At 46.8% G+C, this 70,597-nt stretch overlaps 2 protein-coding genes across 3 annotated transcripts; both read right to left on the minus strand.

Annotated features, from left to right (window-relative positions):
* Nucleotides 1–371: 371 nt before the first annotated feature.
* Nucleotides 372–11,205, minus strand: PCMTD2 (protein-L-isoaspartate (D-aspartate) O-methyltransferase domain containing 2). Of its 2 annotated transcripts, none has more exons than XM_041399167.1 (6): nt 11,009–11,205; nt 8,283–8,611; nt 6,955–7,057; nt 5,035–5,206; nt 4,091–4,214; nt 372–2,564 (listed from the first exon to the last, which is right to left on the minus strand). In XM_041399167.1, the coding sequence occupies exons 2-6, from the start codon at nt 8,587–8,589 to the stop codon at nt 2,182–2,184; spliced, it is 1,089 nt and encodes a 362-aa protein (XP_041255101.1). In that variant the 5' UTR covers nt 8,590–8,611; nt 11,009–11,205; the 3' UTR covers nt 372–2,181. The 2 variants fall into 2 exon arrangements, with proteins under 2 accessions (XP_041255101.1, XP_041255102.1); XM_041399168.1 differs by lacking the exon at nt 11,009–11,205 and adding an exon at nt 8,711–8,868.
* A 13,521-nt stretch (nt 11,206–24,726) lies between these two features.
* On the minus strand, nt 24,727–57,512 carry MYT1 (myelin transcription factor 1). Its single transcript, XM_041399156.1, has 21 exons — nt 57,458–57,512; nt 55,556–55,586; nt 52,337–52,399; nt 51,395–51,644; nt 49,721–50,591; nt 48,961–49,095; nt 47,535–47,625; nt 46,973–47,086; nt 45,329–45,543; nt 42,611–42,735; nt 41,345–41,614; nt 40,476–40,630; nt 38,496–38,558; nt 38,192–38,260; nt 33,721–33,783; nt 33,047–33,130; nt 28,632–28,853; nt 27,782–27,873; nt 26,809–26,912; nt 26,567–26,710; nt 24,727–24,964 (listed from the first exon to the last, which is right to left on the minus strand). Exons 1-21 carry the CDS (start codon nt 57,510–57,512, stop codon nt 24,824–24,826), a joined length of 3,357 nt encoding a protein of 1,118 aa, XP_041255090.1. The 3' UTR covers nt 24,727–24,823.
* Between the last annotated feature and the right edge of the window lie 13,085 nt (nt 57,513–70,597).

Raw genomic sequence — 70,597 nt, forward strand, 5'->3', positions numbered from 1 at the left:
CATGTAGGGAAGCACTGAGAATAATTACACAGATTCTATTAACCCTCTATTTATCACCACATTCAGGACTTGCATTTGTAGAAAGAAATTCATGGGAGTTGCCAGAAGCCAGTGATGGGGACATGCACCTTTACAGGAAACATCAGCTCAGTGGCCATAGAATTGCCCCACTGCAAATAAAGAAATCAAAATCCAAGGCAGCAAGACAACTTGGGGTACCATTGAGACCAGACGTGGAGACAGGAAACCAGAGGCAAAACCCATCCTATGACTGTTACATGCCAGCAGCCACATGATACAGGATTATCAGACAATATTCCCAAAGAGACACAAAAGTCCTGTTAAGCAAGGAAAAGTTCTCCACTTCAGGCTTAGACATACATGTTATTCATTTATTTTCAAAGCCACACAGAACTTTGAAACTATTTTTCATGAAGCAAGTTGTGCAACTCAGGACCATTTGGCAATACAGTCTTCACTCATTCCTCCTCAGAAAATGAGGAGACAGTACACATTTAAAAAAAAAAAAAAAAGATATCAAAGTGATACCAACTCAAGTGCTTCTGATGGGGCAATGCCTTAACACAAATTCATTACCTGCTGAAAGAGAGCTTTTCATTACCCCCAGCTTTAGAACTATTTCACATCAACACAAACTCCAGGCTTTCTTTCCAGCCTTTACCAGTTCAGGTACATTTCCCAAACAGGCTGAACCAAGTAAACCTCTTCTAAACACAGTATTTTATCATCCACAGACATTGTGGACTCCCCATTGATGGAACTGCCCAAGGCCAGGCTGGATGGGGCTGGGAGCAACCTGGCCTAGTGGAAGGTGCCCCTGTACATGGCAGGGGATTGGAACAAGATGGTCTTGAAGGTCCCTTCCAACCCAACCATTCTGTGATCCTATGATTCCACAGCACCCCCTTCCATCACCATGACAGAGAGTTTTGGAAATAAAAACTACAGCTCACATCCACAGAACTGCAGAGTGACAAGTCTTTCCATATGAACCTGTTAAAATTTCTGCTTTGTTGCTGCAGGAATAAAATCACCTACCCAGCTGAGCAGCTCCACTCCACTGTGGAACACTTGCGAACAAGTTGTGTTCTGGCCACTTTGCCACAGCAGGGGCACACACACAGGAACACCGGAGAACTGCATCAGTTTGGCTCTCTAGGCTGCTCTCAGGCTCTGCAGACCCTGCACAAAACTCTGTTTGGCTGATTTACTGCTCAGGCCGGTGCTCTGCACCTCACTCTGCTCAGCCCAGATGATCTGAGCTATCTCACATGACAGCAAAACCCACAGATACTGTTTTCAGCTTGCACAAACTCACTGCGCTGCAGCTTTTCTCTACCCTTTTCCCCACTCAGAATTACCCTGTAAACATTTTCAGAGACAGCAGTCCCAACCCTGACTACCTTGCATCCTGTCAAAGTTAAACAGCTTTGCAATTCCTCACTTGCCTCCATAGCTTTGAAAGAACCACAGAAACCTAACAACTCATTCTCTAGAACAGGGGTTTTCCATTAAAAAAAACCCAGTATTTTGTAAAACATTTTTTGTGAAAATTTATATATCATTTACAAGCAAAGCAGACCAACCAAAGGGGAGCTGATTCCTTCTCATTCAAAACCTGGATGCCATACGGGTAATGCAAAAAATTCCTTTCTGTGAAAGTTGTGCTTTTCAGATTACTGGAAGAAACATGATTTGCCAGGTCAGGTTTTAACTAATTATCTTCATCCTCCATTAAACGCACACCATGGCAAATACCTGGCAGGTTTAGTGGGAGAGAGCACAGACAGGAAGGGTCTTTGGGGAGCTGCTCAGTAGTTTTTTCCCCAACTGATATTCGGTAGAGCAGCCATGAGATTTTTAGGAATATCTCCTGCAGTTAGTTTTGAGGGAATTAAATCCTCCTTTCCATAAGCAGCTGAGCACTTCACCAACTTGCTTCCTAAGGAATCCCTGCTGTAGAATAAAACTATAGCACACAACTGAGAAGAAAGAAAGAACTCATAAAAGCTATAATGTCAAAGTTTACAGCAGCCACATTCCCCAGCCAGCCTACTGCCTCGGGTGTCACATTGGCAGGCAAGCAAGTGGGACACGTTTGTCAAGCCCTAAGGAATACTTTATTCTCTGCCTACTTCCCACTTTCTAAAAGAAGAAAAACTACTTTTCTCTGTAATAAAGCAAGTAATACTTCAAGGGATCGGGCAACGGTAGGCTCAAGACCTTTTCTCTCAAAAAGTTCACGGGAGGGTCTGGCTTTAGTTCAGAGGGTTTGGATTCCTCCTCCTCCAGCCTCTCCTCCTCCATGTCCTCGCTGTTGTTGTTGTCGTCCGAGGGGCTGGAGATGCGGCTGGCGAACACCTCCTTGTCCAGGAACACGATGGTCTCCATGCGCCGGCGCCGCAGCCGCCTCCGCTTGAACCTGGGCGGGCTCCTCAGGCCGTTCCCAGCTCCGCTCAGGGCCTCCTCGTGGATGAGTTTCTTCAGGGTGCCTCGGATGGCGATGCGAGCCAGGTCCTGCAGGCTGCGAACGGCCACGGGCGCTGCAAGCCAACGAAACCTGTGAGCGCAGAGGGAGAAACTTCCCCCAGAGATACTCCCAGGAAAAAGTTCTGTTTGCTCTGATTAAATCAGGCCATTTGAATTCCCTGCTGGGATTACACAAACAGCTCTATTCAGCTCCTGTCAACTCGGATAAACTGCGTTGCAAGTTTCCAAATGAAATTTAATTGTGCGTTTCTCTCATTAAAAAATTTCCTGCCTTGATTTCAAGTTCTCACTTATTCTAAGATGCACATCGTAAAAGATTGTGTGAATGCAGACTTAGTGATGGGAGCTGTGATTGTTTCATTGGCTTACAATCAGGTATTTTCCTGTGGTAGATAACTAGACCTGAAGTCTGTTTAATTCTTCCACAAAATGATTTTTCTATTGTACAGTTCCTTCAGCTTTGCCAAGTTCTGCACTTATAAAACACAAGTACTATTTATGCTCTTCAAAAACTGCTTCAGACTTAGTGGGTGAAGACAGGCTGAAAACCATTTTGTAGAAGCAATTATAGCAACATTACACTAAGTTACTGTATTAAAATGCCTCCCACATTAAAGGCTTGGAAGACTATTCTGTCTTCTTTGCTGCCAGTTTGGAAAAGAAGCAAAAAATTTCAAAAATGTATAGATGCACACAGATCCATGAACTAAAATGAATTAAAACTGACACAAAAAGTCCCTGTCCTATGCCAACAAGTGAGCTTTCCTGGGACCTGAACGAAAAAAGGAAGAAATAACTACAGAGAATTTATGGGCAGGTCTCACCACGAAGCGAGAACATGCTGAAACAGGCACTTTTATTGGACTTTTCTATCTTGCTGTGGAGTGTTTCATGAGCTCCTCTCTGTCATGCAGACACCTTTCCAGGTTAAGACCAAAGCCTGACTAATCTCTTTATGAAAGTACCTCTGTCTTCATGTGCTCTTAAGAGGCCTCTTGACACTGAAGTCTTAATCTAAAGATTGAGGCCACTGATACGACCTGCATTTCAAACAGCCAACCAAGAACTGTACAACTTGTATCCCTCAAGCATTCCAGGTTCAGGATAATTCTGGATTGCTGGGGGTGAGACTCTGAGTAGATACAACATTTGTTCACAGGGACTGCTTGTTTATTTCCCTCTCCTTGTGGCACAGTGCCTCAGAACCATGACGGGATTCAGTCATTCAGGACTGGAACAGAATGTGCAAAAACAGGGATAAAACACCCTGAAAAGTTCAGGTGCAACTTCAAAAGAAATCATTTGTGTTTAGAATGATGGCCCAGTGGAAGAGGTCCCAGCCCACAGCAGGGATACTGGAATTAGATGATCTTTAAGGTCCCTTCCAACCCAGGCCATTCTGTGAGTCTGTGATTTAGAATCTATTTCATTCAACTGCAATGCTTGCACAAGACAGACAGCTGTTCAAAAAAAGGAAGGACTTGGAGTAATTTTCCTGGAAAGGATTCCCAGGGATGTTACAGCTCACAGCTAGGCAGCAGGAAGGAATTCCCCCAAGCTCAGGAATGTCAGTACTCACGCAAGTGAACAAGCCTTGATTTTCCTGAATCTGTGTGGTTTGGCTGAATCAAAGGAGCAAAGGAAACAGCAAGAATCTTCTTGGTCTCCCAGGCAGAAGGACCAGTCCGAGTTATCTTAGTCAACTGAAGCAAACAAGAAGATTATTGTCCATTGTGGGAACTACAGTGAGAGTTTTGAACAAAAAAATGAACAAATGACTTTTCTGCCTGGACAAGTTGAAGTACTGGAAGCTGCAACAGTAAAAGGTGATGAGAAACAACACTGGTTTTTTGAAAAAAAAATGGGGAACTCCTTGCAGGACTAGCCCCAAGGAACTTCATCTACTGCAACAGAGCATGGGCACTGGTAATTTGGGTCACCCTGCTTGCCCAGACCTTCCTGCAGACTGGACAGAGCAGCTGTGTCTGACCTCTGGGAAAATTCCCGAGTCACCACGAACACTTGCTCCTGAAAAGGTCACAGATCAAATCTCCTACCCCAACCCACAGCACAGCCTCTTACTGGGAAGAAACCCTGCACCTGCTCCTCTCACGTTCCCTGAGAGTTGTAAAAGGTCAGGCACTTGACCCACTTTTTACTAAAAGAATCCACTGACACTTGTAAATAGAGACATCCTGCACACTCTTTCAAGAGCTAGTCAGGGAGCAAAAAGTTGTGTTTTGCCACTAAGCACAACACTAAATTATATCATTAAACAAAGCTTTGCTCACATTTTCTGCAGTGAGGAAGTAAAATTGCAATTAACAACAGATTGTAATGTATGGAAGACTGCAAAACTACAAATTTCTTAAATGTGCAGAGCTCAGTTTTCAGTCATAGTGAAAAACCACTGCACTTAATTCTTTCTTCAGCCTGCTGCAAGGGCAAGATAAAAGAACAGCTACTGACTAAACCATGATCAGAATTAAGAATAACTGAAATATGAAAAAAAAGGCACTCAACCTTCTCTTCTAGAGGCATGACAAGAATTCCCCCAACTTTCAACAGGTTCTTCATGTAGTCCTCGTGCTCCTTCTGGACTCCAGCACCACAGTAAACACGGTCATACTGAGTACAGTCTGGAGAAATCTCCAAACAATTGCCAATGACAAAGGATGGCTCACAAAATTCAAACCTGAAAGTGAAAAAGACTTTTATTAGACAAGAAAGCAATGATTTATCAAACTAAATTATTTTCATAATTCTGGAAAAATTGAACTATGGAAAACACCTGAAAAACACCCACAGTTTTACAGGATTTCTCCTCCAAAGCCCATGTATTCTAGACATTATTGTAACAGACTACAGCTAGAAGTCTCGAAACCACAGAAAAATTAGGTCAGAATTCATGAATTAAAATCTCCAAAGGATAAGGATGCATAAGTTCATACTTGAGCTGCAGGTAACTCTTCAGAATGAGCTCTTTTTAGTCCTCAGTTATAAAATGCAAATACAAATACTAGACCTGCGTGTCCAAATGTCAAAGTCTTTTAAGGACTGCACCTGGGTTTATTTTTGCATTTTCAAAAGCTTGTAACTGGTTTTCAGATGTGAGGAATTACCACCTGATGATACAGAAGTATGCTGTGCTGAAGCCAATGGATGTTTTGCCATCAACTTCAAAAGAACTGTGATTTCACCCTTCATAAAAAAGACTTTTTGCCTACAGTATTTCTGACTTGGTTTAAAAGAAAAATGAGTGATTCTCTGATGCCTCTGCTTTTCTTACAAGCTCCAAAACTCCCTAAGTTTTAAGCCCTATGTTTAAGGGCTGATTTTGGTAGAAGTTGTTCAACACATCCATTCTTTTACTGGTATCTTGAGTGGCAGCTCAACATAGCACCTATTTATTCCTAATGCTTCCTGGAGCTTTCTGGGTTTGCAATGAAGGCTGGACATTCAGAGCAGCCAGAGAACAGTTCCTGCACACGCTGTTCCAGGAGCACAACCCAGCAGACATCACTCAGCAAAGCCAATTTTCCAGGCATGTTAATTTCTGAATTCAGCTTGCCTTTGCTCCATAGCTGTATTTGGAGAGAGAAGAAAGTCTTCCTTAAAACATCTCCTCAAACAACAGCAACATGACTGAAAAAATCCCCGTTGAGCACCAGAAACTTTCAGTCTTCTGCCAACACACAGAAAATACAACCCTCCCCTCAGCAGCTTCCCAGGGCAGCAGGAACAGCAAAAGACTGAGTACTCTAAAATTCTGCATGCCATGATTTTTATTTTCTTCCCCCCAGGAGAGGAGGGTATCAGGTATTCACAGATGCTTTGCTTCTCTGTTTGAACAAACTATGAAACAGATCCAAAAATGTGACAGCCACAACTTTTATTGCTGAGGTTACTATTGGCAATGGTTATCTAGCTGGGAAGTTATTACTTGTGACAGCAGCAGAATAGAGGGTCTAAGGAAGAACATAAATCAAATCCCAGGCAGTTTTAGTACCAACTTAATCATCATAAAACTACCTTAATATTTTAAAATGCCATTTTTCCTTCTTCTCAGATAAAACATATTAGGCCAGTACAAAAACCAGTTCATAATCTCATCACTATGCAGGCTCTCAGATCACAGGCACAACCAAGTGTTGCTACTTGCAAGTTTTAAGGTGTTACTGCAAGTGCATTTAAAAATAAACTAACTTCCTCAGCTCCCTCTACGCCCTGCAGCATCAGCACTGCTATTAAAAACTCTGCAAACATTTCTGAAACCCCCACGACACACTCAGGCTTCGAAGGTCACACACTGCAGCTCAGCAAGCCTAAGGAGCCTGAATCCTCAGATTACCCTGAATCCAGAGGGGCCACATAGGAGCAAGAACTGCCCTGAGTAAAGCCAAAAGCACAAAATTAATCCCAACAGGCATTTTGAATTCTTACTTGTCAAAGCTGTCGCTTGTTTTAATGAAAAAGTCCAATTTCTGCTTCGCGTACTCGATCACGTCGGAGTGAAGCTCCACACCGTGGTTCACCCCAAAAGGACCTGCAAGTGCAGAACACCAGGGAATGGCAACAGCAACAACACCAAATCCAGCAGGATTAACACACTTTGGGTTCCTTCCTCCAGCAGATTGTTCCATGAGTGTCACAGTCGGTGTTTGTGTGGGGTCAGCTCTCTCACTGCCACAATGGGATTTGCAACCCCATACCTGCAATTTCTGGCAGCAATTGAGCCTCTTGTGCACAATGGATTCTGAATCATTTGCTATTAACTATGCAGGAAACTTCTCTATAGGAGGGAAACACTGATGCCATTGCTGTGAAAGTGACCACCTGGAAAAAAATCCCAATGGCCTGCATGTTTTAGCACATCCATGTTATTTTTATGCTAAAAATCTCTGCAATTAATCAGGAACAGTCATCATACACTGTACCTCAATTAACAGCAAAAACAAACTGGAAAAAACAAAAGCTTTTCAGCACTCATGCTTTTTGTTCAGAACTGACAGGGTAACTTTTGCAAAAAGAAAATAAAAGCCCTGGAGTTACATATTGGTATTCTAAGTAATGTCAACAAACCTAGGAGAAAATCACAAATGGGAAATGAGACTTCACCCTGAGAATAAACATCCCAGCAGTTAAAATTCTGGACATTCTCTCAAATTTTACCCTACAGCCACTTGCTATCTGTCCTGGCAGCACAACTCTGACTGAAACACTGCAGGGAGAATTTAAATTGTCCAATTCCACTTGGATGATTTGCTTTGTGCCACTGTAGATGTGGTCATAGAATCAATTCTGCTGCACTGAAGTGTCTTCCAGAGAATATTCCCACCTGTGTTAAGAGTTAAGAGTCAAAAGTGGATCTCAGACAGGGCTGTGAACACAAACCAGGCAGGGAGAAGATACAGTCACAGCTTTTTGTGGACTTGCTCAGTTCAGTTTCAACTCTGTACTCCTGATCCTGACCTGGGGTCTTGCTTAAGGGGAAACAAACCCAGGTTTGTGTTCAGACCTGCAGGAATCCACTACAGCCACCTTTGGAACTACATTGCTGCCTGTTCTGATCTGCCACAGAAATCTGGATCCCATCCAGTTCCAGAGAGGGCTGTGAGAATCCTGATAAATCACCGAGCTGCATTAATGCATTCTTTACTTTCCCAGCTACCTTTTTAGCTCCATTAGTGGAGGAATACCTCATCCCCGATTTCAAAACCTGTTTTTAAAGCTCTAACACAATCAGTTAATGTGACTGAAGAGGTATTTACCCAAGATGAGTCCAACCATGGAACTCAGATAACCAGTGCCACTGCCAAGGTTCAGAAATGACAGCCCAGGTTGCAGGTCCAAAGCTTCCATCACCTCTGAGTAAATGCACGGTGCTGAGAGATGAATATTTCCATGCTTCCACGCCAAATCCTTGTAGGCATTGTCTTTGAACTCTTCCAGGTAGTAATCTGCCCGATCAATGGCTCGGAATGCCTGTTCCACCAGCTCTGTCCTGATGTACTGGGCCTCCTTCAGGTTATCAATTAATTCGTCGTTGTCTTCTCCCGCGCTCACCGCGCCTCCCATCTTCAGCAGCCTCCTATAAACACTGAAAGGGAAATAACAGCAAAGCAAGGTGAGACACAGAACATGCACTCCAACATAAATTATGCTGCTGTACATGGAGTGCTTTGAGAGAGATCTTTACCTACTCCAAGGGCCAGAAAAACCTCACCCCAGCGCTCCCGTCTCCATCCCAACAATGGAAAACAAAATGTAGCAGATCTGGCATCCAGTACCTGACACCAGTGGGGGGGAAAAAAAAATCACAATAGGCAATTTCAGTGTGCAAGGCCTGTCTTCAAACCCTCCCAGTGTTTTACCAGCACATCAGCTTTTCCACTGAACCCTTTTATAGAAAGGATTATTCCAGCTCTGGTGCTTAGGGGTCACTTTTCACTGCAAGCCCGAACAACAGGGCAGGTTTGGGCTGTCTGTCAGAGCTCCTGTCACACACAGACTTTCCACCTCTAACAGCACCTGACGAGACCAAGACACAGGCAGAAAATCCAGAAAAATCTCAAACTGCATTTCCTTTGAACGTGCATCAGGATTGTTGACTGCACAGAGGTTCAAAAAACCCAACAAAACTCTGACCTGTCAACCTTGCTTACTTTGGTAAATGCACTTTAGCAAATGCACTTTCACAGAGCTCATCTCCAGAGCCTGAGCCACCACCATTAGTAAAGCACTTAATGACACAGACAGCAGCTCCAGAGAGAATTCCCACTGCAGCCTAAAGGTTTTAAAGGAAAACGTACAGGGGAACAAAACCACTCAAAATTAACCTGGCTTCTTCTCCCCTTCTCATATATTAAGGAAAAAAAAAAAAAAAAACCCTTTCCAGAAAGTACAGCATGATTTAAGATGTGTTTGTTTACAATGCCTTTCCCTGCTCACAGTAATAACCATGAAGCAGCAGCTTTGGAGTTCATTCCTGGGATCAGAAGATCTGCCTACAGCAAAATTGTTGGGGTTTATTTGTTACATTCAGCCAGAGCAAATTATAAACTTTCATTTTCTGAGGAAACAAAGCAAAGCTACAAGGCTCCAAGGAGATTTCACAGTTGTTCAAATAACACACCAATCTGATCACCTGTAGAGGCACACAAAACAAGATATACTTAGGCAGGAAACTCGAGCCAGTTCTTAATCCATTCATGTCTCAAACACATCAATCCAGTTCAAGGCCATTAATAACACTTGAAATAAAATGTCACCCCTCCCCTTTCCACAGTTACTCCTTCATTTTCTCTACAAAAAATGACTCTGTTTTATTACTTCACAGTGGGAACACATCAAGTCAAAGGTCCAGGTGGGTTAATGTACCAGTTATTTTTTCCCCCTCCTCTTACATCCACAAAACCTCACTGTATTTGCAACACAAGGCTGCCTGTATCTTTAGTCTTTTATTTAACATTCCACATTAAAATACTCTCTTCACCAAGGGTCTTGATTCCCTTGACTTTCTTTTATATATTTTTGTTCTTAGGCTTCCTTCATTCTTCCACTCTGTTTGCTATTAAAAAAAAAAAAATTCTACATTTTTAGATTTAAAGCAAGAAGTTGTGCCTTTAACACTGCTCCACTTTGGATCCCAAACAAATTCCTGCTGATGTACGCAAGCCCCACTGGGACAACTGGTCTGACCTGGTTTCAGCTCAGCTCCATGGACAACAAGCACTCTTCCATGTTCTACACCATGGAAAACAACAACAGACACAGCTGGCTGAGACATTTTCATAATGGGAGCAGGGAATATCTGCCCTGTGACAGGTGTCAGTCACTTCTGAAATCATCACTTTCCCTGGACATTAATACTTCCAGCAGAATGCATGTTTTATAGGCACAACTTCAAACTCTGACATTCAAACTCCTCTAGAGCTTCATGTGATTCCACACCTTTGCTTCACTTGGTGGGAAATGGGAACCCAGTAGGGCTTATTTTTATTAAACTTTTCTAAACAAAACCCTCTCCCTCCGCAGCAAACCCCTTTTCCACGCTTCTAAGGCAAAGCAGAGATTTCCCCAAATCTGAGCAGGGACAAAGTCCACAGGCACAAATCCGGACAGCTGCCCAAAACAGAGCCAACAAAGGGGCAAAACAGAGCCAGCAAAGGGGCAAAACCGAGCCAGCAAAGGGGCAAAACAGAGCCATCGAAGGTGGCTCTGCGCGTTGAACATCCCCTCGCTGCCATGTTCCCCTCAGACGAAAACAAGCCCGAAGGCGAGCCCAGCGCCCGGCCCGACGCCTGGAGCACAGCACGGGAACCCGCGGCTCCTGCCCAGGCACGGCGGCACCGCTCGGGCAGAGCTCCAAACAATGCTCGAGGCACCACAACGCGCCCGCTCACTCCCGGCAGGTCTCCAGGGCAGCCCCTGCCCCGGCACGGCAGCGGGAGTGGGAAAGGGGAGGTTATTCCGTGATTTCAGACAAAAGCGGTACCTCAACGGATGGTTCGGCTCCGTTTGGCTCGCCTCGGCTCCGTTAGGTTCGTCCCGCTTCGGTTCGCCTCGGCTCCGTTCGGTTCAGTTCGGCTCGGTTCGGTTCGGTTGACCTCGGCTCCGTTCGGCTCCGCTCGGCTCAGCCCAGGCCGGCGCGCTCGGGCTGTAAACACTGCCCAGCTGAGCTCCGCTCGCGGCACTGCGCATGCGCGGAGCGCACCACAGCCGCGGGCGGGGGAGGAAGGGAGCACACCACTGCTGCCCGGTGGGGGGCGCAGTCTCGGCCGTACCACGCAGAGCTGGCGCGGGGGGGACAGGACTGTACCACGGCTGGTTCCGTGAGGGGAGTCCCGGGGATGGAGCCGGCTGGAATTGGCTCCATGAGAGCCGGGAAAACTTCTAGCATCTTCTCCCAAAAGCCACTATCCAAACCTTGCCATGTACACTCAGGGTAACGTACCAGGACCAGACACAGGCTATGACTCGTTTTTCCCATCGCAAAGCTCCTGGTGCCATCTCCCCATCGCGGCGTGGGTGCCTTTCCCCATTCCCGGACTCTCTGCCCTTCCCAAAGTTCTCGTTCCCAGCACGAGGCTTCATCTCCACACCTGCTCCTCCAGCTCACTGCCCAGTTGTCCCAGCTGTGCCAGTCCTGGTGGCCTGCCATGGGGCTGTGACAGCCTTGTCCCAGCGCCCGGTGGCATTGGGGCGTCCCTGTGGTGCCTCAGGTTTTAGCTTTTCTATTTCCAGATTCCTTACTGCTTTAGTGTGTAGGTCTGAGATTCATATTAGGGGTAGTAAGCTCTCTTCACCGAGCAGGGAGACAAAACAATTCCTTCTCCAGCTGGGGACCAAGGACAAATGATCCAAATTTCAGGCCCAAGAGCAGAAACAACCTGGAATGAAGAGAAGATAACAAGCAGGATGGGACTTCATAACCTAAAGCTGTAATTGAACAATTAACTGCAATCTGCAAATGGAGCAGAGCTTATAAAAGTGAGAGACCCCATGAGCAGTCATGCATTTTGGGACCATTTTGGTCCATCCTGGGTGCAGCCCTGGTCGGGCTCTTGTGTTGCCCAAGGTGGATCCATTGAGGCCTTTTAATAAATCCCTGATTTATTCTTTAACTCCATCCAGCCTCTGTTCTAGTCAGCCTTCCCAAGGCATCCCGGGATGCAGGAGCGAGGGGCTGGGGGATGCCCGTGAGCTGCTGGCACACACACAGGAGCCAAAGCTCCTGAGTGAAGCCTGGCCAGGACCAGATGTTCTGGTATCATTAGTCAGGCTTGGGAAAAAGTCATGGGAACTTAGGGGAAAAAATAAAATTGTGGTGGGAACTGGTTGATAGTCTTCATTTTGAGCTGACGAACATCCAAATTTAGTCACATGCTGAGATTATTTTTTTTTCCCTGCAAGCATAAATGCCAGATGAGAGTTTATTTAGGGATAAATAAGTGAGATGCAGATTCACCTGATTCCAGGGGCTTGAAGGAAACACAGAATATTGTGAAACTTCACAACATCTGCCATGCCTTTCATTTCGTGTGGGATCCCTGTCCCATAACTGAGTATTAGGCTATGAATTTAAATTTTACACACCTGTCAGTGACCTAGGGAAAAGGTGTCTCCTGTCACCTGTCTAAGACTGAGAGAAATTATCCTTTAAAAGTGTGTGTTTGTTTTTATGCGTTAGTGACCCACCCAGCATTGGCTGATGCTGCAGATTTGATAAAATTGCCTGGCCTGGCCTTGGATCTAGGACTTCATATGGCTGCAAAATGAGAAGGAATAACTGCAACAAGACAAGAGGCCTCTTAATTCAAGTCCTCTGGAGATGAATTGTGAAAAAAAAAAGCTGTCTTGGCAGACACAACAAGCCTGCAGCGGCAAAAAAATAAGAATTACCCTGGTAAATGAGACTCAAATAGGAGAAAGTGAATCAGCATCCGAGATTTATTTATGCTTTAAGGTGATTATCTCAGCTCCCTTCATTAACGTGATAACAGCAGACTCTGCAAACAGGCGCAGGGTAATACTGTAGATGTCTGCACTTTCATTCTGCAGAAGACAGCTGCCTGGGAGAAGGGGATTATTCGTGGAGAGCCAGCTCTGAAACTCCTCCTTGCTGATTCAACCGAAACAGGCCGTGGTGATTGCACTCTCCTCATCTTTCACACGGAGAATGCTCAGGGATAATGGCAGCACGCTGGAAACTGCAAACGCAGGACACACAAACTCCTTGCACGTGTGATTCCATTCAGCATATGCTCCCTTTGCTGCTGGAATCACTTGAAAAATAGCAGTTGGGTTTTGGTTTTTTTTTGGTTTTGTTTTTTTTTTTTTAAGTGCAAAAGTTGTTAAAATAAAAGCTGGGTTATAAAAAAAATTGCAGTTGTTGCTAAAACAGCTGTGCGCCAGCAGAGAGCTCACAGGGGCAGAGGAGAGCAGTTCTTGTGCTTCCTTCTGGCAGCAACGAGTCCTCAGGAAGCCCAGTAAGAACCCGAGGGGTGTTTTAGGGATTCCCAAATCCCCTGTCCCCTCCCGGGTGTATTCACAACTCCTAGCCGCCTTAAACTGCCAAGATCAGTGATGCTTGCAGTTTCCAGCCAGAGAATTACAGGGATTAGCCAGGAGAAACACACACAGGGGGGACATTTACCCACTGCATGTCCCCAGACCTGTCAGGAGCACAGCCACGGGGAGGGAGCAGCTGAAGGACACATCATCCCCAAGGGACAGGCTGTTTTCTGCACCTCTGAGTCCTGCACATCTCTGCTGCACGTGGCCCAAATCTCTCGTGCCACGCTGTGCCCAGACAGCCCCGCTGTCACTGCTCCATGGGCTCACCCCCAGCTTCCCACTGGTTCTCCTCCCCAGGCAGCTTTTCCCCATCTCTTCGAGAATGTTGCTGTGGCTGAAAACACCTCCATGGGTGTCAGAGCTCTGGGGGATACCAAAAATTGCCTGATCATATTGCAAAAATCCCCACATTTAGGAAAAAAAAGAACAGTTGGGTGTTTCGCCATTCCACGGGTCTCCAGCTGCTGATTCTCTGTGTTTCGTCTTTCCCTTCCAGCTGCTGATTCTCTGTGTTTCTTCTTTCCCTGCTCTTTACAAAGTCCTTCCTTTCCTGCTTGCTGGGGCTTTGTGAGCCAGCAGTTAGAGTCAGCAATAATCAGTGACTCTCCCCTGCTTACAAACGCCTGCGGGCAGCTGCCCCTGGCTTGGAGAGCCCCAGCAGCCCTGGGAGTGTTAAAAGCAGAGCAGGATGAGGAAAGCAGGGCCTGGTGGCACTTCAGTGGCAGCGTTTCTGTCCCAGCCGTGCACCACAAGGTGTCCCCAGCAGTACAGACATCGCCTCGGGCCTCGGAGGTGGCACCTCAGCATCTCCCGGGCTGGGGCAGGGTCCCTCACAGGCAGCAGTCCCTGCTCTCAGCAACCGCAGTCTCACCAGGGAGAATCAGTCTCCATCCTTCATTAGCTGAGATAATTGCTGAGAGCAAGCAATTTTCACAAGGCCAAGCTGAAGCCAAGATTTTCCTTGTCTTTATTTTCCCCTGTTTTACAGTTTCCAACTCCGTTTTTTTAAAAACCGGTTTCTTTAATAAATATTTTCAAAACAACAGTCAGCATGAATTAACTTCTGATCTCTTAGTGATGCTGAGTTAAAATGAGATGTTTTCATTTATTTGAAGATCAAACAGCAGAAATGCATTTTAGCCCCCAAACCAGGGCCCAGCAGACTGAGCTGACCTGCAGCCTGGCGATACAGATGGTTGGTTAAGTCAGCAGGGTAATTAGTGAGTGACAGGAGGACTCACATAAATTAAGAGCTGGGGGAGCATTAAATCATAGGGGTATATTTTCACCATTTTTTTTTTCATTTTGTAAAATATGCTGTGTTGCCTTTTCTGTGGTCAGTTTGGCTCTATACCACTTTCATATGCAAATATTCTATATATGCATATGCACACACACGCATGTATGCAAATACATGCAGACATATGCATTTACACTAGAATTAATACTAACACACTGACAGCAAATCGCTTGAGATCCTCTTGCCCATGCAAAGGGTTTCTATATTTACATATATATATATATATATATATATATATATATGTGTGTGTGTGTGTGTGTGTGTGTGTGTGTGTTTCCTCTTGCTTCACTTCATCTCAGGGCTCTGTGAGTAATTGCTGAAGCAAGAGGAAGAACGTATGTCTTGATTTCCACTGGATTGCACCGCACATAACCAGTGCCACATGGAAAAAGGACTCCTAAAGCCCTGGATTCATCTCACTTAAGTGTGTCATCGAAGGAAGGCAGCCAGGAGATGCTGCAGCCTGGCTGAGAGTGGGAGGAGGTGTCACCAAACATCCCTGACAGTGGGGACATGGAGCAGAGAGGTGTTTCATCTCTTCTTGGTACTGCCAGGAGCACCAGCGAGCCCAGCTCTCTGTCCTGTCCCTCTGCTGCCTTGTTGTGGCCCATCTGCCATGATTTAGGAGGCAGCTCCCACATAAAAATCTCAGAAATCAAGCTTTTCATATTGATGGAGGAAGAAAACCATTCCTGGATCTTGATTCATGGATTAAATAAAATCAATGGATTTATAAATAATAAAAATGCCATCAGATGGCAGCCATATCACACTTCCCTCCTTTGCCTTTGACAGTCCTTCACGTCCCACCTGCAGACTCACTGGTGGGGCTGATCCAGCCACAGTTGTCCCCTCAAAGACCATGAGGGCTCTCTATCCTGCTCAGAAAGCCCTTCCAAACCTCCCCCCTCCAGCAACAGGAAAACATCTTTAAATTTCCTGTGGAAATTTATTCCTGGCCAAGATGTGCCTTATTTGATCTCCCACCTGTATTATCTTCTAACATAAATCATTCCCCTTCCTCCCACCCTGAATGTGTTTATGAAAAGTAATCATATCCTCTCTTAACCTTTGTTTTTCTAGGCTAAACAAGCCAAGCTCTTTTAATCTCCTCTCCTAAGATAGGATCTCAGTTCTGCTAATCACTTTGCCAGTCCTTCTCTGCACCTGTTCAAGGATAAATTAATCTTTTCTTTTTCCAAAGAGAGATCCCAGAACTACACACAATATCCCACACGAGGTCGTAGCAATACTGATATTTCTCTGTGTCTGCCAAATAAATGGTTTGTTGCATGAGACTTTCTGCAGAACAAATGGAAAATAGATGCAAATCCATAAATTAATAAACACGACACAACCTTAAACATAACAGAACCTTGCTCAAGGAGATCACTGTGTTACTTGGACTTGCATTCTGCTCCTTTGCATATGGGGGTGCAGGTCCTTTACAGGCCCCAATCAGTGAGTGTCCATATTTCATTTAGCCTGGATGAGCACCAGGACCTTGTATTAAAGGAGGCACCAAGGAAAGTCTTTTCTGTGTTTCCCTCAGCCTTTGCTGTGACAAAACACCCTTTGAAATCACGGCTGACTGCAGAGATGCAAAGTCAAATGATGAAAAACCTCTTGCATTCGTCTCTTCTCTTTTCAAAATGATTTTCCAGTTTTACTCGGGGTTTAATTAAATTTCTGTGACCCAGGCAGGGAGTTCAGCCTTTCTTGATTAATGCTCTTTTAGGTGGCTCTGCTGATAAGAATTTAGCATCAACAATTGAGCTAACAAGCCCCAGTGAACAGTTTATAGCAGGAGACTAATTCTATTAACACTTTGCAATGTCAGGACTCCACTTTGAGCTAAGAGCTGAGAGGAGAGATGGGGGAGAGGGAGCATATGTAAAATTTGGGAACGAAATCACCAAGATTCAGCTTCTTTGTGGGCAGAGCTCATCTGGTTTAGCTGACAAAATCAGAATTTCACCTGTTCTATTTTTTTTCTTCCCTCCTGACTGATGTTCTGCACTTTTTTGGCTCGTTGTGATAAGGGCTGGGAATAAGGAGTGGAACTGAATGGCAGCATTGATAAGAGAAATGAAAGGGTAATGCGATGACATGATACAGGAGTGGGGCCTGTGCTGGATGTGTACTGCAGTGCAGGATGGTCAGGACAAAGATGCTTGTGCTGACAGTTTCAAATTAGTCTGTTGTGACAGAAAAATTGGGGTGAATGCTCTGCAGAAACCTTTCTGTTACTTTTTGGGTGACCATGGAAATATCTTTCAGGTGTGTTGTGATTCACAAGAATTTTGTCTCTCTCTCTTTCCTTCTCCTCCCTACCCTGCTAAAAGTACCCCTAAAATCTCACTCTGTGGTACAAAGTCTTGGCCAAGATATTGCAGTTGCTCCATTCACCCAGAGCTTCTCACCTCCAGCTTTGGACTTGTCTGTTTTGAGCTGCCCACAAACTTCATGAAAGAGTCTCTTTTGTGAGAGCCTCAGAAGCCAGATCATTATTTTACAGCTGTTGTTTTCCTTTCTCATCTGCACAGCACAGGGGCATTTCTCCATCCCTGGCCACCATCTCTCCTGCTGACCTTTCTTACTTCCTCAAGGCACCCACGTAGGATTCCCACTCATTGCTGCTTTGCCTGGGACCAGTCCTGTGGCTCTGCAGCTCACCAGGACTGGAGGAGGATTGGGATGCCATGGGCAACGGGACTCTTCCAAGGCTGGTGGCTGAGCTCTGTCCCAGCAGGAGCCCCCCAGCACCCTCCAGGACTCCCTGAGCTGTTTCCCTGCTCTTCCCAGGAGCAGGGGTGGGCACTAAGTGCTGCTGGCAAGTCAGCAGCCACAGGCCAGGCAGGGCGGGGTGGCTGCACCCCTGTGTTCACCCATGCTGTGGTTGGTGTTCACAGGCTGAGCTTTTAGTTTTTAGTTTATTTATTTTACAAACAGGCTAATGATGCGACTCGATTATTTGGGGAATTTGATTGCCTTTGCTGTCAGTGCAGTCATGGGGAGGATCAGCAGTGTTTCAGCCCCTCATCAGCAGTGATGCCCCACATCACACGCTGCTCCTGCTCAAACCCCCCTCCCTCAGCTGGTACCCCTTTGCTGTCCCTGGATGAAACCCATGACAAAACATGCTGAGGGCACACAGCCACCCTCCCTTCCTCTCCCCCCATGACTTTTGCTACAGCATCGCTGTAAATTGTAGCTGTCAGCAGGGGAGCACACTCATCAGGGGACTCCAGCCATAATCACTGCAAAGCTGATGCATGGATCTAAGTCCTGGATGCTCCCCAATATCAAATCACAGCAGGGACACAACTAATACCCTTGTTCCCTCTCCTGAAAACGTGAAGACCCACTGAGAAATCCTTGATGAGGGAGGCTCAGACAGCGCTCCTGACCTGTCAGGACAAGAGGCAGCCAAAGCTTTGGTCCCCAAAGGCACCTGCACTGGCAGTGCTGCCAGGGCCGTGCTCACCATGGGAGCCACATCATGAGCATGGTCAGAGACCTCCCTGCCTTCATCTCTACAGCTGTTGGAAGTGGCCTCATGCACAAAGGGCAGTGTCCTCATTAAATCCTGCGGAGGGTTGCCATGTGGCCAGCAGAAATTTTGTTTTGTTTTATTTTGGGAAGCAGCACAGTAATATATTCACCACCTCCAAACGTAATGGGGTGACAGATGGAAGCTGGGCCCTGGCTTTCATGGGAAAGGCTCCACTCAGCAGGGAAGCAGTAAGTTTCCCACCTAATCTTCTGCAACCTTCAGACTCCTAACAACTGTAAGAAGCAAAGCAGTGCTAGTTATTAAATTAATGACTTCATCCCCAAGCTGGTAATAAATATTTTATAGTTTTATCGCTCCACCCTGTAGACTGCTCTAGACAGACCAGACTGTTTATTAATCTAGCTTCTGGATTTATGTTATTTAATTGCTAAACAGCCTCAGCACGGTTAGGCTGGATTATTAAATGTTGGAGCCTGAGTGGGAGTCCTCTAACAAATGGCAAAACCTGAGGAGCTTGATCTGGGACTTGGCTTATCAAAACCAAAACAACTTCCCTGCAGTGCTAAGGCCAGATTAGCCCTTGTTTGAGTCCAAACCATTCAACCATTGCCTCATGCTCAATGTAGGTGGACTTTGGGACTTGTGAGTAAGGAAGAGGCAAGGAAAAGTTCTGGCACATCCTGGTTTCAATAAGGATGTGCTGGTGTCAACCTGCAGTGGGCAGGATGCTGTGAGGGCATCTTAGCATGGACAGGTCCTTCTGGGGAAGCTCAGGTAGAGCTTGTGTCCTTGTTCTATCCCTCTGTGGCTCTTTGGGCCATCACAGATAGTCCCTGTCATTTAAACAAGAGAGCACTGCAGTCATAGATATGAAGGTAGACTTTAAAGGTTCTTATATTTCCTTGTTGACAGGGTCAAAAATGTCTTTAAAACAGATACTACCATTTCTACAACAGCTGCTGATTTATTCATCCCACTGAGGGATGGGGATGAAGGCAGCTGGAATAACAAGAGCTATTTGTCTGAAGAATGCATCATTCTCATGCTTTTTCAAAGCCTCAATCCCACAAGCCCTTCTGTACAAAGCAGGAGGTCATTTCAGGATATGTCTTCTCATAAAGCGTGGGAGAAGTGAGTGTGCTAACAAGTGCAGGCCAGAGCCTTTGAATCTAACCAAGCTGTGCTGGAGCAATTTCCAGCTCAGGGCTGCTCTATTGGCTGCAGTATCATCTCCAGCCCATCCCGTTGCTTCCCAGTCTCAGCATTGTCTTTCTGAGGCTCAGGAGGGATGAATTTGATGCTAAATGGCATCTCTGAAGAGCAAAGTTGCTTTCTCTCCCCAGTAGCCCGATGGGAACAAGGCAACCCCTTCCTGACCACCCAGCTGTGTGTTTTTCAGGACGCCTTGGTTTTGGGAGCAGGGTGAGGTGATTCTAGCCTTCACTCAGAGAAGCTGTGGGGCAAGGGGAACAAAAATCAGAAAAATGCACGAGGCTGGGAAAGACCCTCCCCTTTCTGCTTACAGCTGAAAGCCATGGCTGGAACCCTCTCTGGGAGAAATCAGGTCGATGCTGACAAGTGGAAGGTACCACTGGAGGAATGGGTCATTAGCAGCTTTTAGCAATTAACAGCAGCATCCGTGAGGCCAAATGACTCTCGTTGGTCAATGGTTTATCGATGTGTTTAGAGACAACCATATGCTGATGAGTACCTTTTCCCTGGCATCCTTGAAGCCAAAGGCCCACTCTGCTCTGACATTCTGCTCTCACCCTACACCCTGTTGGAGGAGGCTTAAGAGCTCTCCTAAGCACACCTATAAACTGAGAGTGCACCATCTTAAACCAATTCAATTCCCTTCCCTGTGATAAAGGACGCCAGCTCCAAGAAGATAACATCTCCCAGTGATGGCTCCCCGAGCTGCAATTTAGCACAAATCTGAGCGCTCTATTATCCAGCTCAGCCAATTCGTTAAGGAAGGACAGGCAAGCACATCTATTAGCTCGATCATCATAATCAAATATTGGCACAAGGAACTGCTCAGCATTGCAAAGTCGAGCGAAACCCCCATAAAACAATTATGTGCCCTTCAGGAAAACAGCGTGCCAGCCGGTGAGGTGAACGTGAGTCCGACTGCTTTTCCTCTTGTGAGAAAAGGACAGAATCCCATCAACTCCAAGTTAAGTACAGCAAAGCCTCAAAGAGACTTTGTTCTTGGGGCTCCTGAGCAAGCTGGGCTCCATCTGCATCTCCGTAGTTGCTGGGGGTGTTTAATCTCAGGGACCACTGGCTAAGGGATCCTAAGCCTGCCCTAAGCTTCTGCACCAGGACACCTTGCAGACAGTAAATGAGGGCAGAAAAAACTTCCAGTGAACACCCAAGGCCATGCACATGCTCAAGGAAAGGCTTTAGGAAATCTTCCTTCTACCCAAACTTTTCTCCACATTTTTCTGACTGTTGTTGCCTTTTCAGCTCTGTTCTACTCTGCCCCTTCCCTTTTGTGCCTGTGGTAGGGCCACCTCCTTGTGCTGAAACCCAGCAGTGCTTGTGCTTCCATGCAGGGACAGACAGAGAAGTTCAGTTAATCAGACAACTGAATTTCTTGATGATGAACCTGCCTGAAATTCCCATTTGATCCAATTAATGCAGCTCCAAATGGCCTTAATATGATTTACATTCTTTCACCTCTGCTACAGCAGAGCAAAACTGAATTTTGGCAGCTTTAGAAATTATCCAACACAGAGATCAGTGAAAAATTCTCTTCATTGCCACAGCTTCAAAACATAAACTCTTACCAGAGAAAAGGCTCCGTTCTTCCAAGAGGGCAATCTGTGAACATCACAGTCAGGTTGATGCAACTGAGCAAATTTTGTTGACAAAAATCAGTTTTTGAAGTGTTTTTTGAAATCCAGGAAGGAAAAGTGTCCATCTCTGTTTTGCATCCCAGGGCTGGCATCTCCTGTACTGCTTCCAGTGGCATCTCCTCTGCTCACACACCACCTGTGAAAGCACAAAACCAAAAGATCATGAAATCCTGGAATGGTTTGTGTTGGAAGGGACCCTAAGAATCATCTCGTTCCAATCCCCTGCCATGGGCAGGAACACCTTCCATAGACCAGGGTGCTCCAAGCCCTGTATAACCTGGCCTTAGACACTTCCAGGGATGGGGCAGCCACAGCTTCTCTAGGCAACCTGTGCCAGGACCTCACAGGGAAGAATTCCTTCCCAATATCACATCTAACCCTTCCCTCAGGCAGTGTGAATCCAATTCCCCTTGTCTTGCCCCTCCACACCCTTGCCCCAAGTCCCTCTCTATTTCTCTTGGGCATCCTTCAGACACTGGAAGAAGCTCTCCTTTTCTCCAGGCTGAACACCCCCAGCTCTGAGCACTCCCAGCCTGTCTCCGTAGCAGACGTGCTTCTGCACTGCCTGGGGGAATCCAGCCTTCCTGGGACTTACGATTCCCATCACAGCACTAGTGGGATTTTAAGCACCTGCTTGGCTGGATGGTGGCAGCTCCTTCTCCAAAGCCTTCAGAGATACCAAACCTAAATTCCCCTGAAATCCCCCAGCTGAGGAGGTGGGAAGAGCCAGGTGGGAGGTGCACAGTCCCTGACTGGAACTGCAGGTGAGCAGGGGCACGCTGACCACCCCCAAGCCACGGTGCAGGACAAGGACAAAGCCCAGCAGGGACACGTTGGCAACAGCTTGAAGAAAGACCATAGGAACTAAAGTCACAAACAGAACTGGGTTTTATTATGAAAGAACCCTGCCAGTACATAAGGAAGTTCTGTCTGCAAAATACATTTCCTGAGGAAAGTAGATCACAGTATTCGTTTTCACAGAATAACATGTAGCCTGCTATAACTTTCAATGTGACTCTTTATTATTTAAATATTAACAGTATTCCTTCACATAAACAAGTACTCAGTCATCACATAACCAACACACAAACAACAAAATAAATATACAACAAGAGCACAGTTCATTTTTTTTCCCGACTTAAATATTAAATAAATAATAAATACAGAATTTTCATTTCCTGTTATCAGTGCCTGAAACAATATGAATGAAAAAAAAAGAAAAACTGAAAAAGTCTCTCTTCCCCCCAGTGCCCCTGCCCCCACAAAAAAACAAACCAAAAAATTATCAAAATGTCTCAGTTATAAAATATCTTTAAAAAAATTCCCATCATTAAAAGAATAAATAACAAAATATATAAAAAATAACTTGGTTGCATCAAAATTACAAGTAGGAGTTGTAGATAGGGGTTTTTTATTTTTTTTCTTTTTTTTGGAATATCATTTTTTTACGGTCAAAAGTTTTAATTTTTAACTTTTTTTGCTTCTTTTATCTTCATTTCTATGGTGCAGTGTCCAGTTTAAAATAAGTATAAAATTAATAAATAAAAAAGTTAAATAAATAGCAAAAAGTTAACATAAGGTGTTGTAAATATAAATTACATACATCTTGCCAAAATTAAATAATTTACAGCATAATTAAACTAACTACTTTTTTTTTCTTCTCTTTCTTCCAGTAAGTGCAATTTCTCTACTTTTAAATACTAACTGAATTGCAGTCACAATCAATTTGGACTCTATTTACATGTTAAGAACATTGTGTTTTTAACACCTCAAATTTTATATTTTTTCCCTTTTTTTTTCTTTTTTTTTTTTAATTTTTGCACTTGGAATGGGTTCTAAAATAAGTGAACTCTGGAGTCTGATCCTGCAAACACTTAAGTATGGGAGCAAGCCCACCCAGGCCAACTGCCCTGTGGTACTTAACACAGGGAACAACTCCAATCAAGCCACTCATGGCCTTCCAGGCCAGATCCCGTGGCCATGGTAGCCACTGGGGCTTTCCACTGACTTCCCCAATTATACCCTAAATAGGGTATAATAGGAATTATACCCTAAATATCTTCAGGATTTGGCTCGAAGCAACACCACACTCTTGCTTTTTGTTGGGGTCAACAAGATCCTCCCCAGCTTTGCCTGCCGCACGGCTGGGAGTGATGCAGGATATGGGATGTGGGATATGGGATGCCCCCATGCTGGGGGGTTCTGCCCCACTGAAGTGTTTGGAGAAGGAAGTGAGCTCCAGGTGGGAGCAAAGGTGGGGAGCAGCCCCATGGGGTGACAGCTGGCCCTGGCCATGGAGCAGAGCCCCAAAGACATTCATAGAGTTGTTCTCTAAGTGCACAGAGGGCTGTGTGTATCCAGCTGCTTACAACTGCTTCTTTGGAATAATTCCCAATACCTGAATCCTCTTTTTTCCTTTTTTTTTCCTTTTTTTTTTCTTTGTTGCAGAATGGCGCCCACACTGTGATATTGCGCAAATCCCAGAACACCAAACCAAACCATCCTCATTGCCCTGTGGGTGTAAGGAATCAACTCCTGGTTCACAGTACATAAGCACTTTTCTGGCCATCAATTAATATCTCTCTTTTTGTTGGTTTTTGCTTCTTTTTGATTCGATTTGATTTGTTTTGTTCATCACAATCTCAACCGTTCTCTGGCATTGATGTATGATCTCTGGACTGGCAGTACTGCGCCACTGTAGGGATGATCACAATAATGAAAAGAACCAGAACTGTCATCAAACAGATTTCCAAAAAATCATCTACACCGGACCATGACACATTAAAGAAATTCTTCTGTTTGAAATATCTGGAATTGGCCTATTCATAATAGCTACTCTCATATTTAAGACAGACAAAGGAATACTGTAGTTGCAAACTCCAAAAGCTTCCCTGAGAACCTTTTTTCCATTGCGCTTTCCACTGGAGATCCAGAACTGCTCTTCAGATTTCTTTCAGAAAATAAAAATAAGCTACTTTATAATACTTCAGAGTTCCCATGCCCAGTGGATATCTGAACACTTCAGGGTTGGGAGGCCCAGCACAGGTTCAGATTTACAGGTAGCTTGCAGCTCCAGCACTTGTAGCAACATAGAACATAACTCATGTGTGAGTAGGTGATCTGGACATACGACCATAGACAACATGAGGGTTTAAGCCAGTCATACACTAGTCTTGGATCAGACAAGACCCTGTTCTTGTAACATTTTAACCCTTGGATCTATTCTGCAAGAACAAGCAACTCATGGAAGATGCCTGCTCTTCACCTGCTACCAAGCCCCACAGCCTTCTGGAGAATTTAACCTTCCATCCTGATCTACCTCGTGGTCTAGGTGGAAAAAAATCCCACTTTTGTCAAGAAGGTCCAAAGTTAAGTAAACGAGAACATTGAGTTTGATCAGTTCCATGTCTCAGAAATGGCCTCTTGGTTACATTTTGGTCCTTTTTTTCTTTTTTTTCCATTCATTAAACAAGTTTTCCAACTTGTAAACCTGAATACTTGGAGGGGAAGTTCCATCTTACAGTCTGTTTGCTTGCTGCTCTCCATCCTGTGGCGCTACACCTGGATGCCCTTGACAGCTTGCTTGATGCTCTCCAGCAGGTCCTTGTTCTCCGGGTTCTGGTAGCACTCCTGGTTGGTGTACATGTCTGTCAGTGTGTTCACATAGGCATCAAAGTTCTGCTCACTAATTGGGTCCTGCAGCCAAAAACAAAAAAAAGTCAAATCAAAGCATTAGTAAAAGAGAAGGACTAGGATGAGAGTCTTTGCAATAAATCATCTGCGTATTTTAGTGCCCAGAGAAGTTGTGGATTCCTAAAAGTGCTCAAGGCCAGGCTTGGAGAAACCTGGTCTAGGGGAAGGGGTCCTTACCCATGGCAGAGGGCTTGAACAGTGTGAGTTTTAAAGTCCCAAACCATTCCATGATTCTCTGTATGTACAGACAGACAAAGGTCTCCACATCAAAGCCTTTTAGTCTGCAGTGCTGCATCTACAGGAATCTCATCATTGCCCTAATCCCACCAGATCTTAACCAGGTCCTTAATTTTATGCACTGGCCTTGTGGAGCTATTAACAGCATCAGGTTAAGTGTGTGCAGGCAGTCTGACAGGCTGGAGGCTGAATTAAGGCATGGAAATGAAGGGCTGGAGGACAACAGGACTGCTGAAACATCACGGAGGGAACCAAAGGCAAAGTCAGGTCACCTTGGGCTCACAGCTGCCCAGCCCAGCTCTCTGCTGCAGTACAGCTTCTGCTTTTGAGGCGCATTGCAAGCGTCTAACTTGGGCTTAATGGGGGAAAAAAGAGAGGGAGAAGGAAGAAAAAGAATGGGATTAAAATGAGCATAAAAGTCTCATGGGCATCATTTAATTGGAGTTGCCTTAAACCTTGAAAAAATATTTGCTGAACAGTTTATTTGACCTTTATGTGTCAAATACTTTACAAAAAAGCTCTCAGCGAGTGGTTTTCTGCCAGTTAGGCAGCTGGGTGAATACTATCCAAAACTGCTCTGCTGGAGGATGGCTTCTCTCCAACCAGCCTGAATTTAAATACAAACTCCAATGAAAAGGATTCCCAAAAAAAAAGAAAAGGAAAAAAAAAAAAAGGATGGAAGAAAAAATAAATCAAAAGCTCATTCCTCTGATCATTGAAATGGTCTTTATGAGTTGTAAGAGGACAGCTTCCTCAACAACATGAGCCCCACCTCCACACACCTGGTTTTGACAACAGTAATTACATTCCTGGGAATAGAGAGAAGGTAATTAATAGCCTTTTGTGGTTTTACTATTTTAATGCAGTCTTTTCATTTCTCAGTAACTCTATGGTAACATGCTGTGGGCTGTTAGACCTTGTTAAATTAAACAAAATACACTCTCTTTAAGAATGCTATTCTTTAGCTGCCAGCTATTCAAAACTGAATTGAAACTACCTGCATTGTAATAGGAGCTCTAAGATCTTTCTGACGTTGAAATCCAATCCCTCCTGATCTCTGCTTGTGCTGTCTTAGCCTAAAAGGCACTGGGTGCCCTTGATAAAGTTTCCTATTTTGTGATAGTGCTCCCAGATGTAATGAGACAGAACAATAGATAAAAAGGGAGATCAGCAGAAAATGACAACAAAAGGGAGATACAATGCAAGCTTCAGAGATAAGGGAAAAGTACTGATCTTACAAAGGACACATAGGTGTATGGAAAGAAATTCTCCCACTCTTTAATTGTGAAAAAGCCTTATCATGAATTGGGTTTGGCACAGCTCCCTCGATGACGCCAGCTTGGGGTGAGCACTGTCAAAGTTTCTTACCATGTGCGGAAGGCGGATGTTGGCAAGACTTTGGATGAGAGCCTGGCTCAACCCTGAGAGCTCCAGGAACAGGGCTTCATTTTGCTCCTCTATGATTTTGTTTTCCTCCTCAATGTTCTTCAGGTTCTTCTCCATGGTGGAGATCTGTGGAGCAAGGAGCACAGCAGGGTCACCAACCCTCACCGGGGCACCCACCGACACCCATCAGCCCTGGGCTTGAATGCATGGCCAAGGACACAAACCTGGGACTGGAGTTTCACCATGGCTGCTTCCATCTCCGAGTTGGACTCGTTCAGCTCGCTGATCTCCTTGTTCAGCTGCTTGATCTCCTCATCGTTCTCCAGAACTGCGGGAGGGAAGGTCAGGGGCAGTCAACAAATGCTCTTGGGAGAAGTAAAACTGTTGGGCTTTCTGCTGAGCCCATCCTGCTGCGCCGTCCTTACCTAGCTTTTACATCCTTGAAACAGGACATACCTCTCACCTGCCTTTTTCTTTCTATTTTTTTATAATTAATATTTTTATTGTCACAGTTCAATGATACTTGAACAGGTCAATATGTAAATGCAAAAGCAAAGGACAGCAGAGCAGTTGGGGTCCAACACATCCCCACACCCAGCAAGGTTGATTGTCCTGAACAGTCAGGTCACTCTCTCTAATCCTGAGCTTGGAATGATGCCATTTAAAAAACTAATGCATATCTTGATGAGAAATTACGAGCTCCATAAAATAAAGCAATATTTCTAGAGGAGTGCAGGTATTTATAGGTTCCAAACTATCAAGTTCAATGCTTGAACCTTGTCAAATACCACAGAAAGCTCACTAATAGCACTGGAAATGCAAAGTGCCATCGCTAACAAAATTCCAGATCCAGAAATATCTCAGTATTAAAAGCCATGAATAGGTGAAAATCGCTGAATGACTGCAAGGGATTTGTAAAAAATGCCAGTGAATATATGAAAAAAAGAAATCTGAATTTCAGCATTACTTCTTTTGCCTTCTTTATTGTTGCTCCCTTAAAATGTGTGACTCAAGGAGTGAGACTGGTACCATGCCAGCACAAACACCCAGAAAACACAAGGAATGGGTCTTCAAAGTACATGGTGTCCTTGAAATCTGTGCCCAGATTTCAGCTTAAACCTCCCAGTCTAAAAAGAAAAAAATCTATGGGCTCAACACCCTGACACACCTGCAAGGCAAAGGAGTGAAAAATCTTACCGTCGCTGGTCTTGAACTTTGTGTTGAGAATTTCATCCCCTGAGAGTTTTCCTTTCTTCCCAGCAAAAGTAGCTCTTGGACACCCTGACAAACTGAAAAACAAGTAAAAAGGGGTTTCATAAACTCTCAGTATTTATAGGTGCTTATGTTCCCAACATAAGAACATGTGCCATTTGGTGGAATTCAAGCTGCGAGACAGTTCTTCTAAAAGCTTTTTATGGTACAGAGGAAATTGCTTTATGAATGCCGCCACAAAACACCCCATTTATAAAGTGAGAGCGATTTTCTTTAAGCAGTGATTAAAAACACATTGCTTTCTAAAAGAGGAGGTGTGCCAGGTGAGGAGGGTGAGAAGAGTCTGGTTGTCTTGGGCACCAAGCTCCTATTTGTGGTGCTCAAATTGTGTTCTATTTGCTCAGCATGCAAATAGAGATTTAGAGTTGAGGTTAGGGAGAAATTCTTCCCTGTGAATGTGATGAGGCCAGTGCTGCCCAGAGAAGCTGTGGAAGATATTGCTGGAATGCCAGGTTGGACAGAGCTTGGAGCAGCCTGGAATAGTGGAAAGTGTCCCTGCCTGTGGCAGGGGTTGGAATGAGATGATCTTTAAGGTCCCTTCCAACCTGAACCATTCTGATTCTGTGAATATTAAAACAACCACACATTTTCTCCGTTCAGTAAGCTTCAACCTGAATGAACTCAGCATCAATATCACAGTTCAGCACCAAAATTTCAGTTCAGTTCTTGAGCCTGGCATGAGGATATGAATGCTGCTCAAGCAGCATCTTGGGGCAGGTAGATTTATCCACAACAAAATCATCACACTCACACTGATGTAAAGCCCGGGATTTACCTTCTGTGAGTGAGGAAGCTCCCGTTGGCGTGGCCAGAACCGTCACAGCCTGGGGTGGGGCAGGTTGGGCCTTCGTTCTTCAAGGACTTCCAGGAGAAGGAGGAGCCGTTGAGTGATCCTTCCTTCTGCCTGCGGGCTGCCAGGGGGCATCCCGAGGCGCTCCGGTGGGACGCGTACTTGCCGCTGATGTGTCCCAGCCCGACGCAGCCCGGAACGGGACACCTGGGCAGGGGCAACCAGCCAAAGTTACATCAAGGGGAAGGAACAGAAGGAAGGAATAAAGAAAGGAAGGAAATTGTTGATGAGCAGGAATGAGGAAGCCTGGGAAGAGAGCATTTGTATTTGGGTCTCGTCTGGAGTTTATAGGGGAGGTAGCTGGTTGATGGAAATGGCAGATGGGGAATTAAGAGCTATGACTGCTCCTTCAAAAGAGACAAAGAGAATAAAGGAGAATTCTGCAGGAGGGAAGTCTGTGGAGGTCACATCACATGTGGCAAAAGTAGTCCCAGTGGTTTCAGAAACCAGGTATTTGGTGCCTCACTGGGGACAAAAATGTCAGGTTGGGCTGCCTGATGTGGGATCCTGATGTACCCCAAGGCTGACACTCACACTGAGCCATCACACAGGTGCTGCTGGCTCTGCCCTGTGTCACTGCTGATGAACCCAGGCTCATCTCTTATCACCCTGCACCAGCACAGTCAACACAGCATAGGAGCGCTGTCTGTGTCCCTGGGGACACAGCCCTCCCCAGGAGCCAGTCCCTGAGCCAGGAGCTGTTCAGGCTCTGCACAAAGAGCTGCAACCCCGTTCCTGCCAGGAGGGCATCCGAGGGGTTTCTGAGCCTGCACCCCGTCAAACAGGACAAATCACTGAACCACCCTCACCCTGCAGCCACAGGATGGTCTCGCTCGCCTCCTCCTCCTCCTCCTGGTTCACATCCTGCCTCTCTGGGGAGATCAACCCACGCTCTCAAGGAGATAAAGTGGGAATTATCATCAAGGCAGCACATGAGCCCTGCCCTTGCCAGACTTCTGCCTCTTTATTGCCAGTTAAAACACACAGGAGCTGTGAGGAGCCTTTGGGAGCACCAACACAACTTGTGTTACTGCCAAGCTCACGAGTGGCTCTCTAAAAGGCACCTCTTTCCTCCCTCCTCACCTAATGGCATTCTCCCTAATACCTGCCATCCTACAAGCTTAGTGTATCTATCAGGGTTTCTGCTGTGGTTTGCATTTGTTTTAAAAATGCTTGTCAATTATAAATACAGTTAAAAGTTTATTACTCAAGGAAGGTTACTCAAAAAATAAAGGAGGTAGAAGGAGGTAAGAAATGACAAAAATAGCCCCCATGTCCTTAGTTTGGAAGCAATTAGGGACTTTGAGGCTCTCCAGCAAAAGCATTCGTGGAGCTGCTCCTGAAAATCACAAGCTGCATTTCACCGCAGAAATTATTGCCCTGATTGTTTACATTCCACACAAAAGGGAGATGACAGCAAAAGGGGGGGCCCTACACCCAGCCTTTTCCCAAGATAATTTGAAAAATGCTGATCTCGATTTTAATCAGCTGCAAATGCAGCACAATTCACTTATAATATCCCTGCCAGCAGGATCCTCAGTAAATTCATAACATCATTGCTTTTATATGATCACGAGCAAATTACTGAATCCTCAGGAGGAAAAGGAGAAGGGGGAGAGGGGGGAAGAGCAAGAGAGAAAGAGACAAACCCCAGCATTTCGTATGCAGCTTTTACAGCCCAGCCATTACATATTTTACACCGTTAATTTAACTTTTATTACATTTTCATTGTTAAAAAATAAACCAGAGCCCTATTGTGCAAAACAGCTGTCTTGGACATATTTTAAATTATTTTTTTAAATATTATTATTATTTAATGGGAGCACCAGTAGCGTTTGATCAATTAGACACCTGTGGATGCTTCTGCTGGATGGGCTGGGCTGAAGGTTGAGGTGATCTGTTCAATCACATCTGCAGCAAATTACTTGAAGGATGAACAGCACAAACAACAGGGACTAAATGACTTTCTCCTCGGTGACGATGTGCAAAACTCGGCTGGGTTCCAAGTGGAGTTCAGTGCAGACAGAGGAAGGATTTAGAGCCAAAGCTCCTTAACATAAACCCACACCAGGCACACCTTGCCGTGGGTGCTGGGACAAACACTGCCACAGGCTCGGGGGAGGCACCAGCCAGGGATTGTTGTGCCACATTATTTTGCACATCTCAGAGGAGTTTCTGCTCCTCCTGGGTGTACTGGAAGAGGGGGGTTGCTGTCTGGGCCCTGTGTCCCTGGTTAATGGGATGTTAGGGAATGCCTCCTCCTCCTGCAGCTGCAGAGACCCTCACATTTCACATTTCACATTTCCATCTCACATTTCCTGCACCCATGTCCATGGTTCCACCAAGACCTGTCTGGGGGTGGATGGCACCAACTTTCTAGGAGTCAGAAAATCCAGCCCCATTTGGAGCCTGGAACCTGGATAATCTATGGATGCCCCACCTCTGGAAGTGTCCAAGGCCAGACTGGATGGGTCTTTGAGAAATCTGGTCTAGAGGAAGGTGTCCCACCCCATGGCAGAGGGTTGGAATGAGGTGAAATTTAACATCCCTTTCAACCAAAACAATTAAATGATTTCTTGCAACTTTATCTTCCCAGTGTTTGGATCTTTAGGGTGGACTAGGAGAAACCCAGCCCCTGGTGAGGATGCTGGTGGGGACCCTCACTCTGCTGTGGGTGTCCTGCCAGCCCCCACTGTGTGCTCCACAACAAAACAGCCACACAAAAACTCCTTTCACCTTGCACTGGGAAGTGATTTCTGTGCAGAGAAACCACACTGGGGAAACAGCTCTGTCCTGCCCTGAATGGGGAAGGCACAAATGAGCAAAACCACAGCTTCCCCAGCCCCACAGGCCATGTGTCCCTGGGGAAACCATGGAGAGGGGTGACCTCCCAAGCGGGGGCTCCAACCATGGTGAGAACAAAGGTACAGCCAGCAGTTGCACATCACCAATTTGCTGCCTGCCTTTTCCTTCTCTGTGTCACTGGTTAATGGCACAGCCTTGCAACACCACCAGCAATTCAATGTATTTGAGCCAAAAGAGGTTTCTTTCCTGCAGATTCTCAAGTAGGTTGCTTAATTTTTAATAAACTCTGCAAACTCCTGCTAATTATCACACGGCTCATTTAACTGAGAGGCTTTCCTTCCTGTAGACTGAGGAGGAAGAACAGAGCAGATGGCTCAAATACCATCTTTTTCTGAAAGGTCCTTCCCTCCCAGCAGCCACATCCCAGCTTCCCACGGCCCCCACAGGGTTCTTCCACCCCCTCTGGGTCCTGCTTTGGCTCAGCCTCTGCTCCAGGCCAAAACCTGGGCACATGGGGATATCCACCTCTGCTCCTCTCTGAGGGCAAGACCTGCCCTGGGAGTGAAATATTTTTTAAAAAGCTCCATTTGGAGACAGTCTGCTGAGCCAAAGGGGTTTGGACAGATACACCAGCACTCATGGGCAACCAGAAACACAGAAGTGGTTGGTAATTTTTTCCATGTTTCTTTTTACCCCTTCCACCTGTACTTGCTGGGTGAGTGTACAGGCTTCAAAAAGGCTGGAGATGCTCTGAGGTAACAAAAAAAAACCCAAACCCCCCCCCCCCCCAAAAAAAAAAAAAAAAAAAAGTAGGGTCCTGGAGTCAGTGCTGCCTTTCATGTCCTGTAGCTGTGTAAGGAGATAGAGATCCCAGACCCCACATGCTGAGCCTGTGATGTTCAGACTTGCTAAAAGTCAGGACAAATGGATTTCTCAGCTCATGAAAAGTCCTGAGGTGGGCTAAGCAATTTCAAATCTCTATTCCCCACAGGAATAAACCCCCTGGGTTTTGAAAACTTCAGCCTGAGGCAGCAGAGAGAGGGTTTTTTCCAGTTCACTTCAAATATTCTGCCCTGGCAAAGACTCCACAAAACACAGTTTATTCAGGGTTACCAGATCCTGACCCAACTCAGTGCTGGGTAGTTTCTACTCCATCAGCCCTTGCCTGCCCATTGCTTCCCAAAAACCTGCAATGTTTGACTTGGCTGTGGGGTTTTACCCTCATTTACACCACTGCTGTGGTTTTCCAGGAATTAGATAAAGTACAGCTAGCAGAGAAACTGTTTGTGCCCTACCAACCTACCTTTCATACCTGCAAGAAAACGACATCATTACCTCCCCACCACCTGAGATTTCCATCAAATATCAAAACTACAACACCAAAACACAGCAAAGAGCTTTGGTAGAGGGTGCTCAAAGCAGCACGAGTGAGGGGGGGATGTGGGGTGGGTGCTGATCCCACCTCACACGTAAATCTGTGTGAGGTGAAGTGGATGGAGTGACAGGCTCTGCTCAGGAGTTATTTCCAGACTTACTTCATCAGCTCTGGGTCTTCTTTATCATCCTTTGTCGGGGTGATCTTGATCCCACTTTTCTTGGCACGAGGGCAGCCTGACAGACTGTGGTTAAAAAGAGAAGAAAGGCCTGTCTCACTGGCAGAATCTCTGCATTTGCTATTCCCCCGCTTCAGTCATCTTTCCCTTGAATTTGGCACAGTGTTTTTGATCTCTCTCGTTTTGCAGCTTCACATCACGAGGAGAAGTCAGAAAGAAAAAAAATAGTAAAAAATTGAGGGAGATGGACAGTAATTAATGGTGTCTAGATAAGAAGATATCTGCTAACAGCCTGCAATGTTTAATGGAATTGTTGAAACAGAAGGCTCAGATCTGTGCTATTAATGTTCTAAAGTGATAATAGAAGTCATAAATAGGTAGCAATATTAACAGGAACATTGCATCAGCTAAAATCTGACCCTTTGTCTTTTATTCTGTTGAAAGGAGCTTCTAATCAGATTCTGAAAACATCAGAAAAAAAAAAAAAGAAGTCAGATTAAAGAGATGAAAATAGGCTTCAGTTGTCAGTAACATTAATGTTTTATTCAGAACTTTACAACTCTGCCCACTGCAGGAGGAAAAAAAAAAAAAAGAAGAAGAAAAAGAAAGCAACACAGAAAGAGACTAGAGAGAAAATAATTTAAGGGAGATCTTACCTTCTGTGTGATGCATAATTTCCTGTTATGTGACCAGAGCCATCACAACCAGGAGTAGGGCACCTGCAGAGGCAAGGGAGGCTCGGATTAGCCTGGGGATGTGAGCAGGGGAGCGACACTCTGTGACAGCTCTTCTCAAAGAGAAATCTGGGCACTGCCAGCACAGGAGCAGGTTTTTCCTTCCTGCCCCTTCCCCCTCTGTAAGGACAAGATTTGGTCTGTAATATCCGTGGTACTGAAATCAGTGCATCTCTGCATGATGTGACATTGGAGAGGAACATCTTGGGAAGCTGGGAGCACAGTGAGGAGCTGCTCTCCCTTGAGAGGACACAGGTCCCAGCCTGTGTCCCCACCCTCGTGAAGGGCACAGCTCAGGAGTTGATAATGAGTTAAAATGCCCCTCCAGGACAATGTTTGTCATCTTTAGGAAGGCACAAGGAGACAGCAAGGGCCGTCCAGGGCCAGCAGGATGGGCCCGAGCAGAGACCAGAAACCAGAAAAACAGCTGGCAGCTCTGGGCAGCAGGGCCACCATGGCCACCACCTACAGAAGGCTTTTGCTCAGGCCTGGGTGACTTGGAGAGCATAATCTCAGTGAGGGCAAGTGGGCAGCCCGTGGCAGGAGGGTCCACAGAGTGCAAAAGAACTGTCCAATGCTTCTGATGGCAAATGGTGGAGAAACAGGGGGAAAAAGGATAGGTTAGTCCTTGCACAGCACCATGGACAGGGGACAGGGAGTCAGCAGGGACGGCCTGTGAGGGCCCTCGGGCTGGGGACCACCGGGTCACCACAGACGGTGCCTTTTGGTGCAGACTCTGCCCCCGAGTCCTCAGCTGCTGGCTTGCAGAGTGACCTTTGAAGGTGCCTCTGCTGCCATGAGTTTCCAGGTGTGTCACCGTCACATTTTCTGAAAAATCTCTTTGCCCAGGATTCTTCTACCTGGGAAGCTGAGAGGCCTCAGAGAAAAATGTAAATAAGGATTATCTGATTTGCTTCTCCTGTTTTGCTGCTTTGGAATGTGGTAGGTGATTGTTTGGTTGGTTTCATGTGAATTGTTTTTACTTAATGACAGTCCAGCTGTGTTGGGACTCTGGAGAGTCACGAGTTTTCATTCATTCTTGTTAAGCCTTCTGTCTGTAACCTTTCTCTATTTTTTAGTATAGTTTTAGTATAGCATTCTTTAACATAATATAATATCATAATATAATAAATTAGCCTTCTAAGAGCAGGGAGTCAGAATCAATCATTCCTCCTTCGTCTTGGGGACCCAAGAAACTACTCCAGAGACCTCCAGCAAAGGCTGGAGGTGGCTGCTGTGATCACCCCAAACTCTCCAGCAAGGGCTGGTGGGGGCTGTGAGCCCACCCAGTGCACGCAGAGGATGGCCCGAGTTAGCAGCACATCATTAACGGGGAGGGACGGGCAGGAGCACTGCACAAAGATCTGCTCCCGGTGCTGGAGGTGACGCGGCCGACATGAAAGTTGTCATGGGGACAAGGAAGAGAGGCGAGGAGTGTTTGCAGAGGATGTGCACGCCAGCCTGCCAATTAGCCAGGGCTTTTTGAGTCAAGTGATTGAGGCCGGGGGAGGGGGTGTGCGGGGGAAATGCACGGTGCTGCCCAGGACCAGGGGGAGATGCTCACTTCTCCCTCTGAGCAAAGCTCATCCAGGAGCTCCCAGAGCACCCTTTCTCCTCGGGGAAGGGGTTTTCGGTGTCCCCACTTTCTCCAGCCCTGTTTTTAAAGCCACCAGTGCCTGGTTTGGATGGCTGGTTGGTACCTGCACCAGGGCAGGGGTTGGTGTCTCCAGGACATGGCAGTGAAATGATGGGGATGCACTGGCAGCCCCTGAGTCCAGGGCCCTTGGGAAAGGCAGGATGCTTTCCCTAAAGCTGGACAGGGCTCTGAGCAGCCTGATGTAGGTGAAGATGTCCCTGCTCACTGCAGGGGGTTTGGCCTTTAAGGTCCCTTCCAACCCAGACTGTTCTGTGATTCTGCCCTGCTGCTCTGCCCCCTGAGAGCCAGGGGAGCAATAGTTTCCACAGGAGACTTTAGTTTGGCAGCTTGAAAAACAGCTTTTAAAAAAGCCTTCTCTTTTTGTTCAGAAAATTTCAAAATTCTCCTCTCTGCAGCAGCTCTGAGGGAGACTTTGGTGTTTGCAGGTCACTGAATAATCTCCGTTGGCAAAAAAAAAATTGGCACCTCACCTCGGGTGAGAGAGCAGGGACATGGCTTGGTCCCAGAGGGATAACAGGGAGGCTCAGAGCCAGGAAAACATAAGTGCACGGGTCTGGTGCAGTAAGGGCAGGACACATCCAGCAGGACCTCAGTGAGGGTGAAAATTCTTCAACTCGTTTAGAAATTGCAGCTTTGCGAGATGACTGGGATATTTCCCAGCTCTACACTGTTACAGTAGAAAGCAAAACTATTTCCCTGTTGTTCTAGCTTCAGGGTGGGAGGAAATTATGAAAACACTAACACCAAACTCTTCCTTTCAGGATTTTTAAAGAGGAGAGAGAAGTAATTTGATTTTTATTTTTAATTATCTGGAGTCAAATCATACCAACAGAGACCTTTTATTGCATGTTCCAGCCTGGAGCTATTTTTTTTTATATCAGGGATATTAACCCCTGAAATAGAATTTATAATAGAAACACTGACATGGTCTTATCTGGAGTTCTGAAAAGCTATGACTATGCAATCTGTAATATCTCAAAATCCCTTCCTCCCTCCTCTTCTCCCATCCTCACCAGGACATAGGAAAAAAAAAAAAAAAAAAAAGAGTTGTATTTGAGGAAATAATATTGACAAGCCTTTTTTAGGCCAGAAGTCTCCTTTTTTACACAGAATTTTGATAAAAAGCAATGACATTGGATGCCAGAAGTGAACACAGCAAGGCTGGACGCGATGCTCTGTCTCAGGGATGGGCCCGCTTGCTTTTTGTCCAGCCCTTACTGGTAATGGCCAGTAAGGGCCGGACAAAAAAGCTCCTGAGAGCTTTTAATATCTTTAACACTAATTGTCTGATAACTTGGCTGTTCTTTCAAACTGTTGGAGAAACAGCAGATCAGCACAGCTCTTTGAAGAGGTCCTTTCAGAATGTGGATGGTCTGTAGCGTGTGATTAAGGGTACTTAGCACTAATCACAGCAGGCCTTGCCATCCACCAGCAAATTCTATTAATATCAGCTAATCCTGCCACTTTGTCCACCTCTGTGATAAGGAGCAGGTAGTTAGCTAACACTTTTCCTGGCACCAGCCCCACACTGGTGGTGGGACACAGAGAAGTCCAGGAGCCACCACAGAGGGATTTGGGACTTTTCCAATGGCCTTAGTGACAAGTGGGGCTCCAGAAATCTCTGACTGCACACAGGGCACAGCACTTTTGGGTTTTTTCATGATGGCCCTGTGCAATGTAAAGCTCTTCATGAGGCTTTACTCCCAGTGGAGGCTCCTCAGTTAGCTCAGTGTCTAAATGGTCCAAAACCTGGATGCAGCAAGACTGGGAACTCAGAGGAGACTCAGCCTGCAAGGATAGGCCGGGCCCATGAAAGAGATGATGAAAAAAAATTCTCAATGGATTTTACACCAGAGATGAAGATTGGGTGGAGAGGGTTGGGGTGTCCCCAGTGTTCCCAACTAAATAAAATTTCACCTTCCTTTAGGTAAGGCAACCTAAGAGAGCGTTTGGGAAACCCACCTGTGAAAAATAAGCTCCTACTGAGAAGGAGGAGTTTGGAGAAGACAGCAAAGCTGAATATGGGATTCAGAGGAAGATACCTGAATGAAAATGCCAAAACCAGGTCCCTCCCTTCAGAAACAGCAATGGGAATGGAAGTTTGGGTTTCTGTGAGCTCTTGACCACTGGCTCAGGATCTGGCCTTACCAAGCATTTGCTCACTCCTTCTTTCATTCCCTCACAAATGGAAATGAAGAGGAGCATCTCTCACTACATCCCAAACAGCCCCTAAAAAGCAGAATAAAAATAGCACCCCAGGTTTTCCAAAAGAGTCGGCTTTGCTGTGTGCTGGCGGTGAGCTCCCAGCTGAGTCTCTACCCAAAAACAAATCCAGGCTCTGGATTATTTGAGATGGACAAAAATGTTAAATGAAAAGGGTTATGGCCCAAACTAGGCATCAAGAGCTTGGGAAAAGATGCCAAGTGAAAAAGAAAATAACATGTCTACAATGCCCAGAGGAAACCTGCCAGCATCCAGGTTATTTCCAATCATTGCCATCAGCCCCCTCCCCAAAATTATCCTTCCTCCATGCCATGGCCTCTTCAATGCAGCAGCTGGAAGCTGGACTCCACCAGAGCTCCTCACAGGCAGGTTTTGATCAGCTCTTTGAAAGGAGAAGGGAGGGGATGGAAAAGCAAAAGCAGAGCAAGAGGTGTGGGGGCAGGAAGGGAGAAGAGAGAAAAAAAGGGTGGAAATAAAGAAAAAAAAGGAGTTCCAAGTTGAGCGCAAACATACTTGAGGTCAGCAGAGTGGGCAGCCATGAGGTTTCTGAGGCTCTTGTCAGCAAGAGGACAACCAGAAAGGCTGAAAGAGAAGAGATGGAATATCTGGATAAGCAAAAAAAAAAAAAAAAAAAAACCAAAAAAAAAAGAAAAGATCTCCCAGCCCTTGCAAGAAAAAGGGCTGGGGCTTGGGGAGGGAGAGGGGCAACAGAAGGGGGGAGGAAACAGAACCAAACTATCCACATGGTCACAAACTATACCAAAAGAAAAAAAAAAGTTGTTTTTAAAGTTCAAACACGTAGAAAATGTCGACCCACCTGCGGTGAGAGGCATAGTTCCCCGTTATGTGTCCACTGCCATCACAGCCTGGGGTTGGGCAACTGGGCAACAACAACAACAAAGAGCATAAGTGCGGGAAAGGAAAGGATTCCCCAAAACCCACGGGTGGGCAGAGCCCCCTCAGGGCCTGTCTGGGGTGTCTCAGTCCAGCCCTGCTGCCAGACCCCTGACACCAGCCCCATCCATCAGATCTTGGTGTGTGTTTCTGTATTTGCGTGGATATAAACCAGCTGTTTCCCTTTCAGATCCCCTTCCTCCCTTTTTACTTCTAAAAGATCATAAGGATCCTAAAAACACAATTTGAAAAAAAAAAATTGAGAAAAAAATTGTGGCAAAGGCGAAGAAAGTGTTTAAAGCCTTTAGCTGAGGGGAGGGCTTGGTGGCAGTGGGGGACTGACACAGCCTGATGGGTGGCACAGCCTGACAGACGTGCCCACCCCTGGCTGCTGCTGCCAGGTTGGATCATTCCTGCCATACTCTGGCTGCAGAAATCATCTTGTTCAGATTTCAGATAAGGTGCTTCAGACTTCAGTTTTCTGAAATGATTTTTTTTTTCTCTCCCAGCCCTTGCAGCTGCAAAGAAAACCTTGCAAACACTGTTTGCTGCTGAAAGGGAGGGACTGTGACCTCTGGCTGTGCCTGGGAGTGGTGGGCAGATACAGGTGAGGGGAATCTGCCTGGAAGTGGCACAAGAACTAATCCAGACACAGAGCATCAGACATAGCAGCCGAGTCTGCTCCTGAGTTAACTATGGCTAATTCATTACAGCCCCTGGGCCAGAAAGGAACAAGGATATTAAATGGAGAGGGAAGGCTCAGGGCTGCCCATGACACCATTTATTTATTCCACGGCTGTTTCCATTTAGGAAATTTCTCTACCATCACAATAAAATTAAAGCACAGGAGGACTTCAGGGCTCCAGCTCAGAAATTGCTGTTCACTGGTGGGTTTTAAAAAACCCTTTAGAGATTTGAGTAGGGCAGCTGATCTGAGCTTTGCTCATTTAGGGAAGATGCTGCTGCTGCTCTGCCCCCACAGATCTCCTCCCTGCCTGGCTGCTCCCTCAGCCTCCTGCCTGCAGATTACGAGTGGGTTGGATGAGATGGGCAAAACAGTGCCCACCAACTCCCTGTGTGATGTGTGGGAGGGTCAGATGCACAGGAAAGAAGCCAGGAACAGCTGGGATGCCTGGGAGGGGAAATCTCCCCATCACAACCTCCAGGCTGATTCTGGTGTGCTGTTAGACCAGAGTCAGGTCCAAGATGCCATGTTTGGCTCAGACCCTTAAACATTAACCATTCCTGTGGGAATTGGTGTGGATGCAGAGCCATACTCCATCCAATAGGGCAGGTCTGGGTCTGTGCTTCCACCCCCACGATGGACAGACAGATGTGAGCTGGGTCAAGGTCTCTCTCCAATGCAAAATGCAACACAACAGCAAACTTGCTGCAGCCTCAGGTCACATTTTGTGTTCTTGAAGTATCACAGTGCTGGGACCTATTGCTCTAAGCCAACAAATGGTGTCTTCTCAATGAGACATCTTGTGTTCAACCCTCTCTTCAAGAAAGTGCTGAGTTCCCTTGGGTGCTGTTGATTCCACAACATCATCCAGTGTCCCAAAACAGCAGATTAGGACATTGGGTAGGTGCCGTCACCGTGCCAGAAACACTCTTGCAGGAAAATACCAGGAAAAACTGGCCCTGAAAGGAGTTTCCCACAACCCTGTGCATGAATCCAGAGCACAAAGCTTTCAGGTTCCCTTCATCACTGCAAAGTAATGTAGGAACATATTTTGCCTCATTGATCAGCAGTTGTAGGAGGATGAGTAAGATCAATCACAATAGTACAGGGAGCTACAGTTCTTATTTTTAAAATGTATTTACTAATTTTTTTTCCAACCATCCTGGCTAGGTACATATTAATAGAGTTTAGAGGAAGAGACAAGAAGGCAGGACTTACGTGAGCAGCTCTTTCTTGATGTCCTTGGAGAGGAATTTCAGCTTGAAGTTGGTTAAAGTAACTTCACCTGGGTATTTTCTCTCTTCAAAATTCTCCTCTGACACTTCTTGCTCATCAGCTTCCGAGGAGGCAAAAGAGTGAGCAGCAGGCTCTGACTGCAAGGAAAGGCGCAGAGTTGTGGTGTGGCCATTGCTGCTGAGCTGTCATGGGAAAGAATCCCAAGTTCGTGGCAGCTAAGGGTTAGTGCAGCATTGCCAGCACTCCTGAGCCCCCTGCAAGAACCTCAGAGCACCCAGCCCAGAGATCAAATAGTCTGTAATTTCCTGGGGTTTTAGGAAAATTGTGTAAATCAGTCTGTGATTGGGATTTACGCATGGCTTTCCCAAGGTCTTGAAGGAATGAAGATCAGTGCAACCCCCTCACACTCTTCCTCAGTAGCCTCTCCATGGGCAGAGAGGCAGGTGATGCTCTCAGAGCCAGAACCTCCACCCCAGCTGGGAGTCATGGCTGGATTCCCCACCTGCAGGATTAATGTCAGTGCCATGCAGAGCTGTAGCTGCTAATAGCAGATATAAATCATCCTGAAAAACATCACCAGAAGCAGCACTGCTGCAAGGGAGCTGACAGGATTTACAATGAAGAAAACACTGCAGACCCAGGACAAGTAAAATGGTGGGTTCCCAACAGATCCAAGAGCAGTTGCTTCCTGCCTGGTTGATATCTGATTGCACTGACAAAGCCAGGAATATTTCTTTCCTTGGCTCAGCGGAAAAACTGGGGATTCTGGGGAAAACAAGACAACTGTGCAGGCAAACATGGCATTCAGTGTCCCCTGAGCTGTTATTCAAGCACCGAGAGGCACCGCTCACCTCCTCTGGCTCCTCTTCCCGCTGGCGGTTTGGTTTCGTGTAGTCAATGGGCCCATCCCATTCGTCCTGGCGGGAGGTCTGGCTGGACTGGGGGGAGGTCATGGTGCTGCTCGTGGCACTGGTGCTGTTTTGGCGCTGGGACACGTCTGGGGACTTCATGCTGGGACTACTGCTGCAGCTGCTGCTGCTGGGGAAGGTGCTCTCCCGCTTGCGGTGTTTGTTCATACTCAAGTCCAGAGTCCCATTTTCATCCACCTCAATGTCCATGGACTGAAAGGTTGGAAACACAACCAACGTTAGCAGCTGCCACAAAGTCCCCATGGGGATCTTGCCCCCGTTTGTCTTTTGCAATGCAGTGGGCAGGGATTCATGTCCCATCCTCTCCACAGTCAGGTAGAAGGAGCTGCATAAAAATGTTTCCTAAATGTTTCAGGAGCATGTCATGCAAAGGAACCCCTCTACTAGAATGGTTTGGGTTGGAAATGACCTTAAAGCTCAGCTCATTCCAACCTCCCTGCCATGAGCAGGAACACTTTCCACTATCCCAGGTTGCTCCAAGTCCCATCCAACCAAGCCTTGGCATTTTGACTCAGTTGATTGAACGCAGGCACCTAGTGCCATTTAGGACACCTCATGGCATCCAAAACATTTGCCCAAGGTTGGGAGTGCTCTGTGGGACTTCGGGAAAACCTGTGTTCCTCTGAAAAACAGCTGGAGGTCAGACTGGGCACAACTGGGGGAACTTCAAATGGCATCAGATACAGATCAGGGAGCAACTGAAATATCATGGAATTACAGAATTGTTTAGATTGGAAAAGACCTCTGAGACCATCAAGTCAAAAATATTCACCCAGCACTGCCAAGCCCACCACTGAACCATGTCCCCAGGTGCCCCATCCGCATGTCCTTTAAATCCCTCCAGGGATGGTGACTCCACCACTGCCCTGGGCAGCCACTTCGAGGGCTTGACCATCATAAATCATAAATATTTCCTAATATCCAGTCTCAGCCCAAGACTTGTCTTGGGATTGATGCTCACCTCACATGGGTAATTTGAACCACGAGGCACCTCCACATCACTCAAAAAGCCATGATTCCCTCCTCCAAACCCAAAGTGGGGACCCAAAAGGATGATTTTAAATGAGTGCCTGCATTACCTCTATATTTAAAAAAACAAAATGAAAGGAAGGGTAAACCAAGGTGTCTCTCCCATCCTGAATTTCAAGTTTGGCCCCTGGGCAGTAGGTCCTGGCCACATTCACCCACCTTGCCAGGGGCCTCTTGCTGCTTGGTGCTGAGATTCTCGGGCATCTCCCAGCAGCGGGTAGAGAGGTTGAGGATGGCAGTGGCCGCCATGTGTGCAGCCTCAGCATCGTGGGAGTAGTCGAAGCCTGTGGAGGAAGATGAAGTGCTCTTCACGTAACTGCTGGAGGGGCTGTGGCTGGGGGAAGAGGCCTTTGGAAAAGGTTTGGCTGGAATAAAAAGAGAAGGAACAACACAAGGCTAATGTATAAGTGGCATGAGCAACAGGGAAAGGTTAAGTCAGTGTGACGTGGTTAATGTATGCACAGTTCCTGGGGTTATTCCCAATCCAGGGGCTGGTTTGTTGCCTGGGACGTGCAACAGGAGCAGTGCTGGCTGCAGCTTGTGCTTGGTGTGAAAGGTTAATTCATTAACTGACTCTGCCCTAAATACCCAAAACACAAGTGCTTTTCTTCATTAGAGCTGCTCCTCAGTGGGAGCAGTTAAAGGAGAAAGCTTAGAGAAGCTTCCTGACTCATTTTTTATTGTTCTCTCTCTGTCCATAACTTATCTTCAGGGCTGCCTTACAGGGAGATTTCTAGTACCATGTTTGAAAATTTTAAATTTATAAAATTACATTAATAGAAAACACATGGTCATAAAATATGAGCTTCCAAGAATGACACTGGTGAAATATGGATTTTCTGACAGCTGACATATCATTTAAATATGCCAGAGTAACAGGATTTATTGCACAGCTACACATAGCCACACTGCTGCTCTGCTCCTGTTTGTCACAGCAGCAGCAAACCAGCCTGGAGATGCAATTTCTCTTCATAACCTGTGAAATGAAAGTATTTCTCAGGGTGGATACACAAACTTTCCCTAATAACAACTAATAATTCCCTATTAATAAAATTTGAAGCTGATCCCATTTAGGGGCCCTCAGTAGTTTCAGTGGGTGCAAACAGGAGATCATCTGATTTAGAACAGTCAGAAGATTGTATTCTGAATCAATTATCAAAATCTTCAAACTTTTAATTCATTCCACCATGCTCTTTCTGGGGGAAACCATCCCCACTTTAGTGGGAGGCTCACCCAGGGAAGACTGATAAGGCTTTGGCCTGATCATGGCAAAACAAAGCCAGCCTCAGTTGATGCAGCTACGGAGCAAAGTGATTTCATTATTCCCATTACAAACTTGTAATATAAGACACTATAAAATACTAATCTTCCCCAGCCCTGCTTTCTTCCTCGTTGCGTGCGTATATAATGCATATTGACATTAATGGGAGTTACGCATACACATGCGGGGGAATATAAATCCCTCTGGATGAAGATCTCTTTAAAATAAGTTCTCAGTGAAAGGAACAGATTTCCCTGCTATGATTGGCAATCATATTCATCCTGTCGCTTTGATTAACTCACTGGAGGTTTGCCCACATGGTTATTCTTGTGTCTGGCTGCTTGTTTTCCTGTCCGGTTTAATCCATGTCTTTGAGGCGGGGTGCGAGTATTTGCCAACCCAACCTGACAATATCCAGGATCGGGAGATGCCAATTTCAATTTCACACCATAGGCTCAGCGATGCTTTTCCATTTCATAAGTATTTCTAGCACTAATAGACTCGCAATCAGCAAATTAGTGAAATAAGTGATGAGAAAAAATAGAAAGGATTATCCTAGTGGGTCTGCTGGAATTATTTTTGTCAGTACAATTACCCTGAAAATTCTTTGCTAATATTGCAAATAACACAATCTATTCAGCGAGAGAATCACTTGTACTGGGAAACAAATTACTTTTCCATCAGCCCTAACCCAGGATGACAGTGGCAGTTGTGCTCTCTGGCCTCCATCCAATTTCATTGTCTGATCCTGTACAGATTTAGTACTGTAATAAAGAGCGCTCCCATTGTAGTGCAACAACCGGGATGCTTTCAAGTACGAGCACTTTTTAGAGAGCAGCTGCATCAGGATTAAACAGGATTGTGGAAGTGGGATTAGCCAGACAGAAAGCCCTCTTGAGGCTGCTGACTTCTACAAACTGGACTCCTAGATATTTTCTTTTGTCCCTCCAAGAAATGTCTTGAGGTGCAGAGTTGGTGTCAAATAACACATTTGCAAGGCTGTGTCCCCATGCAGTGCCCCTCTTGCCTTTGGCAGCCCGACCCTGCAGGGTTTATTCAGCCATTTCATTTTCACCCAGAGTTACAACCAGTGCAAAGCCCTCGGAACAGAGAAGAGGTAGGTGGCTATGTTAGGAAAGAACTGGAAGACAGAGGTGGGTGATCGATAGGTAAAGCTGGAGAGCAGAGCACAGCAGGGAAGACAAATGGGGGGAGTGGGTCGTATATAAGATGGAAGAGAAGAAAACTGTAATCCATTTAGCTAGATGAGGAAAGCCAGATCAATAGATATGAGCTGCAAAGCAATGGAGACCAACTGAGGACAACTGTGTAACTTATCCTACCTCGAGACATCACTCAGATTAATGTTCCCACCACATTTCTTCCCAAAGCCAAAGAGACTCTCTTCCAAACAAAGCTTTCCCAGAAGCCATGGACTCCCCTCACCAGCAAAGGCGCCCACCTTGGGACCCACCTCACCCTCCCCATCCCAGGAGGGGCCAGCAGCTCAGCCCCAAGGGTCTCCCATCACCCCAAACCACAATCCCAAGAGCCTTGCAACACGCTGAGAAAAGCAGAAAATGCAAAAATCGAGTCCATCCCTGCTCCCAACTTACATTTAAAGGCTTTAGGTGAGGTTTCGCTAGTCTGAATCTTTGGGGCAAGCATGCGTTTGCCAAAAACCTGAGCATCAAAACTTGCATAATCGAAGGTGACCTTGGAGTACTTCTCCAGCTCCTTGGCCAAGTTGGCCCGAGGGGTTGCTGGGACCATGTTGGGCCTGTAGCTTCCGTACTGAGGGATCTCCAGTTGCTTCACAAAGCACATAGGCCTGAGGATGAAACAACAAACAACAATTATTTCTCTTTTCCTTGACAAGGTGACTGTTGAGAGGGGACCAGACACAATGGGGGCACAGCTGCACCTTGTTCCTAGAGGCTTCCTGGGGACAAGGAGGCAGTGACAGCCCTTTTGCTCTCCCTCAGCAAGTCTGCCTCTGATTTGGATCTCTCAGACTTGTTTTACTTTTTCTATCCTTTTTACCTTCATTTTTTTCCCCCTTCTTTTAAGCAAAACATCAAGTTGTCAACCTCATCCAACACCATGTTCTTGCAGGCTTCTTTTCCAGAAGAGAGCAAACTTGGGCAATAACTGCCTCATGGGACCCATGACTCAGGGTGGCACACAAAGGCATGAGGACCCCAGTTCAGCTCAGCTCCCTGCTGCAGGTTCACTGCAGAGGCACCAGGACCTCTCCCCTGCCTCAGCCCCTCCTAGAGACCTGCTGCTAGGGGGCTGCCTATCATGAATCAATTTGTCTTGCATATAAATTGTATATAAATGGCCTATTGTTATTCTCCTTCCCGTGACCTCTTTCCACCAGAGAGTCCTCGGAGCGGGCGCTCCTTGGAGCATGGACCGTCCTCGTGATGCGCTCAGAGCGCTCTGCGCTGGCTCTGCTGCAAATAAATAAGTAATCGCTCTAAATGGCCTTTCCAAAGTAGCGAGAGCTGGAGCACCAGGGTGCCTAGCAGTCCTGGGGAGCAAATAAGTAAATGAATCAGAGCTCAATGCCTTTGTGGGAGGGCTGCTCAGGGCTTGCACTACCGTTTTTATCCTGCTCTCGTTGCAAAATAACCAACCATATTCCAATCCATCTGTAGCCTCGTGAATCACATCAGCTACGGAAGCCAGCATCTATCAGGGACATCCTTAATGGGAGACAGCCCTTTCTCCCGGGAAGAGAGAGATGGGCAAAGTATCAAAATTAATGTGACTGGTTTGGAAAGGAGCAGCAGGTTCCTCTCCTTTCAAACCTGCGGGCTAAGGAAGAAAAGCAGGTGGACTTTAATGCACAACTGCCATGGAGAGATTTGTGTGTAGCCTAAATCTCCTCCTCCTCCTCCTCCCCCCTCCCCAAGCCCACCCTTCTTATAATGCTGATATAATAACCAGCCCTGGCTGGCAGTTTGTGCTGTGGAGCAATCGGCACAAGTGCCTTCGGCTGCACTGCTAAAACCCTTTGGCCTGTAGCCTCAGCATTAATTGATGCTACAGAAGCAATTCATTGTCCTCAGTGCTCTCCCTGGGATCATCAATTAAATATCTCCCCACCTTGGCGAGACCTATGATCATAATAACAGGACTCAGCAGTATCAAGATACAGCTGGAGCCATGGCTGCTGTTCCTGGGAGCGTGGCAGGGCACGGAAGGCTGGGGCAGTGTGGGGACATGGATCTGAGCCTTCCTGTCCCCCTTACCTGAGTATCCGGTCAGAATTGGAGCTGGTCTTCGCAGGATCACCAGACTGGGTTTGTTGCTTTTCATGTGATTTGGCTAATTTCTCAGCAGCAGCAATGGGGCACCCAGATAAACTGTAGGAGTTGGTTGGGAAGGAAACCAAGCATGAAGAATGAGCACAAAAATCTTCATTTCATGGACCCAGAGCTACACTAAGCCTGTGAGAGAAGTGTGTGCTTCCTCCACACTGAACAAGTTCAATAAACAAGTCAAATTCACCTTGCAGCTCATCAACACAGAATCATGGAATGATATAGAATAGTTTGTGTTGGAAAGGACCTTAAAGCTCAGCTCAAACCAACCCCCCTGTCATGGGCAGAGACACCTTCCACTATCCCAGGCTGCTCCAAGCCATGTCCAACCCAGCCTTGAACACTTCCAGGGATGGAGCAACCTGTGCCAGGGCCTCACCACTCTCATAGGGAAGAATTTCTTCCAATCTAACCCTGTCCTCTGTCATTTTGAAGCCATTCCCCCATCCTGTCACCCCGTGCCTGTGAAGGAAGAAGCCAAAGCCGGTACCTCCTGTGAGTGTTGCGGTTGCTGTTGACGTGACCCTGTCCTGTGCACCCAGGCGTGGGGCATTTCAACACGTTCTCGTGCATCGCCAGGACTTGGGAGCAAGAAGGGGAAGGGGAGAAGGGAAGGGAAAGAAAAACAACTTAATAAAAATCAGAGAGGAAAAAAAAAAAGAGAGAAAATCATCAAGCCTTGTACACTGGTTTCCTAGAAATCAGGGAATGTGAAATGCTGTAATTAGAGTTTGCAGAGGAAAAAATAAAAGATTTGCAGGGCAGCAGTGCCCAGGTCAGCACTAAGTTAGCATCTCTGCACACAGACTGGGCTTTATCCCCATCTTCTGATTGCAATCCAATTTCCCCCATCCAGCCCCTCTTCCCCACCCCAGTTTTGGAACCAGGTCTCCAGTTTCAGGTAGTTTAAAGTGATTGAAGTTGTAGCTCTGCTTTTATCCTTAGGACTAGTCTTTGTTTGGTTTTTTTTTAATTTTTAATCTTCAGGATTATTGCTTCCTGCAGCGCTGACCTTAAAAATAAAGAAAATAATTTGATCTGCAAGCTTTTGTAAAGCCCACAGCTTGTGTTAGTTATTTATTAATATTTTTGCTTGCATTCCAGCCTGTGAAGATAATTGTCCTTTCTCCTTGTTTCTTCCAGTTCTGTGTTTATGTCAGGTCTGCAACCTTTGAAATTACTGATAAGGAAGGGCTCCTCTTTCTTTTGGTCTATTATGCCATTATCGTAAACATACAACATTGATTTTTATGTATCTGTACAGGGAAAGCTATTTAGGATGCTGGTAGAGAGGTGGAAATACAATCTGTGCATATGTATGTACAAAAATCTGTTATGAGGATGATAAATATTTTCTGTAAAATAGCTGAATCTTGGTCTAGCACTTTGGGAATTTTGCAGTGGTTACAGCACAGCAGACTCAGCAATCCTGCACATCCTGAATCACTCCTTTCCTGCATGGTGACATATGTGGACAGCAAGGTAGAATAATATCTCTTTTTTCCCAACATGATGTCCCAAGTAGCAAAAAATATGCAACTTCCAGTATAAAGATGGGCACTGCTTAACACACCCTTGGAGATGAACAGGCGTTTATAAAGCCCCTCTTTGATTTTCAGAGAAGGGATCTCATTCTCCACAGGATGGTGCTAAAAATCCTTTAAGAAGGACAGGACTTCCAAGCAAATCCCCATCATGTTTCCTGTGACTAGCGATAACACTTTGGCGGATAACAGCATCCAGGATCAACTTGGAAAAGTCATACCACACCAAAAACTCTTGTTATACTCCACGGAATAACATCAGACTTGGTCTAGGGACTCAGTCATAAAATTCATATAATTTGAGAAATTCCCCCAAGAAAATTAAGCTCCAAACTAATTGAAGCAACCCCTGGTATCCCACCATGTACTCACTCTCGGGGGGGATCCTGTCTTTGTGCGGACAGCCGGAGAGGCTGCGATGGTGGGGGTAAAGTCCCGTGACGTGTCCAGTCCCATCACAGCCAGGAGTTGGACATTTGATTTCTCGCTTCTCAGGCCTTGAAGGATCTAATGATTGTGGGGAAAAGGCAGAGGGAAGCAGGTTAGTGGATTTGGAGGGGAAGAAGTGGAAGGTGCTGAGGATGCTTCTCATTGCCTTTCCAGTCAAGCAGGGGAAACCTTTGGGTTTTGAGGTTTTTTCCTGGAGTTGGAAACGTAACACTGGAAGTTTCAAAAATTGAAATCAGAAAAGTGATTTTAGGAACTGACACAGCTCAGAGTGTGGAGACACTCACAGTGAGCAGGCCTGGCTCAGAGCCAGGGGATGCTGAAGTCTCTGCCGTCTTGTTTCTGTGGTCAGACTCCTACCACTACTTTAAAACTCACTTGGATTTTAAACCAGCCCTTCTGCTCAGGCTGAAATTTTCAAGGTTAACTGACAATTTAGCCAAGCAATTCCTCTTCTCAGAGGGAGGAACCCTCGTGATAGTGTAGAGGACACCATCATTTTATGCTTTCACTATTGACCTCAAGGATGTCCCCATCCCTTTGGGCATTGAGGATTTGTGGCTGAATTCCCCCTGTGGGCTGTGAACTCCCCCCACATCAACCTAATGGTCCGTGCTGAGCAGACAAGTTCAGCTCTTCCACCAGGGATGGGAGGGAGGGAGATACACAAGGGTTTGTCCCATACCTTTGCCATAGTAGCTCTTCCGGATGCTGTCCAGCGGTTTGTTCTGTTTGTCCTCCACCTGGAAGTGCTTCACGTGCTCTCCTGGCAGCCTGCTGGGCTCCCGCACGATTTTCACCTGCTCGGCTTTCAGGGCAATGGCTTGTTCCAGCAGCCCCAGGTTGCCCCTGGTCATCATGTCGTACATCTCCGACTCATCAGTCACGGCTGATTTCTGCGAGCGGGCGTCGTCGTCCTTGTCGTCATCTGACCGGACTTCCACGATGACTGAGTACTCAGGCTTGGGGCTGAACTGCCCTTCACAGTGGCTTTTCTGGGGGTCCTGAGAAGTGTGAGGAGCTTCCTCGCAGATCACTTCAGGAGCCATCTCCTCCTCCTCTTCCTCCTCCTCTTCTTCCTCCTCCTCCTCCTCCTCCTCATCCTCTTCCTCCTCTTCCTCCTCCTCGTCATCCTCTTCATCATCATCCTCCTCATCCTCTTCTTCTGCTTCAGCCTTTTCCAGTTTGCAGGACTCCTCTCCATTCGTGTCATCCCGGGGCTCGGGACACAACTCGCTGCTGCGCTCGCTGGTGACCTCGATTACCTCCTCCGCGTCCTCCGTCTGGATGATGATCTCCTTGTCGCACTCCTCCTCCACCAACTCCTCTCCTGCATCCTCATGGACCAAATGCACCACATTGGACGCTGGCTTGGAGCCCTGCAGCTCTGCTTCAGGCAGCTGCCCTTCGATGGCGAGAGTTTCCTCTGCTATTTGGCCTAAGTTTAGGAGAGAGTTGGCGATTATTTCTTGGTAGCTGCTGTAGTTGGCCTTGCTGGGCCCAGATGTACTCGTTGCTGTGTTTTGTCCATAGTGGGTTGATTTTGCTGGGCTTCTCTCTGAAGGGTGGAAAGAAGGAATAGAAAGAAGAAGGGGAAAAAGAAAAGATGGAAAAGAACCAAAAAAAAAAAGGTGAGGAAATGAGAAGAGGAGGAAAAGAAGAAAGGAGTAAAAGAGAAAAGGAGGGGGAAGTGAAAAGAAGAAGGAGTAAAAAAGGAGGCAAAGAAACTAATTATATAAACTCATAAAATACAACTTTGTTGGACTTAAATTTAATTGAAACCAGAGCCTGGAAGTTCCACCTCTGGAACATGCTAATTTATTGAATTTGGGGCTGGCAAGATGAAAGAGGATTTCCACATGGGGCTCAGATGCACCATCTTCCCACTGCCACCCCTGCACTCCCCAGGCTAGGGCTCCAAACCAGTGAGCAAGGCAGTGGCAGGACCCCAGCTGAAAATCCATGTCCTTCTCCATGTCCTTTTCTTGCCACTCCTCTGCTCTTGGATAGTGGCCAGATCTGTCCAGGGAGGAGGATCCTGCTGAGCCCCGCATGGCGCCTGTGTGGGACCCTGGCTGCCTTCCCCACCACACAGCAAGCTCCTCTGTTCTTTCCATGGGTCCTTCCATAGGGAGCATCCCTGAAGGAAAAGCTCTCATTTTTAAAACAATGGAGGCACTGTGCCTTCTCATCTTAACCAGAGAATTGCCAGTGTGCTTTTACCCAACAATGAGTCCCCCCCAGTAACTGAGGGACCCATCCTGTACCTAATCCAGAGGAGCTATAACTCCTGGCTGTTAACCCTTCCTGCCCTTTCTTCATCTGCAGAACACAGCTCTGCAATCAACAATGATAAAGCACCTTCTGCTGCCTGGGGGCTGCGGGTCTCCTCCTGCTCCATCACCTCTGCCTCGTCCTCCTCCAGCATCCCCTCCGACTCGTCAGAGCCGGACTCCTCCTTGGCCTCGGCCTCCTCGCTGCCGTCGCTGTCGACGTTGTAGCCTTCATCCAAGGCCAGTTTGAGCGGATGGGATTTCCTCTTGGACACCAGATGTTCGGCCTCAGCATCCTGAAGTTTCCTCTTCTTGGCTAGAGGGCAGCTTTGTAAACTGCAGATGGGATCAAGAAGCAGAGAGGAGGCATTGCTGAGTGAGAGAGGGCTGGCTACATCATCCCAGGTGGTTAGGCAAATATAAGTGGGACAAAGACAAAAATACTACCAAAAAAATCATCCAGGACCTGAGATTTTTAGCTGGTTTAACCTCCATGGCCACATGTGCTCTTAGGCCTGGACTTTGTGCAACTACATCAATTTTTTTCCAGAAATCAGCAGGCAAATGCTGGGATGTGGCATCCCAGTACTAATGCTGGTGATGGGCACCATGAAACCAGGCACAGGGTGCAGAACCAGCCCCTGGGACATATCCACCAACTGCTCCAATTTCACAATTCATGGGGTGATGAAAACCCCCAGTTAAGGCTTGCATGACCTCCCATGTGTTCTCATTTGCCTTCCCCATCCATAGAGGCAGACCAAAATCTCTGCCCATCACCAGCTCCCACCAACCCCAGACAGATAAGTCCAGCGCTTCTGGCCAAGTTTGGGGTCTATAGGAAGGCTGCTATGAGTCTGGAGGAGCAGATCTCCCTAAGATCCCTTAGGGACTGATGGAGAGAAGAAACAAGAAGATTTGGGGCAGACTTGGGTTGGTGCTCTGAACCAGACTTTCTCCAGTGAACACCTGTCTTTGGCCCTGTTGCCCACATTTTTCCATCCCCACTACCTCCAACCCCACCTCACCTTCTGTGTCTCGCATACTTCCCACGGATATGTCCTGAGCCATTACAGCCTGGGGTTGGACAGCTTGGGAGGGAAACAAACAACCATCAGGAACAGCAAGAGGACTCGGAGAATTAATTAGGATTGTATCCTCTACAGTCAGTTAAACAGGTCCTGTGCCCAAGGAGCAAGCTAACTGCAAACAGGAAGTTAATTTCCTTCAAATGGTTCCGTTTGTCCCTTTGAATTCCAAGGGAGGAGGGCAGGAGAGCAGCCTTGCAGTTTGCTAAAAATTAATGAAATTACTCACCCCATTTAATTAGATGAACAGTTTGCTATAGTTTTATGAGTATGTTTAATTAAAGATTTGCATGTGTGAGAGCAAGCTTTTAAAGGCAGACAGCTACTGCACTCTGCCTCCCTGCTGCTACTCTCCAGTTTTCTTTTTCTCAGGAGGAAAACATGGGATTTTCCCTTATCTGGTGGCTTGTCAGGGAACTGGGGCCACTTACAGTAAGAAATGTGTGTGTTTTGGGGAAGAGCAAACTGGGACTTTATCATGGAGGTTTTAGCCAGACACATTGGATGGAGATCCCCAGGACTAAAATCCTCAAAACCTCACTTTTGGGGGAATGGATAGGATTTAGGTGACGAGATCTCCCAAATCCCTGCAATTTTTTCTTGCTGCTCTGCAGAAGAGGATGAGTTAAAGGCTTGCAGGGAGCTCTGAGCCCGCTCACAGCCACTGCTGCCTTCACTTGAGCATCCCTCCACGGGACCACGGTCTCCCCTGCAGGGGTAATTAGTCCCAGCTTCAGGAGCTGTAAGGGCTCCAGATAAGAAGCATTAAAGCAAACATTTTCTGGCAAAACCAGATTATGGCATTGATTATAGGATGCCCAAGTGACTTGCCTGATGTCTGAGGAATTCTGGAGTCGTGTAGGATTAATAACCTCATTTAGCACTGTATCACCCTCAGCCTGGGAAGCTGGAAGTGCTAATGAAATCTCTTGATGACAGTGCAAAGGGAGAAGGCATTGCCAGCCCAGAGGGGATCTGGCCAGCCTGTTATTCGCAGAGTAAAAGACATGGGAGAACATTAAATAGTACCAAGTGCCAAGACAGGCTTTAGGGACTCAGAATTTTGCTCTCAGCAGAGCTCAGCCCTTGCAGAAAGCTGAGGACACAGAGGGTCTGGCTGCTCCATGGGTGCAGCAGCTCTGGGAGCACTGGTGATTTATTAATGGTTCAACTCCCTAGAATACAAGTCAGATCTTTGGGTTCAAAAACCATAATTCAACCTAAAACTGGGGCAGGACAGTGCTGCTGAGCTGTCAGGAGAGTAGGAATCCTTCCTTCAGGGAGACTGACTGGCTTTAGGTTATCAAAGCAAATGCTGAGTGGGCAATTGGTGGCACCAGAACCCCTAAGGGGACACAGTGCTCTGGGGAAGTGGAAGCTGCCCCTCATGGCTCCTCCGGGTAAATCCCCCCTTCCTGCTGTCCCCTTTGCTTGTGACCTGGCTTGAACCCGTGGTGCTGCACATCCTGCAGTGCCATCTCTTGTGGGATGGCTCCCAGCTCTTCTGGCACCTACCCACAGCCCCAGCCCCACACACCCGGGGTCTGGACTGACAGCAGTGTCCCTTGTCCAGCAGGACACTCGAGGTCATAGAGAACAAGATCTCATCCCACTAACATGTGCAATTGGAAGAGAGAGCTTCCCTCTTCGCTGCTTATGATTTAAAAGTCTATTTAATTTTAACTGTCCTCAGGCCTGACGGGCTTCTCTGTCCCAAGCAGCCCCAGCCACACTTTCAGTGACTGCGCACTAAAAGAGAGAGCAGTGTTTATGTCACCAGTGACTTGCCTGAAAAAGGCCTGATTCAATGGCAAACAGGAGCAGCTCTCATGAAGACGTTACAGGCTTTTATAAGTTTTCCTGTATCAGTTAAAGCAGATTACCCATCACCCCATTTTTAATGTGGTCTAATGAAGCCTGCAATAGAAAGTGTGTAGGAAAGAGGCAAGTGGTTCAGCATCGAGGTTTGCAGAAGCAGGTGTTGATTTGGGATGTTTCTGGCTTCACTTTGTTGATTTAATGCCTTTAAAGAGCACCAGCACAAAGGTGATGCTCTACATGCTCTGGGCCAGGCTTTCCCTCCCCACTCTCCTTTGGGGAGTTTTCGTGTATTTTGGCACGAGTCCCGAAAGGGGAAACGGGCTTCGAGGTCTGTTAAAGCTGCTCTCCATCCCTCAAGAGCCACCACACCGAACAGCTCCCCCCCTTTCCGCTGCCTTCATCTGCTTGACAAAAGGGCTTCTTATTGTTATGCAGACGATGCCCTGCTTCCAATTAGTCGATTAATCGTCCAGTTATTCAGGCAATTAGGTGACAGCTGCAGAGATGGCTTTGTGGAGCACTCTGTCCTGCCCCTTAGATATGTCACCTGCTCCAATTACCACCTCCACTCAAGTGTTCAGCAATAAAAGTTGAGAAGGGGCATGCCCAGTGCTGGCTCCTCCCGGCTCTCCAGAGTAATCCGAGAGTGGAGGAGCAAAATGCTCTGAAATTGCGTTGGTTTAGGTCCAATTACTCTTTGACACACGCGGGAGGCTGCAAGGCGAGGCAGCCCCTGCTCTCAGTGCCTGTCCAGGTTAAAGGCTCCTACATCTGGCACAAGCCTCTGTGCAAGGTTTAGGGGGAGCTTGCAGGTAGGGGAGGCTATTACATCTAAAGAGAAGCTCTGGAGGGCTGCACAGGCTCTGCTCCTGCTCCTTTGGCTGCTGCTGTTGGCATCCCAGCGCTGCTAAAGGAGTGACAACAGGAGCTCGGTGACTGAGCAGAGGACAGGGGGGCTGAAGGAGCATCCAGCACCAGAAGTGACATGACAAATATGTGGAAAAAACCTCTGGTTAGTAGGATGGTGTCCCCAATGATCCTGAAACGCAAACCCTGGGCATTAGGTTTGAATGGGGTTTAGATCTGGGGTGGGACAGCAGATGGCTTGAGGGTCTCCAGTCTAATGTCACTCATCCAGAGCTGCAGTTTATTTCTTTAACCCTTGTGATTCCCCTGATATGTGATACCCTGAGGATTTGGACATGCCAATAGAAGACCCCATTAGTCCCCTGGGTTTGCTGCCCTCACCCAGGTTTCCCAGCTGAGGGGCTTCTCTCAAGCCAGTCCCACCATGTGCCCCCCATCCCTCCCATGGCCAAGGAGGAGCAGGGTCCTTACCTCACCTCCTGGCCGATGAGCTCCGTGGGCACTGGGCGAAGGGCAGGATGCAGCAATGGAAGCAAACACAAAGTCAGAAACAAACCAGAGGTGCCCGTCCCCCCGAGTCTGAAGCTCTCCTGCCAGCAGCTGGGTTTCTGTTTCCTCCCAATTGGAAAGGAAGGGGCCAGTTTATCCTGTTGTCCTTTGTTGCATGCCAGCCTGTAGCAAATTATAATCCTGCCTTGTAAATCCTCACGCCTGTGCTGATTTTCAAGCAGGTGAGTGCACACTGGCAGCATCAGGGACTACCTCTGTTCTTGGAATCCGTGATGACTTTGAAGTTAATGGAACTATTCTGACATGCATGCATGTAACTCAAACATTTTAAATAAAGACCGAGTTTTCTAATGCCTTCATCTCTCTTTTTGCCCTTTAAAGCTGCTCATCAATTTCTTCTTTGACACTTCCCAGCTGTTTTCCTGCAATGGCCACATTCACCTCTATAACACCAGCATCTTTCTCCTCTCCCTGTCCCATCAGACTGAGGCAGGAGTCCCTGCCAATGCTCAGACATATGGGGGGGATTTGTTGGGGTATAAGGTAAACAAGAGTTTGTAGGATTTTTAGGGATTATTCTCCACTTGTGGATAGGAGGGCTTCTCTCTGCTCACAACAAGAACATACAACAACCTCACATAGAAGCTGAAACCTTACATCCAGCCAGGAATCCAAACAATCAAGAGGGAAAAAAAAAAAAAAATCCCTCAGCACAAGTCTAAATTTGCCCAGGCTAAAAACCATAACACGTTTGCTCAATTTGTTTGAGCTAATTGGGTTTCCTGGGATCCAGCTCCCAGTGGGATGACTCACAAGCTTCAACAAACTGGAGGCAGTGACGAGTCCCAGGGTGCAGGCAATAAATTACCTTTTCACATCGAGAAACCCAGATTCAAGTGTGGAAAAGGCAGGGTGTGAGAAAATAAATAGAATCAGGGCACTCTCATTTGCAACCTGAACGAGCACACCTTTGTGTATGTGCAACAAAGCAATGAAATCCAAATATTCAAGCTCAGCTCAACACAGCTGGCAACATCTGGGTTTGGTTTTGTTTTTAAAAGGTGCAGATGCTGTGAAAAGCAAGGAGGAAGGAAGGTGAGGACAAAAGGAAGGTGGCCCAGCCAGCTGTAGGATGAAGGTGCAGTCCCTGCAGCCATCACACTTTTCCAACCTTGCTGGTTCCTCACTTCCAGCCACCTTTGTAACTCACCACACTTACAGCCACAGAAATGAACCAAAAAATAGAGAGGCTGGTCTGTAACCATCACCCATGGCTATGGGACTATCTGAGGTGACACCCTGGGCTCTATCTCTGGGAGAGCCTCTTGCCTTCTCCCAGAGGGAAAACATACACAGCATTGCAGTTCTTTTTTTTTTTTCTTTTTTTTTCAATCCAGAAATAAATCACAATCAATCTTTGCATTAACCAGTTGTTTGTCCTCCCATCCCTGCCGGGGCATGGCCCATTTGCTTCTCCAGCATGAGCTACTTCTGCCAGGCGCTCTCAGATGTGTGACTTCAAAGCCGCTGGCAGAATGAGCCTGATGAAAGCTCTGGGAGCTGATCTGAAGCTCCAGTGATTGCCATCCCCTACAGCAAAGCAGGCACGGGGGCTTTTTTTCCTTATTTGCTTGTTATTTTCCTTCAGCTGAGTGTAGAGGATGAGGGTTAAATATCATAATGACCTATAAAGTTTTGTGGTTGCGACTTCTGCAGGTTTTTTTAGACAAATTTCAGTGGGGTTGGGGCAGGGGTAGTGAGCAGAAGTTGAAGAGTTAAGCCTTGACTTGAAAAACCAAAGCCTATTTGGAGCAAGCAAAGTGCAGGGAGCTGAGGTCTGCACAGCCCAGTGCTCCCACTCACCTCGGATAGACTTGGATCGCGTGCGTGCTCTCTTATCATCATTTTCTAAACTCATCTGCAACATAAAGAAAAAAAATCATTACTGAAAGATAACCAGAAAATCATCATTAAAGGGCAAGCTCATATGTGGTTGTGGCTTTGTGGGTGGCTGGGGAAGCTTTCCTGTGTTTTTGAGATGGAGGCTTCTTACCTTAATGCTGTTGTTCAACCCACAGTGCCCAGATTTAGCAATTTTAAATTAATTTACAGATCCTGGGACACAGGAAGGACTTTGTCTGTTGAGTAGCACAGAGGGACAAACACCCAGATGTGTTGGCTGTGCATGAGATAGCCCTTGCTAAGGGCAGAGCTGACTTCTCTGGATTTACAGCACAGAACTGCTGTGAGCACCTGGGTGGAATGCCAATAGAGAATCAGAAATCTCTGAGTATGTATCTGAGCTGATCTCCTGCATGAACAAGGGCAATTTTTCACAAGTGCCCTAAAGAACAACCTCTCCTCTCTGCTTAAATTTGCCACAGAGATGACTGCATCTAAATAACTCACAACATGGACATCAAACACGAGGTCTGCAGGGAACATGGGCATGAATAAGTAACATCAGGGACTTCAAAGTTCTGGATATTAATTAAACATCACCACATGCCACAAGGTAGAAGAAGTCTGAAGTGCAGCCACCTCTGGGGTACCGCACCTTTGAAACCAGGCAGTGCCTGGAGGTGGGAGCAGGAAAGCAGGGACCTCCATGGCATGGCTGGAATGATATAAATGGGATTTCATTAACGTTGTCAAAGGAGCTGCTGAAGTGGTCAAAGAACTGTTTTCCATCTCACCCTTGACACAGATGCTCTCTCTGCAGGCAGGAGTGTTTGGCAGTAAATGCCAGGGGGGTGTGAGCAGGGCAGGGGGTCAGAGCCTGCTAGGTTGGGAAGAAAATTTGGGTTTTACTGCAGCGTTACCATGTGGGACACTTCCTCCAGAGATTACAGGGAGAGAGAAAAGGAGGCAAAAGAACCACTTACAAGTGGGATTTGACATAATAAAAACCAACTCTCTGGAATATCCTCTACAGGCCCAGTTAGAGAAGGAACAAACCAGCTCCTGTATTATTCCTAAATGAGGAGGTCCCATGGCTCCAGCACCCCTGACAGAGCAGGGACACCACCTCTGATCTCTCTGGGGCAGGGGCAGGAAGGGACATGCACACAGAGCATGTGCTGCTCCACTGGCAGTGGGGATGGTGCAGGTAGGGTATGTGCTGCTGAATCCCTACATGCACCCTAAAAACATCTTGATGAATGCTGCTCCCAGTTCCCAGGGGCTCCTCACCCTCAAAGGGGACACTGCTTGGTGCTTTCCCTGAGGTTTGGGAGCAGCAAAGAGGGAGGGAAGCTGTTGGGTCAGGCAGGGAGAGGAGACCAAGCTAAAATCCCCTCAGAGGAGGGATGAAGTTTTCCCCAGGCACCTCTCTGTCCTTCACACTGCCACCTTCCAGAAATTCAACGTTAACATGCAATGATTTGTTAGATGGGGGGAGGTTGGAGAGAAAAAAAGAAAAATAAAAGGGGGGAGTGAGGGGAATCAAAACCTGGAGCAATTTATGCACCCTGTCAGCATTCAGCTCATGGCACGGCAGTGTTGTGCTCCGCGTTTATTACAATCTTCCCAATAACACAGCAGACAATTACTATAATTTGTATTTTTAAAGCCCCAGTTCCCTGCGGACCAATGGCTCCCGTTTAAAGTGTGGAGAGGAGCAGGTGTCACAGGGACTTCATTACATTTATGAGCCTTCCAACGCCGGCGTGCACGGAGCTCGCTCCCTAATGCCGCCGCACGGCGCCAACGCAGCGGCACCTTGGATTGCTGGGAGCCTCCAACAAGCAGGAATGCCAGAGAGGGCTTTTTCTTTCTTTCTTTTTTTTTTCTCTCTCTTTTGTTCCTTTTTTGACAGTTCTCACAGGGAATTGGTGTGTGTTGGGGCAATATGGGTTTCCTGCAGATCAAAAGGGCAGAGGAGGTCAGGCTGTAGGAAGGGCAATGGGCAGTTCCTGTGAGGGGCAAGGACCCACACAGACAACATGGAAAAACAAAGCAAAATTTCATTTTTATTGGCCAGACAGGTGGGATGGGCTCAAGCTGCTAATCTATAAAGAGGGGAGATCCCGTTTCAGGTCAAATTTGTCTTTGGGAGTTAACTATCATGTCAGCTGGCATGCAGGCTCCTCATTACAGCACAGCACCTCAGAGCAATTCCTCCCATTGCCTCCCATTCCTCTTTCAAGCCAGGATCAAACACCCTGGGAAAGCAGGATTAGATTCAGTCACCACATGGGCAAAGGGGACGGCAGCCACCTAAGGCAGGGACAGACCCACAGAGTCACAGAATTCTCAGGGCTGGAAGGGACATCTGGTGACCCAACCTTGTTAAGGACCAATGAATGGAAAAGCCAACTAGTCTGCCTTGCCTGGCCTATTCTACAAAAAAAAAGAAAAAAACCCAAAAAAAACCCCCAACAAAACAACCCAACAATCCACCTCCAAATTTCTAAATTATTGGGAGTTTTCTCCTTAGGGAAGACCCCATTACCCCACAGCCTCACTGCTGTGTTTTTATAATGTTTCACCTATGTCACTGTCTGGATGGGATGGGCTCTGTGTTCCCAGATTCTGTTTTCTACCATCAAGCTCCTTCTTTTAGCTTAAGCCAACATCAGGATCATCCTCAAAAATCCTCATTTCCCTCCAAAGTGCAGAAACTCCAGGAATAAGATCCATTTCAGAGCTCAGCCCCTGCTCCTCCCAGGCAACCTAAACAACTGGCAGAGCCCTGACTGTGCTTCTGGAGCCTCTGTGATATCAGGCTCAGATGCAGAAAGGTTACATGAAACCATTGTCCTTTATTGTTGCCTTCTCAGCCAGAAGCCCTCTAGACAGATCGTTTTAATGTGAAATTTCAGGTCACACAGTGCATGTTTGCAGTCCTGGAGACCGACAGGCTATTTTCATTAGGTCTCTCTCTTGTTCACATAACAGCCAGGCTGAGGAGCTGTCTGGATTTCAGTCTTATTGCTTTAACTCTGAATGAAAACAAAGCAGCCCAAAAGGAAACCTGCAAATAAATTATTGCTGCCAGATGCCAGTCACAAGCACATTAGTCTGGCTGGAAAAGACAGAGGTTTATTCCACACTTCCTCACCTTATCCATGGATTATCTCTAAGATTAAATCAAAATCAACATCTAGCAAGTTTCCTAACCCAACACTACAGGAAAGGACCCTATGCTGGGTCTCAGATTACTCCCATCAGGATTCAGATCAGTGGTAGTCAGGATAACCTTGGAAACTTCACTTCGTCTCTGTGTACCCCTTTTCTCCCTCTTTTCTCTCTAAAAGTAAGAAATGTCCCCTCTCCTGTTTACCCTGTGCTAAGGAGCTCCCTGACATGAACAGAATGTAAGTTATAATGATAATTTGTCAATGCTGCAGACTTAAATCGATGATGTTCAGACATAAACTTGAAAAGGAGTTTAACCCGAGCACAGTGTGAATTTTAACAGCCAGATTCTACAGCCCAGGTCTTGTTCTGCTGCCAAGACAGCAATACAGCACGGATCTGAAGTTTCATTTTATGGAGTACCTACAGGGTTGACATTTTCTTCTTCCTTCTTGTCTTAATACACATTTCCTTTGCATTGGAAGCCTGAGGAACATAACAGAACACAAACCCACTGGGAGCCCAGCACGTGCTGATGCCCAGGTGTGCCTGGGCTTCGACAGCTCTATGCAAATCTGCCATTAAAGGCCCTGCTGAAATTCCCCCCGGTCAGCAGTAATACTTTATATGTATTCAAGAGCACCACGGAGCTCAGAGAAAATAAACATGCTGAAAAACCCTTCAGCTGGACAAAGGGAGGTGAGGATTCAGCAGGAATATTTATTTTACACTGAAAGCAGCAGAGCTTCCATCGGTGCTTATTTGTAGATGTAGCAAAATGCCAATTGCAAGAAGCAGCATCTGAGCTTTAGAGGGACAGACAGACACACAGTGCCTCTATTTTTAGTTTGAAAAGCCTCCCAATTTATATTTGCCTAGCAGCAGAAGGAAAATGCCAGAAGGAATGACATTTTTTTCCTACAGAATTATTGAAAAGGGGTTTTCTACTTGGTCCTTCCCCTCTTGAAGATCCAAAGAGTCCCTTCTTTAGCACCTCAAGGGAAAAGGCAGCAAAACTGCCTCTCAGTGGGGATGGGTTTGAATGGCCTATCCTGATTTTTCCTCCCTTATGTTTCTTATGAGAAATTCCTCCTTGGCTGTTGCAGGCTGAACACAGGTGGAGAGACCTGGATCTGAGTCTCCAAATTTCTCCCCTTTCCTCTCCATAAAGTGCTGTGGCATCTTTGTTCATTGCAGAAAATGAGGAGGACTTTGTCCTGCTGGACTTCTCTAGCTGTGAATTTTTTAAATAAATAAATAAGGGATGATGGAGGGAGAAATCCTCTTGATCAACAGTGTACCTCTACTTTTTAAAAAAGGCTCAGTAGTAGCTCCCAGCTGCTATTTTATAACCACACTCTGAGATCAGGAGGATTTTTTTTCCCTCTTCTTCCTTTAGGGTCTTCCTAGCTGCTTGATTTAAATCCTCCTGACGTTCCACCTATTGTGAGTCCTGTTCTCAGCTGAATAAGCTCCCATCTGCCTTTTGCTCTGACTGCTTCCAGGAAAGGACACCCTGCACGGTGTTCCCGGGCTCGGAGACGGAGAGGGGGGAGGATTTTGCCTTGACATGTCGAGATGCAAACCCACAGCTTGTACCCACCTCGATTCTGACACTCCAGCTGTGTCACAAACATCCTCCTGAAGCCGTACTGTCATTTTGCATTTGCAGAAAGGGACCAACCCCCCCAAAACCACCCAGTTCTGCGAGTGAAGCGCTTCCCGAGTGCTGCCGCGATGGCAGCAGCATCCTCCACACTCGGGGGAAGCGGAGCAGAAAAGCTGCTCCTGAGCATCACATCTGACACAGACGCAGCTGCACCGCTGCCTCCACAGCGCTGACAGCCCAGCATTAGGCTGGCTGATTGCAGAGGCCGTGGTTGGGGTTGACACACACCTTCCTCTCCGCTCTTGGGAAGTGCTACAACGTGCAATCCCAATGCCGGCGAGACCGAAGTTGCTCCGTACGTGCCCAAGGTCCTCATGCCAGAAGAGGAGGGGTAGGGAAGGGGGGGGGGGGGTGGAAATAATTGTAGTTCTTCAATCTCATTGTTTTCCAGCTCTGTGATAAGCCAGCTGCCTTTTTTCCATGAGATTATCCTTGGGTGGCACAGTGTGAGGGGATTGCTGAGATCTCTGCGAAGGGGGCAGCAGGGATGGGCACTGGTGGTCCCATCACCATCCACCCTAGCTGTCCTGACAGCACTCAGCCCTCACCAACAACCCGCCTGCTATTCAGCTGCCTCCCAGCTAGATCCCAATGGCACAGGAAAATAGAGATTTGGGAGGCAAAAGTTCATTTTTGCCACCAGACACTCTGGTCCAGGATGAGCCCTGGCAGCAGCGTCTGGGCTCAGCTGGCTCCATGCAGAGATCAGCTCTCCCCAGCACTGCAGAGATCTCATTTCAAACCTGTCATGGGAAATTTTATCCCATGCCTGGACTTCTTTAGAGGTAAAAATAAATAAGTAAACGTGCCCCACATCCCATTGTCCTTCACCGTTGTGTATCCTGTGGATTATGAGCTGTGACTGGCATGAAAAACTACATTTAAATACAATATATATTTATGAGTGCACATAGAAGTGCCAGCATGTGCACACAATGCAGATCCAAAGGTTAGAGAGTGATCAGGACCTCTCCCCCCATGAGGTAAGAGGGCTGCACACTCACACAATATCCAGGCTCCCTTCAGACTCCCCCTCCCCATCCCCTCCTCTCATCCCTGAGCCAAGCACTCAGATAAAACACAGATAAGCAGAGCTGAGGATTGCAAGAAATGGTTAATATTCGTGATGTGCTTGTTAGAGACAGAGCACCAGATGAGTACCAGGTACTGGGAATGTTACCTTTTGTAATCATTACTTTATTAACATACGACAATCTTATTAAATCTAACCTAAGTGCTTATTTGGCAGGTTCAATAGAAAAGCCTTAATTGAGCTCATTTTAAATATAGCAACAACTGCTTACTCTGCTTTCTAAGAAGGTGTGAGCTTTCCTGGCGACACCTACATGCAGCTGACAGCTTGTTAGGGAAGAAGGATGTTTTTAAGTGTGGATTTTTGCTGGTTTGGAATTTTCCCAGGGTTTGGTTTATCTAGGGATACAGGAAGAGTTGGCAACATCAGTCACCTAACGAAGCTTCCTCATCACCCAGGTGGGTCCATGCACTCACTGGAGATGCTGCCTGACTACTGAGAGGCCAAAATAGGACAGGAAGCACCATTTGTGCAGTGAACAGCCCAGTTCTCTGCTTAATTAAAGCTTCCTAATCTGCTGGCAGTGAATCTGCCGGGAGGTTTGACAGCCTTGGCTGTACCTCTTTCATCAGCCACAGCTGCAGCAGTAAATGAGTGGCTGTGTTGAGCCCCAGGAGCTGTCCAGGGTCCCGGTGGGGATGAATGACTCGCTTGTCCCCTCCAAAGGCACCACAGCTTCACCTGGAGCTCGAGGGGCTCCTTCCGACCAGCCGGCGCCTTGGAGAAAGGGCCTATTTTAACAGGCCTGGGAGTGACCTAAATACCCAGATCTGAGCCACCCTTGAAGGATGGCACTGGAGAGGAAGGCAAGGATTTAAATATCTGGACTCCAAGCCAAACTCTGACAGCTGGAAGCCCTCCCTGCCCGGATTCACTGTAGAGGAGGTTTGGCTGTGCAAGGAGACAGAGATTTCCAAGTCCTGCCCATCACGTTGTGGGTACCGGAAAGGCTCCGTTCCCCCAGGAGCAGCTGGTCCAGAAGGAGCTGGAGCACATGTGGCCCTTGTCCCATGGCCAGCTCATGGGGTGGGGGGGTCACTGTCCTAAAAACGTCCTTTCTTGTGCACCCACCTTGATGCGTGTGCCGTGCAGGCCGGCAGCTCCCTCGCAGCTGCTGATCTTCTCTCCACTGGTCCACCTCTGGTTCAGCAGCTCACCCCGAAACTCATTTTCTGGGGAGGGAAAGAGGAAAACAGGGTCAGGACCCAGAGTCAGCCCAGCACCCCTCAGCAGCACCAACCAGAGGTAGAAATGCAGTGTTTATTCCCTGCCTGCTTTCTTTAATGGCCATACAATTCCTGAGGGTATCCATGCCTTCAGCAGGACCCCAGGGTGCTATGCCAAGGCCAAGCGCCCAAACCATAAAGAATTTCCACCTTCAGCTGACCCCAAACACTGCAGCTCTGCTCAGCTGGGTCCTCAGTTGGAAAACACGCTGTTAACAGTTGAAAATTAACTTTGAAAGACTGGGATAATTCAATCTTAGGGTGATGTACATCCAAGATGGTTCTTAAGATAGGTGACTGCCAAAGTCCCCTTTATGTATTTGTCCTAAAACAGCTGTTCTGAAGTCAAGAGGGCAGCTGGGGGGGGCTCTTTTCTAGGTGTCACAGGAGAATAATTTGTGTTAGAGGCTCCAATGTTTGAAGCACTTTGCTCTGGCCTGGACCTTCAGAAAAGATTCAGGGCTCACAGACAAAACCCATGAGTTGCTTAAACATTATTCTGCTTTGGAGAAGCTCCGAGGAAAGGAAGTGGGGAGGCACAGATGGCCAAGCAGATGATGAAAACCAAAGAAAATGAGGGAAAGAAGCTAGAAATGGACAGAAGAAAGAAGAACAAAGGGGAAAAGTATCAAATAAGAAGAAATAAATATGTTTCAATAGCACATTCATAGGTCAGCACTGTCTACCTGCTTATCTAAAGCATCTACCTCAACATCCTTCTCCCAGCTGCATGTTTTAAAGCAGGAGCATCCTCTATGGGATGCAGTAGGTGCAGGAGCAAAGAGAGGATTAAACTATACAAACAATGGATCCTGGATAACCTGAAAGATAGCTTAGAAGATTTTTGAAAGGATGAGATGTCATGAGACTCAACCACAAGGAGGAGAAATTAGAAACACGTTCATCTTCATCCTCTCTGGGCCTGTTTCCTCATGTGAGCCCAAGTAAAGGATGAATCCTGGAAGCTGCTGTGGTTAAATCTGGCTCAGTGCCATTTTATCCTTGCCAAAGGCCCCACCCTGATGTCCCATGCCTTCATCCCTTTAAGCAAGAGGTGAGAAAATACTGAGTATTGGGGCAAGGAGCTTGGCCTGGCTGAAGGTGTGCTGGCCACAGCAGTTCAGAACCTTCCAGCCTGCTCCAGTCCCTCTGCCCAGCCCAGCTGGAATGGCCAAGGCAGCTCTGTCAACACTGGAATCAGATTTCCTCTATTCCATACTGCTTAAATGCATCTGGTCTCCAGGGAGGATCAGCTTGCACTGCTGGCTCTGCCCTTTCCACCTCCCTCTGGATCCTGGCTTCAGCAGAAATGAAGCTCACTGGCTGTGTGAAGGACATGTCTGTTAACCCCTGCCTGGGCCACCCACGAGCAGCTGTGGGATATAGTTTTAAACAGGATTTTTAGCCCATGGGAAGCAGATCCCAGAGGGAATGGCACATTCTGGGGTCCCTCCTGGCACTGAGGCTGGACAGTGATAGCTCAGAGCCTGCAGCACTTGAATCCACACCCCCTTGGAAAACTACTGAGATGCTCAACTGGTCTGATGGATCAATCCCAAAGGAAACCAGCAGCTTTTCCCCACCACCACCTCCCTCCTCAGTGCCACCTGCCCAGGCAGGACTGGAACACACACTGGAGTCTTAGGCTGCTTTTCCCCATCAACACTGATGACAAGCCACCACCATCCTCTGCCAAATGAGGCTCTTCCCAAACCTTTAATCTATCTGTCCTCCTCTGTGATATCTACAGCTGTGAAGCAAAGCATTGCAAGTTGTGTGGAATCCTGGTATGAAAGAACAAGTTCCTTGGAAGGTTTGAGTCACTTTCATCTGACCCCAGACATGATGTGGAAACTTGGGAGGGAGACGACAGCAATTTGGAGAGTTAATCAGAGTCATGTGTGTTTTACTTCATATTTCCAAAGAGAGAAGAAAGCACTAATTTGCCAGAGAAAAAATTTAACCCTCTAAAGAATCACAGAAAAGTCCCCCAAAAATAAACACAACAAACCTCAAAGGAAGCTTTGGGGTGAGGATGAATAGAAAATGAGGAGGGTGTTGCCTGGTGGCAGTCAGCTTTCATACATATCCTCACAGTGCCAGGGGAGCCCCAGCTGCAGCCTCACCATCCCCAAATCTCTGCAGAGGTTACACCTGCTATAACAAAGTGATGGGGTGAGGGGAAGGTTCTGCACAGAAAACATGGGGGGTGAAGGCTTCCTTTCCTTGTAAGATGCATCACTGCATATTCAAACTGAAAGACTAGAGGAAAAACATATCAATCTTCATTTGTTCCTCCAAGAGTAAGAAAAGAAAAAAGAAGGGAGGAAAATTTTTCTTCATTTTTGTTCAGGCACATTTTTCACAGGAAAGGTGAGTCCTGAGTTAAGGAGGCAGCAGCATGCTGAGAGCAGGCTGATCCTTCAGCATCCCACCAGACAAAGTGGGCCCACTTCTCAGAGCAGACACTGCAGCAGTGTAAAGGATCAGAGGGAGCACTTTGTGGCCCCAACTTTTATGTGAATTTTTTTTAAAAATCTCAAAACCAAATTTTACACCTTCTCTACTCTGGAGAAGGCACTCCTGGGCTGTTGCATCCTTCTGAACTGCTGGCTGCCTGACACCCCTGCATTTCATAAAAACAGGGAGAGCAACTTTTTACATGAGTGAATAATGACGAGATAAGGAGCAACAGCTTAAAACTAAACCAAAGATTTAGGTTCACTGTTAGGAAGAAGTTCTTTATTCAGAGGATGGGGAAGCCCTGGCACAGGCTGCCCAGAGGAGCTGTGGCTGCTCCATCCCTGGACTCAGGTTGGACAGGGCTTGGAGCAATCTGCAACCATGGAAGGTATCCCTGACTGCAGAGAACTGGAACAAGATGAATTTTAAGGAGCCAACCCAGCCCATTCTGTGTTTCTGTGATTTTGCAGTGTGTTGCCCACACACACAGCTCTGTAGCCACGGCCTGGAGATCACCAATAAGTGAATTTACTTCCCTGCACAGCCCCAAGCCCTTGGTGCAATGAGAGCTTTCCTGCTGGCAGGTAACATGAACCTTATCTTTGATTTAAGGCCTCAGTCTCAGCTCCAAACTGCAGCACTGAACACCCTCACACAGCCCCAGGACTCAGCACAATTAATTGCCCCACGCTCCTGCCCAACATTTACCAAGTAAAAACCCCTCTGAGCCGGCACCCCACGCACCTCAGCCTTCCCACTTGCAGGAACACAGCAGCTCTGCATCAGGGTGCTTTTTTCCAAAGGAAAGGAATTAAAACCTCTGTAGGAATCAAAATGCACTGAACAAGTAGAACCCAGCTTCTTCAACAATTCTCCTCCGTTCATCTCCGATGCCAGGAGGGTTGGTTTAGCCCCCTCTCAGGGCACACGAATGCTGCCTATTCCAGGCAATTATCTCTGTTTACTGCAGCAGGGCTGTGTTCAGTGCTGCAAATTTAGCTTCCCAAACACGCATTTAATTTAAGATCTAATACCGGATGTTAATTGTATATTGCACAGTAAACGACTGATCATTAAAACATATTAATTGAGGTTTAACAGCTGTGTAATAGATATTACATCTCATACTTATCAGCAAATATGATTTAATAATTAGTTAAGATGGGATGTATGGATGGGAGATCTAGCATGGCTGGCTGGATTGTGGATTACTTTGTTCATTTGCTAAACTAAAGATAGTTTTCCTTATCACATTTAGAGAGGAGCTGGGCAATCACCAGGGACAATCATCAAATGTTTTGGTTGGAAAGGACAAAGCCCATCTCATTCCAACCCCCTGCCATGGGCAGGGACACCTTCCACTATCCCAGGTTGCTCCAAGCCCCATCCAACCTAACCTTGAACACTTCCAGGGATGGGGATGTTGAGCTTTGACATTCTCCCCTGGAAGAAGTCTCAATGTGTTTGTAATCTCTGTAAAAACAAAAATTAAGGGCTCACGTGCAGTCTCCTCCTAAAAGCTGGGGCTGAGCTGTGGTGACCTGACTCTGTCACTGAGTTTGCAGAGCTCTCAGAGTTTGCTCATGAGCTCTCTGCTCCTCAGCCCCACATCATTCCCAGCTGTGGCTGCTCTCACAGAACCAGAGGCTGTCTTGCAGCACTACATGGCTGTCGAGAGACCCAAAACTCACTGCACAAGTGAACTGCATTTGTGATTCCACTGCCCCAACAAACACACAGCGCTGGCTTCACCCACCCTGCCGCCAAACCACATGCTGTGATGTCATGAAATCTGTGATGCGCACTCTGACCTTTTATTTATTATAAGGAAGGGCTTGATTTCAGTAGGAACAAGCCTTTCTAGTGCTTTCCTTGCCAAGCAGCCCCCTGCAGCTTGTGCCTTGCTGACACACTGGCTCAGCACCAGCACAGCTCTGAGGTGTTCAGTGCTGACAGCCAAGTTCAGCCTGCTCAGCTCTGCAGTCCTGGGGCACAGGACACAGGAGGGGAACACCAGACTGTGCCAAGGGAAAGAGGACAGGTCACCACCAGCACCATGCTGCTGCTGCTCCATTTCCAGCCACAAGAACCTGCCACTCTCCTTCCAGGCATTCCTGCAGCCCAGGGAGCATCCCCTGCCTCAGCTCTCTCCTCCAGCACTGCCTGAAGCACAAGTGACTCACATCCTCCTTCCCAGCCCCTGCCACCTCACCTCTTGGCTCATCCTGCTTCTGATGCTGGCAGCTGTGTCACCCCTGTGCTCACCTCAGCCCTGCCAGCTCATGCTTTTCCTGTCATACCTGGCACCTTTGCATGCTCTTTAACTCTTTGTCAGGTCCTTGATGGGAGCAGGGAATCACCCCTTCCCCACGGCTCCAGGACAGAACAGTGAGCAACTGGTTCAATCACAAAAAGATTCAGATTTCCCAAACACAAAAACTTGTTCCAATGGGAAGAAGCATGGGAAACTGCTCTTTGGAGAGGGAGCAAAACCCTCAGTGTTCAGTGAGTCCATTAATGAGCCCAAAATCCACCAGGAGCAGGGTACAGACATCACCCTGCCATTGGACCTGTCATCCCCAGGCCCTGGTGATGGCTGTGCCACCCTTCATCTGGGGTCCTCTTTCCACCCCTGCCCAGCACCTCTGCACAGCAAATTGTGCTCTAGGAAGGGACCAACATTCCCTCCTGTTTCCCTGTATCACCAGGGCTGCAGGAGCTGAAGCCCTGTGCACATACAATGCAAGGGAAGCAAATGAGGCTGCGGTGTCTCCTCATTAGGAGCAATATTCATGCTCCAGTGTTCATGGCCAGTTAATAAGAGTTTTTTATTAGAGCCTTTTTTCTTTTCCTACCAAGTGGCAGCAGCACAGTACACAGCAGCAGGACACAGCAGAAGGTATAAAAGGAGGTGTTTTTCACTTTCCATCCTTGAACCACTTGTGTACTCTTCAGGGAGGAACAAAAGCCTCATGCCCACAGCACCGCTGCTGTCTGCACGGTGTTCTTAAGTATTGATCAAAAAGATTAAAGAGTGAACATTGTTCAACATCCGATTTTCCCCCAGCTCCGTGGGGGAGCTGTCAGAGCACAAAGCTGCTCAGAGTGTGGCGAGCGAGGCCACCAACAAGAGGGGAAACAAAGCACTGGGGTTCTCCACCAGAGAATCCTTTTGGTGTTTTCAAGGCCCAGGGAAGCAGCAGGGCCTGGAAAATCCCTCAGTTAATGTGGATTCCTCCAAGGCAAGAGCAAGACCTGAGTTGTGGATTTCTCTGCCTCGTGCCTTTGCCCTGCCAGCCACAAAGTGTGAGTGTTCCTACTGCAATTGAAGGAACCTTATTGAGATGGCTGATAATTCCTCCCCAAACATACCTGAGCCTGATGAAAATAGAAAATGAAATATAAAAAAAAAAACAAAAAAAAACCAAACCCCAACAACAAACAAACCTCAGCATATCACTTCCAAATGATGA

Source organism: Onychostruthus taczanowskii, unplaced genomic scaffold (assembly GCF_017590055.1).
Source record: "Onychostruthus taczanowskii isolate IOZ18803 unplaced genomic scaffold, ASM1759005v1 scaffold157, whole genome shotgun sequence".
NCBI lineage: Eukaryota > Metazoa > Chordata > Aves > Passeriformes > Passeridae > Onychostruthus > Onychostruthus taczanowskii.

Coding starts and splice junctions, on each gene's coding strand:
- PCMTD2 (XM_041399167.1), bottom strand. CDS start 8,589: ATGGGAGGCGCGGTGAGCGCGGGAGAAGACAACGACGAATTAATTGAT. Junction 5,207..6,954: donor ACAAGCGACAGCTTTGACAA/GTAAGAATTCAA, acceptor TTTCACTTTCAG/GTTTGAATTTTGTGAGCCAT. Junction 2,565..4,090: donor ATCAAGGCTTGTTCACTTGC/GTGAGTACTGAC, acceptor GTTGGCTTGCAG/CGCCCGTGGCCGTTCGCAGC.
- MYT1 (XM_041399156.1), bottom strand. CDS start 57,512: ATGAGTTTAGAAAATGATGATAAGAGAGCACGCACGCGATCCAAGTCT. Junction 40,631..41,344: donor GGGAAGAGGAGCCAGAGGAG/GTGAGCGGTGCC, acceptor CTTTCCTTGCAG/TCAGAGCCTGCTGCTCACTC. Junction 38,559..40,475: donor ATCAAGAAAGAGCTGCTCAC/GTAAGTCCTGCC, acceptor GTTGTTGCCCAG/TTGCCCAACCCCAGGCTGTG.